A 72,089-nucleotide genomic window follows, 5' to 3' on the forward strand; every position below is an offset into this window, starting at 1 on the left:
GAGAATTTTCACCAAGGTAATGGTGGAAATGATGGTTTTCCTGCGCAAGCAAGGTGTCACAATTATCCCGTACTTGAGCGATCTCATAAAAGCGAGATCAAGAGAGCAGTTGCTGAACAGCGTATCACTTTCACTGAAAGTGTTACAGCAACACGGCTGGATTTTCAATATCCCAAAGTCGCAGTTGGTTCCTACGACTCGTCTGTCTTTCTTGGGCATGATTCTGGACACAGACCAGAAGAGGGTTTATCTCCCGATAGAAAAGGCCCAGGAACTCATGACTCTTGTCAGGAACCTATTGAAACCAAAACTTGTGTCAGTGCATCACTGCACTCGAGTCCTGGGAAAGATGGTGGCATCATACAAAGCCATTCCATTCGGCAGGTTCCATGCGAATACTTTCCAATGGGACCTACTGGACAAGTGGTCTGGGTCACATTTACAGATGCATTGGTTGATCACCCTGTCCCCCAGGGTCAGGGTATCACTCCTGTGGTGGCTGCAGAGTGCTCACCTTCTCGAGTGACGCAGATTCGGCATTCAGGACTGGATCCTGGTGACCACAGATGCAAGCCTCCAAGGTTGGGGAGCAGTCACACAGGGAAGAAATTTCCAAGGTCTTTGGTCAAGTCAAGAGACTTGTCTTCACATCAACATCCTGAAACTAGGGGCCATATACAATGCCCTACGTCAAGCGGAGACCTTACTTTGCGACCAACCGGTTCTGATCCAGTCAGACAACGTCACCGCAGTGGCTCATGTAAACCGCCAAGGCGGCACAAGGAGCAGAGTGGCGATGGCACAAGCTACCTTTGCATTTTTCTCCCAAACGAAGGACACTAGAATGAAAATTTTAAAGCCTCCTGTTAGTGCTTCATCTACACGGTATAGCCCTGAATTTTCCAATGCGTAGCTCTTTGCAAAAGAGAGATATTGGCAAGGAAAAGCTGTCTTGTACCTTTGCATTTTTCTCCCAAACGAAGGACACTAGAAAGAAAATTTTAAAGCCTCCTGTTAGGCCATCATCTACACGGCATAGCCCTGAATTTTCCAATGCGTAGCTCTTTGCAAAAGAGAGATATTGGCAAGGAAAAGCTGTCTTGTACCTTTGCATTTTTCTCCCAAACGAAGGACACTAGAAAGAAAATTTTAAAGCCTCCTGTTAGGCCATCATCTACACGGCATAGCCCTGAATTTTCCAATGTGCAGCTCTTTGCAAAAGAGAGATATTGGCAAGGAAAAGCTGTCTTGTACCTTTGCATTTTTCTCCCAAACGAAGGAAACTAGAATGAAAATTTTAAAGCCTCCTGTTAGTGCTTCATCTACACGGTATAGCCCTGAATTTTCCAATGCGTAGCTCTTTGCAAAAGAGAGATATTGGCAAGTAAAAGCTGTCTTTCAACTCTTCCACAACTGAAAAACAGATAGTGTTCCTAAGCCTTCCATCCTGTAATATCTTCAGTCTCTCGTCAATGAAGAAAACAATCCCTCCAGCAGACTCTTCAACCACGATACAAGATCACAGCCAAAAGGGCGAGAAGCAACTACACTTGCGTTTAACCAAAATGGCTAAAACTTAGCGGAGGAAAGTGCAGTGCACCAAAACATAAGCTGACACAATCATGGAGAATGCGCCAGCATATATGCTCTTCTATCTATATTTTGCAAACCTGCTCTTGTCCCCTCCAGCTGCTCCATGTAGATTTGACGCCTGGCAAGGTGCATAACCCACTGACAAGCAGGCACACTCCTGCATGAGTTTTCACTCTCACTAGCAGGATGATACACATTCATTTGCATGTGCTCCACCTCTGACACACCGCCCACCCAACCACCCAGTCACCAGAGCCACCCACAAGCCAACTGGCTCCGTGATTTAATTTGCACAGTGCAGTCATCCAGGCAGCATGTCCTTCTCAATGGAATAATCTCTGGTTCCATGGAATCTTCCGCATTGGAATGCTGCGGAACAAAAAGGATTTAAACATTCAGCTTGCTAGCATTCAATGTACCTGCGGCTTGGCTCTAGCACATGGGTCTTCATCCTGTGGCCCTCCAGCTGCTGTGAAACTACACATCCCAGCATGCCCTGCCACAGTTTTGCTATTAAGGTATGCTAAAACTGAGGCAGGGCATGCTGGTATATGTAGTTCCACAGCAGCTGGAGGGTCGCAGGTTGAAGACCCATATTCTAGCATGCCTGTTCTATGATGCATGTTCCGTGATGTCACAATCAGCTTGGAATGGGGTGTCTAGCATGCATTTGCTGACAGCCACTTGAGGGAGACACACATCAGGAGATGCAGCATATCGGAGGTCTTCGATGCCTTTCCAGCAAATGCACACCACCAGCTGCTGGTCTGGACACAAAAAAATACCCACAATTGAAGGCTCAAAATGCCCAACTACAGGATTAATGTAAGTAGTGAATTTAGGAATGAATTTAGAAGTAGGAAATTAAGTTAGTTCACAAGTACATTCAAATTCCGATCTAAAGTCTAGGTAGGCCTCACGTCCTGGCAGCCCCCAGCATTTAAAAATGCCTTGATTAGAGGTAGGGAATTAAATGTAGATAAGAAGTAGACACAAAATAACACTCCACAGAGCAATTATCAGGTGTCTTTATCAATTGTTGCATTTAAAAAATCAAGCAATTAGGGAACACAATGTTGCGACAATGTAACCCTATTTGCAAAATAGTACTAAATAAGTTTGTCGATGTAAGACATTTGCAAAGGCGCAAACAAAACACGCTGGAAAATGCAACTGAATCTGTTTTTGGAGGTTAGAATAGATGCAGGATCAAGTAGCTCAATGGGTAGGGTGTTTGATTAGAATTCAACAGGTTATAGATTTGAATCCTGGGTATGATAGTTTGAGGTGTTATTTAATAAAGTATGTTTATATATTAGTCACACATGGCTTACTTGTACAAATGGCATGTCACCAGTTAGTGCTGACTGCTGATATGCCATTTGCACAAACACGCCATGTGTGACTGTATATGCATTTAAGGAGGGCACCCCGGCAATACCACAAACCATTGAGTGTCTCATGTGCTTTCTCTGAGACCAATCTTGTTATGCCCCTTCCCCACAAGGCATGCGCCTTTTGTCCATATTGCAAAAATGGGGAGGGGAGGGGGGGGGGCATATAATTCTCTGTCACAGGGCACCAAAAAGTCTAGTTATGGCTCTGGTATGCATTATGTAATCTGGCAGACCATATCTCCAACACTGGCTGGTTGGAATAGAAATCCGGTTATCTATGTGAGCAAATGACCATCAACGATTTACTCTCAAACACTAGAAAATGGACAAACATGGTCCCCTAAACAAATTGGTTAAATTTTGGGTTTAACCAATTTGTGTAATGACCATTTTTGACCACTTTTCTAGTGTTTGGGAGCAAATGGTTAATTGACATTTGCTACTATACATTACCAGATTTTAATTCCATCCATCCAGACTGGATAGATAGCCTGACAGATAATTGTGTAGTGTACGCCCAGGATAACTGTCAGTTGTGCTTTCTTTTATGACGGCACATAAATGGGTGGGCAGATCCAGAGCAAGCACTGCCCACTCATGCATAGTTGTCAACTGATGTGAAGTTCCAGGGGGCAATCTCAGTTATAAAGAAAATTATCTGGAAATTGTCCCTAGTTTAAAAAAAAAATTAAAAAAAAATTGATCAACTCCATTTATTTAGTATAATATCCCAGCAGTCAGAACAACATACTTTATTAAATAACACATCTCAAACTACCATACCCAGGATTCAAACCTATAACCTGTTGAATTCTAATCAAACACCCTACCTATTGAGCTATTTGATCCTGCATAAAAATTGTGAACATTATATGAAGCTATTGGTACTTTGCAAAAAAAAAAAGTATCAGCATTACAACGCAGCAGATCCATGCAGTTTGCAGCCACACACTACATGTATCTGCTCAGCCACAATGCTGATTATTTCTTCACAAAGTACAAGGTGAGCTCCAAACAGAATTCTCTAGCTTAGAATTATACCTTTCTATGCCAAACCTAAAAGTCGGGCCCCCCACCCTGGGATCCCCCAGAGGGAGGCCTGCACCGTCATGCGGCAGGCTTGTCCGTTTTGGAAGCAGGCTGATGGGCAGCCCAGGCTTGCTTCAGTCTGGGCTTGGCAGGTCTGGAAGCATGAGCTTGCTTTGGGTATGCCTGACCTTGGGTACGCTTTACCTGAGGGATGAAAGGGCTAAGGGAAAGTACTTTTAGCCTTCTGCGTGGTAGGAGTCATACGAGGTAGGCAAGCTGTTTTAGCAGTAGCCAGATCAGCTACAATCTTATTGAGGTCTTCTCCAAAGAGAGTGTCTCCCTTGAAAGGAAGCACCTCCAGGGTTTTCTTGGAATCCATATCCACCGACCAGGATCTCAACCAGCTGTATAAAGTATTACCTTGGAACTGGCTCTCCACTCCCCATTATCTGGTTATCATGGCTTCCTCCGCCAGTGTCCAGACTCGCTTGCTGAAGCTCGGCCACTTCTTCCTAGCAGCAGGCTCCTGGATCACTGGGCAGCAGAGGTGCTTGGGAGCCGGAAGGGGGCGGAGCAATCAGGCAGGCAGTTGCAGTGCTGCCCAGCTATCTGTGGTGTGAGAAGAAGCAGGGGCACCCCACCGCTGGCAGTGCTGCAGCTAGCGGTGGTGGTAGCGGCGAGGCTGCTGGGCTGGGTCTTGAAAAAGGTGGAAAGAAGGGTGTTACGGCATGGAATGTACAAACTGCGAGACACTGCTGGTAGCGCCTTTGTCTATTTAGTAGGAAGGGCACGTAACAGCCGGGGGGCAATGGAGGAAGCCCCTTTAGGGCTGGAGCCCGGCGGCAACTGACTCCGTTGTCTCTGGCAGTTCTGCCCCTGGACTAGAGGAATGGTCAAGAACATGGCAACATTTAATGCCAAAAAATGCAAAATCATACACGTCTCAAAAATGCAAAGGCTAACTATAATATTAAGGGCATTATAATGGCAAGAGGAAAGCTATCTAAGTATTACTATTTCAGGTGAGCAATGTAACAAAGCAATAGGAAAGGCAAGTCAGATGCTTGTTTGCATAGGTTAAAGAACCAGTAGCAGAAAAAAGTAATACAGGTTGAGTATCCCATATGCAAATATTCCGAAATACGGAATATTCCGAAATACGGACTTTTTTGAGTGAGACTGAGATAGTGAAACCTTTGTTTTTTGATGGCTCAGTGTACACAAACTTTGTTTAATACTCAAAGTTATTAAAAATATTGTATTAAATGAACTTCAGACTGTGTGTATAAGGTGTATATGACACATGAATGAATTCTGTGAATGTACACACACTTTGTTTAATGCACAAAGTTATAAAAAATATTGGCTAAAATGACCTTCAGGCTGTGTGTATAAGGTGTATATGAAACATAAATGCATTATGTGCTTAGATTTAGGTCCCATCACCATGATATCTCGTTATGGTATGCAATTATTCCAAAATACAGAAAAATCCGATATCCAAAATTCCTCTGGTCCCAAGCATTTTGGATAAGGGATACTCAACCTGTAATGCCACTGTATAGGTCCTTGGTACAGCCACATTTAGAATCCTGTGTTCAGTTCCAGAAGCCATATCTCCAGAAGGCTGTAAATACATTAGGGCAACTAAAATTGTGCATGGCCTACATCACAAAACTTACCTGGAAATACTAAAAGATTATGTGTATAGTTTGGAGAAGGGAAGAGGGAACATACAGTAATAGAAACATTTAAATATATAGGGAGGAATGTAATAGGGTGTGAGAATCAGAAAGTGAGAGATTTTGTGTTTTTTCCTGTTGTTTTTTTTTTTTTTTATTGTTTGTTTTTTAAAGTGGCAATCCTTTACATGGCAAAACCAGGTTGATATTTGCCATGTAAAGGATTGCCACCGTGGGCATGTGTAGAAGGGGCACTGCTACTGTTGGCATTATGTGTGTAAGCTGCACTGATATGGTGGTTATGTGTATAAAGGGCACTGCGACTGTGGGTATTATTATTATTATTATTATTATTATTATTATTACATGCGGTGTAATGACAATAAGATAGTGCTACTGTGTGGCGTATTTTGATTTGGGGTGCTATTGTGTGGCCATGCCCCTTCCTTGTGATACCACACCTTCTTTTTTTAAGGAGCGCACTGTCCCTTTATTAAGTATTGGAGAGAGGGCCCAAATTAATAGTTTGCAGGGAGGCGCCAAACACCCTAGCACTGGCCCTTTGGTAGGGGACAGGATTTGCTTCTGCTTGTGCACATATGTTATGATTGCCAGCCAACAGCACTGGTTTTGCCTATAACACTAACTATAAATATTTTGAATTGGTCCTGGACCACCAATCCAAGGCACCCCTGCAAGTGTCCTGAGGCACCCCAGGGTGCAGTTTGAGAACCACTGGTCTAGTGAGTACCCAGGATAATTATTGTAGCTGGTCTGCGGGTAACAGCTCTCAGATCCACTTCTAGAAAAAATGCAGCAATGTAATTTGAGTGACAAACTGCAGAGATGAACCCTTTCTGTGACTGCTGCACAGGGATCACACAAACTCTATTCATAGGGCTGACTTCACTTAGGGGAGATGTTCTCACCCCGCAAAGAAGTGCGAGTATATACCGCACTTACGGTACCATTGGATTTACAGATATTTTCTTGCAATACACTATGGGGGTCATTCTGAGTTGATTGCTCGCTAGCAGTTTTTAGCAGCCATGCAAACGCATTGTCGCTGCCCACTGGAGAGTGTATATTCACTTTGGAGAAGTGCGAACACTTGAGCAGCAGAGCGCCTGCAAAATCGTTTCAAAATAAGACCAGCACTGTAGTTACACTTCGTGTGCGTTGATTCTAACAACCGAGGGACGGCTTTTGATGTCACACACCCATCCAGCGAATGCCCAGCCACGTCTGCATTTCTTATGCCACGCCTGCATTTTTCCAAGCACTCCCTGAAAACGGTCAGTTGACACCCAGAAACGCCCTCTTTCTGTCAATCTCCTTGTGGCCTGTTCTGTGATTGGAATAATCGCTAGAACTAGTGCAAAACCACAATGGACTTTGTACCCGTACGATGAGCATGCGCATGCACATACTGGGCTATCCAGCTCTTCGGTGGCGGTGGCAGGGACATTCAGAAAAGGGCCAGCACAGCAACATGCATAATAATGGCAATACAGTATGGACCACAGGGACTGGACAAAGTGATGGGGTAAAAGGAGGGGGGAGGGTTTAGTTGGCCTGTTAATTGTTTTCCTGCTTAAATTGAGCAGTTGGTGGATACACTTTAAAAAGCAATATTGGCACTGTGGCCCCATTATTTCTGTTCTTAATACTTGGAGCCCTGAACAAGTGTCCCCTTTGTCCCCCCTGTCACCGGGCCTGTTCAGGCGTTACCTATGGAGAAGCTGCGACATGACATCCTAGGACACGATACTGCACCATGCATCACCATTATATTTCAGTGTGCCTTGTCAATATTTAAATCTTGTTCTGTGTGACGTGAGTTGTAAATGGTTGAAAATCTCTGTGCTACAGTATCGTCACCATGTAGTTATAACAACACCGCAAAACCACCAAAAGACGTGTTTTGGTAGAGGGACTGCTGGAGGGGCCCAATGGGGCCCCCAGTTTGCTACCCCACCCCAGTATACCTGTGCTGTAGCCAGTGGAAGGGGCACTATCTTCCCGGTGATCTCTTAGGGAAGATGGTGCCGCACATAGAAAGCAAAGACTCTGGCTGCACTCTCCTGCCCTCGCTCTAAGCAAGGTGATCGGGCCACAAAAGGACCCCTGTCGGACCCCTGTCGGACCCCGGCCTGTGGGCCACAAAAGGATGCATTGGGGGCGGCATGCGGCCCATGGGTTTGACACCCCTGCCCTAGAGTATCAAAATTTGTTTCACGGCACCCCTAGGCCAAAGTTTTTTTTATTGAGAAATTCAGAAAAAAATATAAAATTAAGTAAATTGTGTTTATAGCATGTCATCCTCAGGTTCAGTTATGTTGTGAGGGAATGGTTTTGCCAATTTAATAAAGTATAAATAATTTTAATTGGTCCTGGACCACCAAACTATGCTACCAGTGCAAGAACCCCAGTTTGGAAACTGCTGCCATAAAATAAACCTTTTTTGTTTTTTTTAAACTACATGTAATACACCTTAGAGCTCAGTTCCTAAAAGGTTTTAAACCCTTGCATACAGTAAACTACACATATTTAAAAATCCTACACCGGGCACAAGTGCTCACGGGCCAATTTCATGGCAGTCTCGGATAGGAGGGCATTGTGGATTCACCAAGGGAATGCTGATGCTGACTCCAAGAAGAAAGGGAGTCTCTTCCCTATGAAGGTGAAGCCTTGTTTGGCGACGGCCTAGTTAATTTGATCTCGGCAGCTCCCGCAGGTAAGTCATCCTTCTTGCCCTATGTTCCCTCTCAACGGATGAAGACGCATCATTATCTGACGCAGTCATTTCGGCCCAATAGATATGCAAGAAGTTAAGATTCCCCTTTCTTTGCAGGTAGAGGAAGGAAAAGAGGGAAGAGGTCTGTAGCCTCTTCAAGATCGCAGGAGCAGAGATCGTCCTCTGCTTCTGCCAAATCCACTGCATGACGCTGGGGCTCTCTTGCAGGAGCCCGCACCAGTGGGGGGCACGTCTAAAACTCTTCAGTCAGTTCTGGATTCATTCGGACCTGGACTCGTGGGTTTTACAAATAGTGTCCCAAGGGTACAAACTGGGGTTTCAAGACGTTCCCCCTCACCGATTGTTCAAATCAGCCTTAGTCAGCAGGGAGAAGGTTTTTATTCAAGCCTCTTCGTGGTCCCGAAGCCGGACGGCTCAGTCAGACCAATCTTAAATCTGAAATCCCTTAATTTCTACCTAAAGAAATTCAATTTCAAGATGGAATCTCTCAGGGTAGTGATCTCCAGTCCGGGGGATAAAGGAGATTTCATGGTTTTGGTAGACATAAAGGATGCCTACTTATATGTTCCCATTTAGCCACTGCATCAAGCTACCTGAGGTTTGCAATTCAGGATTGTCATTACCAATTTCAGACGTTGCCGTTTGGTCTGTCCACGGCTCCGAGGATTTTCACCAGGGTGATGGCGGAAATGATGGTTCTCCTTCGCAAGCAAGGAGTCACAATTATCCCGTACTTGGATGATCTCCTGATAAAGGCGAGATCCAGGGACCAGTTGGTGCAAAACATCTACTCTCCCTGACAGTTCTTCAACAACATGGTTGGCTCCTAAACTTGCCAAAATCGCAGTTGGTCCCAATGACGCGGTTGTTGTTTTTGGGAGTGATACTGGACACAGAAGAGGTTTTCTTCTAGTGGAAAGGCTCTGGAGATCCAGAGTCTGGTCAAACAAATTCTGAAACCAGCAAGAGTGTTAATCCATCAATGCATTCAGTTGCTGGGGAAGATGGTTGCGGCCTACGAGGCCATTCAGTTTGGCAGGTTCCATGCCAGAGTGTTCCAGTGGGACCTGTTGGACAAGTGGTCCGGATCCCACCTACACATGCACCGGAGGATAATCCTGTCTTCCAAGACCAGAATCTCACTCCATTGGTGGCAGCACAGTTCTCACCACCTAGAGGGGCGATGGTTCGGGATCCAGGACGGGATCCTAGGGACCACGGATGCAACCCTCCGAGGCTGGAGAGCAGTCACACAGGGGGAAAACATCCAAGGAAGATGGTCAAGTCTTCCTTGGATGTTTTCATCTCCACATAAATGTTCTGGAGTTAAGGGCCATTTAATAACTGCAGACACAGTACGCACTGGGACGGGTGCCCAGCATCCTCTACGGACTAAGAGAAAAGGATTTACCGGTAGGTATTAAAATCCTATTTTCTCTAACGTCCTAGAGGATGCTGTGGACTCCGTAAGGACCATGGGGATAGACGGGCTCCGCAGGAGACATGGGCACTTTAAGAAAGACTTTAGTTCTGGGTGTGCACTGGCTCCTCCCTCTATGCCCCTCCTCCAGAACTCAGTTTGATACTGTACCCAGTGGAGACTGGGTGCTTTTCAGGAGCTCTCCTGAGCTTTCTGACAGAAAGTATTTTGTTAGGTTTTTAATTTTCAGGGAGCACTGCTGGCAACAGACTCCCTCATCGAGGGACTGAGGGGAGAGAAGCAGCCCTACTCTCTGAGTTGCAAGGTCCTGATTCTTAGGCTACTGGACACCATTAGCTCCAGTGGGATTGGTACGCAGGATCTCACCCTCGCCGTCCGTCCCAGAGCCGCGCCGCCGTCCCCCTCGCAAAGCCGGAAGATAGAAGCCGGGTGAGTATGAGAAGAAAAGAAGACTTCAGAGGCGGCAGAAGACTTCATGATCTTCACTGAGGTAACGCATAGCACTGCAGCTGTGCGCCTTTGCTCCCATACACCTCACATACTCCGGTCACTGTAAGGGTGCAGGGCGCAGGGGGGGCGCCCTGGGCAGCAATATAAACCTCTTTCGCAAAAATATAACATATATACAGCTGGGCACTTTATATATGTATAAGCCCCCACCAATTTTACAGTTTAAGCGGGACAGAAGCCCGCCTCCGAGGGGGCGGGGCTTCTCCCTCAGCACTCACCAGCGCCATTTTTTCTCCACAGCACCGCTGAGAGGAAGCTCCCCGGACTCTACCCTGCTTATACCACGTTAGACAAGAGGGTTGAAAAGAGGGGTGGGGGGGGCACATAATTCGCAAATTACATACAGCAGCACTACTGGGCAAACATTAAGTTACTGTTTTATTCCTGGGTTATATAGCGCTGGGGGGTGTGCTGGCATACTCTCTCTCTGTCTCTCCAAAGGGCCTTGTGGGGAAACTGTCTTCAGAAAAAGCATTCCCTGTGTGTGTAGTGTGTCGGTACACGTGTGTCGACATGTCTGAGGAAGAAGGCTATATTAGAGAGGAGCGGGAGCAAATGAATGTGGTGTCTCCGCCGACAGCTGATTGGATGGATATGTGGAATGTTTTAAATGCTAGTGTAAACTCATTGCACAAAAGATTAGACAAGGCAGAAGCTTTGGGACAGTCAGGGTTTCAACCCATGCCTGATCCTATGTTGCAGGGACTGTCAGGGTCTCATAAGCGCCCACTATCCCAGATTGTTGACACAGATACCGACACGGATTCTGACTCCAGTGTCGATTACGATGATGCAAAGTTACAGCCAAAATTGGCAAAATCCATTCGATTTATGATTATGGCAATAAAAGATGTTTTGCACATCACAGAGGAACCCCCTGTCGCTGACAAGAGGGTACATATGTACAAGGGAAAGAAGCCTGAGGTAACCTTTCCCCCCTCACACGAGCTGAACGAGTTATGTGAAAAAGCTTGGGAATCTCCAGATAAAAGACTGCAGATTTCCAAAAGGATTCTTATGGCGTATCCTTTCCCATCAACGGATAGGTTACGATGGGAATGCTCCCCTAGGGTGGACAAAGCATTAACACGCTTATCCAAGAAGGTAGCCCTCCCGTCCCAGGATACGGCTACCTTCAAAGAGTGTGCTGACCGCAAACAGGAGATTACCCTGAAGTCCATTTATACACATTCAGGTACCTTACTCAGACCGGCAATTGCGTCGGCCTGGGTGTGTAGTGCTGTAGCGGCATGGACAAATACCTTATCTGAGGGGATGGATAGCCTAGACAAGGATACTATTTTATTGACCCTGGGGCATATAAGAGATGCTGTCCTATATATGTGTGTATGCAAACTACAGGTGGTGCTGCAGGGCCCACACCCTTTTACTTGTCTTGTAGAGCAGCTCTGAAGCTGTTACAGTGCCCAGCTGCTGCAAGAAATCAGCTTGAATGCTTCAGGGGCTTGGGCATGGCCAACATGAGCCCCACACCGAAGGAGGGTGGGGGTGTTTAATGCAAACTTGGGGTTATACAAGCGCCGCAAAAGGCCGCCATGCCCTGCATGCCCCTTTTCTCTTTTCATATACAGATGAGGGTTCCAGCCAACTTTGGCCCACTGCTTGGATGACATCACCGTATGCAAATCCGTCTGCTGCAGACCTTCCCCCAGGAATGCTTGCAATAGTTGTTGCATATGGTTTAATGTCTGAGGGTGCTTCAGTATTAGGCAGCCTTCCGCCCTCCCATGTTCATCTGAAAAGATGTGGTCTCCCTGCAGTTGTTGTCCCCAGACGAGAGTTCCCTTGTGCTTCCTCAGTTAAATCTCCTTAACTTGACGGGGGTGTGCCCGAGCAGCCGCCCTCCCCAGCCCTATCCCAACACATACTTATCTTGCATATGAGATCTCTTGATCATGAAGATAGTTCTCACAGGTTGAGGTTCATCCTGGCCCCGCTCCCCGCTGGAGAGCGCTGATGGGGACAGCAGCGGGGCTTCAGCAGAAGGGTGAGTATGTGTGGCCAGAGACCTCCCTTCCCATGTGCAGGCCTGCAGAGTCTGCCACGCAGGATGGGGCATGTGGCACTCTCCCTCCCAGGGGCTCTTCCAGATGTAGCTCCTCAGCAGTATTTTTCCCGGGCTGCGCGGCGCTCTCCCCGACTGGCATCCGCCCTGGAACACTGCCTTCCTCAACGCAACATCAGCAGGGGGCCCTGGCCTCATCACCATCCCAGGTCTTTCTCATGTATGTATCATGTATGTGTGTGTGATATATGTATGAATCATATATGTTTGTGATATATATATATAAATATATATGTATGTATCTATCTATCTATCTATCTATCTATCTATCTATCTATCTATCGTGTGTGTGATATATGTATGTATCTATCATGTATGTGTTATATGTATGTATCACACCTTCCTCTATACATATACATACATACATACATACATACATACATACATACACACACCTATATCTGTACGTACACTGACATACACACACCAACATCTATAGATAAACACGCTGACCCCTAAACGTACACCAACGTACCCACACCTGCATCTATACCTACACATGCTGACACGTGGACGTACACCGGCTTACCCACATGTGAATCTATACATACATGTGCTGACACCTGGACATACACTGATGTACCCACACCTAACATCTATACATACACATGCTAACACCTGGACGTATACAGACGTACCCACATTTGCATCCATGCATATATAGATGTAGGTGTGTGTACGTCAGTGTACGTCCAGGTGTCAACGCGTGTATGTATAGATGCAGGTGTGGGTACGTCTGTGTATGTCCAGGTGTCAGAATGTGTATGTATAGATGCAGGTGTGGGAACGTCAGTGTAGGTTCAGGTGTCAGCGCGAGTATGTATAGATGCAGGTGCTTGTATGTCCAGATGTCAGTGCATGTATGTATAGATGCAAGTGTGGGTACGTCGGTGTATGTCCATTTGTCAGCGCGTGTATATATAGATGCAGGTGCTTGTATGTTGGTGTATGTCCAGGTGTCAGCATGTGTATGTATAGATGCAGGTGTGGGAATGTTGGTGTATGTCCAGGTGTCAGGGCGTGTATGTATGGATATTAGGTGTGGGTACATCAGTGTATGTCCAGGTGTTAGCGCATGTATGTATAGATGCAGGATAATAATCACACAGCGTGCCCCCCACCAATCACAAACCTCCCCCACCCCCTGTATGACATAAACACCGCTAATTCCACTTACACACAATAATTTCAGTTTGCGACCAGGAGCCGGCAATGTATGTGCACCCAAATGAAGCCACTGTACATGCCCTGCAGGCTGCTATGTACTGCACAGGTGCAACAAATGTAAATGCCCTATCTTTAAAATGGGGCATATTTTACTAAATTAAAAAAACCTGTAACTTTCTGTAAAACCTTAACCCCAAAAGGCACTACACTAACATCGGGGTGTAGAGTTGGATCTTGATCCAAGGCACCAACAGGCTAAAGCTTTGACTGTTCCCAGGATGCCTTGCACCGCCTCCTCTACAACCCTGCCCAGTGGCGTAACTAGACCTTTGTGGGCCCCATAGCAAAATTCTGAATGGGCCCACCAGCACTCAACAAGAATGAGTGGCGTTTGGGGTCAGAAAAGTAGAGGGGAAGGGGTCTGACAGAGTAGGGGGCAGGACATGAATGAATAGAAACTGAGGTGTCCATTATATAAAGAAATACAGTATGTGTGTCTGTGTGTATATCACACACACACACATATAAGGGAAATTCAAATGCCCTCAATTATTGCGCCCATTACACTCTGGTTTAGGTGCACAAAGCACCTAAACCTGAATAAAGTAATGGGCGCGATCATGAAAAGACACCGTTTGGTTGCCCAAATGGGTCTCTTTGCACACATTTCAGCTTGTTTCCCCTGGGGGTAGCTAGCTGAAATAAACATGTCGCACCCGTTGGCAGCAACATTAGAATAGCTGCTGACGGGCACGATTGAGGGAGGAAAGGGACATTTGAATCCAGCCCATAGATGCAATGTGAATATGTAATTTGTACCTTCCTATCTTAAAATGTATATAGTAGTGTTTACACTAGAGGTCTTTCCGAACCCCCTAATCCTAACATTGTAATTTGCTTTAGGGCGCACCTCCAATTAGTCTAGTGTTTCGTATTTTCACATTAAATACTTTCTTGCATTGGTTGGTTAAAGATTAGATCGTATATTTTTCTAGATATAGCTGTGCATAGTCTACAAGGCTACATGCTTCTCCCCTAACTAGAGATGTGCAGCGGGCATTTTTCGTGTTTCATGTTTTGGTTTTGGTTTCGGATCCGCAGTTGTGTTTTGGATACGGACGCGTTTTGGCAAAACCACCCTTTCGGGTTTTGTATTCGAGTGATTTTTTTTTAAAACCTCAAACAGCTAAAATCATAGAATTTGGGGGTAATTTTGATCCTATAGTATTAAGCTCAATAACCATAATTTCTACTCCTTTCCAGTCTATTCTGAACACCTCACACCTCCCAATATTATTTTTAGTCCTAAAATTTGCACCAAGGTCCCTGGATGACTAAGCTAAGCGACCCAAGTGGGCAGCACAAACACCTGGCCCATCTAGGAGTGGCACTGCAGTGTCAGACAGGATGGCACTTAAAAAAATAGCCCCAAACAGCACATGATGCAAAGATAAATAAAAAAAGAGGCGCAAGATGAAATTGTAGTGTGTCTCTCCTGCTCAGTGTCAGTTCTCAGTAGTATCCTCATCAGTGCTCAGTATCACTGCTCATTGTCTTGTGCTGCAATGTGGTGCTCAGTATACTAGAGTACATTACTAATAGTCCAGTGCTGCATCTTGCTGCTCAGTGTCAGTTCTAGTATCCTCATCAGTGCTCAGTATCACTGCTCATTGTCTTGTGCTGCATTGTGGTGCTCAGTATACTACAGAACATTACTAATAGTCCAGTGCTGCATCTGGCTGCTCAGTGTCAGTTCTAGTAATCTCATCAGTGCTCCGTATCACTGCTCATTGTCTTGTGGTGCTCAGTATACTACAGTACATTACTAATACTCCAGTGTCTTGTGCCGCATATGGCTGCTGTAGGGTGCTGTGGTAGTGTCCTGTCACTGTGCATATGTCATCATTCCAGTCACAGTGATATCTGGTATCTATCTAGTGGTATCTAATTCCAGACATTACCACCGTCTAATTCCAGATATATTACTGGCATATAATTCCACACATTAAAAAATGGAGAACAAAAAGGTGGAGGGTAAAATAGGGAAAGATCAAGATCCACTTCCACCTAGTGCTGAAGCTGCTGCCACTAGTCAAGGCAGAGACAATTCAATGCCATCAACATTATGTAATGATTATACAATACATTATATATCATATCATTGTATGGTTGTAAAATACAACTTAAAAACTTTAATGAATAAATACATAAAGTAGCTTTTATGTAACCTTTTTAAACCTATTAGCATAGACCGAATCTCATCGTGTGTATAGGCCTTTAGTTCAACAACAGCATGGGACCAGTTAGTGTGTTTTGACCACTGCACAGCACCTGGTGTTATATAGTAAGCACCACTATGGCATAGTATACAGCATTATGGGCCTGATATGAGTGTGACCAGCGGTGATGTGGAATGCAGTAGGAGGTGCTGTTTAGCAAGCACCACTTCTATATTCACCATGCAGTATATTGTGTGAATATAGAAGTGTTGGCTGTGTTATGTATTAGAGTAATTATTGCAGCTCCCAGCTAAAATTGCAACAATGTAATTTAGTGACAAGCTGCAGAGATTAACCCTTTCTGTGGCTGCTGCACAACCTCTATTCATATCGCTGAATTCAATTAGGGAGATGTTCTCACCCCGCGAGCAAGCGCAGGTATATGCCACACTTAAATGTATGGGTATGGTCTCCATAAAATGAGCGTAGCCTTGCAGGCAAAGACTACCTTACACCCTAGTTCTTGACCCTGCACCAACAGACCTCGGCCACCACAGGGAAAAAAGTACAGTAATTTCCACCATGTTAAGCCCCACACATTAATGCCCTTTGGAACATATTATGTCACACACCACAATATCTGTGATACACTATGCCCTACAGTAAAGCTTCTAATTACTTTTACAAAAACTGCTCAACGCCAAGAGTTTCACGTGCTGGGTGTCATGCTCATTGCCAGGGGTTTCACTCTCTGGGTGTCATGCTCATTGCCAGGGGGAACGCAGTAGGAGGTGTTATATAGTAAGCACCACTATGGCATAGTATATAGCATTATATATATTGTGAGCACTGGTGATGTTGAGTGCAGTAGAGCTGCTGCTGGGTAATTACAATTTACTTCAACCACCAATATATTCTGCTGCACTATATATATGAAGATCTAATTCTGCTGGGTAATTACAATTGACTACAACCACCAATATATTCTGCTGCACTATATCTATATTTGCAAAGCTAATTCTGCTGGGTAATTACAATTGACTACAACCACCAATATATTCTGCTGCACTCTATCTATATATGCAAAGCTAATTCTGCTGAGTAATTACAATTGACTACAACCACCAATATATTCTGCTGCACTATATCTATATATGCAAAGCTAATTCTGCTGGGTAATGCAAATTGAAACATTATTGCATAGTATGTGATTTTTAAGTACTTTTTTAAAGTTTTGAATGATAAAGACCCAGTTTAATCTTTGTGGAATGCCTGGTTGTTGTTTTTAAGGTAATTTATTGCCTGGCATTTGAGGTGGGGGGGGGTTTGGTTACAGATTTCAATTATTGGTTTTACTTGTAATAGTCTTCTACTTAAGTCCAATGGTGTAGGCTGTGCAAAGCCGTTTGGCTGTGCATTTATTGATCCAAGCGTGCATTTTTATCAAAGCGTGATAAAATTGACACATAACAGCAGCGTTCAATCAGCGTTAATTTATCTTCAGCTGATATCGATTGTGAATTGACGTTTCTTCTCTTCTTGTCACCTACAGTTAATTACAATTGACTACAACCACCAATATATTCTGCTGCACTATATCTATATATGCAAAGCTAATTCTGCTGGGTAATACAAATTGAAACATTATTGCATAGTATGTGATTTTGAAGTACTTTTTTAAAGTTTTGAATGATATAGACCCAGTTTAATCTTTGTGGAATGCCTGGTTGTTGTTTTTAAGGTAATTTATTGCCTGGCATTTGAGGGGGTGGGGTGTGGTTACAGATTTCAATTATTGGTTTCACTTGTAATAGTCTTCTACTTAAGTCCAATGGTGTAGGCTGTGCAAAGCCGTTTGGCTGTGCATTTATTGATCTAAGCGTGCATTTTTATCAAAGCGTGATAAAATTGACACATAACAGCAGCGTTCAATCAGCGTTAATTTATCTTCAGCTGATATCGATTGTGAATTGACGTTTCTTCTCTTCTTGTCACCTACAGGTAATTACAATTGACTACAACCACCAATATATTCTGCTGCACTATATCTATATATGCAAAGCTAATTCTGCTGGGTAATGCAAATTGAAACATTATTGCATAGTATGTGATTTTGAAGTACTTTTTTAAAGTTTTGAATGATATAGACCCAGTTTAATATTTGTGGAATGCCTGGTTGTTGTTTTTATGGTAATTTATTGCCTGGCATTTGAGGGGGTGGGGTGTGGTTACAGATTTCAATTATTGGTTTCACTTGTAATAGTCTTCTACTTAAGTCCAATGGTGTAGGCTGTGCATTTATTGATCTAAGCATGCATTTTTATCAAAGCGTGATAAAATTGACACATAACAGCAGTGTTCAATCAGCATTAATTTATCTTCAGCTGATATCGATTGTGAATTGACGTTTCTTCTCTTCTTGTCACCTCCAGGTAATTACAATTGACTACAACCACCAATATATTCTGCTTCACTATATCTATATATGCAAAGCTAATTCTGCTGGGTAATGCAAATTGAAACATTATTGCATAGTATGTGATTTTGAAGTACTTTTTTAAAGTTTTGAATGATATAGACCCAGTTTAATCTTTGTGGAATGCCTGGTTGTTGTTTTTAAGGTAATTTATTGCCTGGCATTTGAGGGGGTGGGGTGTGGTTACAGATTTCAATTATTGGTTTCACTTGTAATAGTCTTCTACTTAAGTCCAATGGTGTAGGCTGTGCAAAGCCATTTGGCTGTGCATTTATTGATCTAAGCGTGCATTTTTATCAAAGCGTGATAAAATTGACACATAACAGCAGTGTTCAATCAGCGTTCAATCGAAGTGAAAAAGAAGGAAAACAGAAGCACACCAATCTAACAAAACAAAGAAAACTGAAGAACTAATAACAAATGTGAGTCACTTACTCCTCAGATCACTCACCTCCTGATTGTTGCATCTGATTACATAGCACAGAACTACCTTACTTGGACATTTCATAAACCATCCATTTCACCTACAAATGCCTGTATCTGTATTATTGTAATTTTGTTTTTTAAGCACAGCTGCACCAATGCAATTTTGCCTGCAAACACTTAAAACATCTAACATAATTACCATTGCTTCTTAAACCTCTCACAATCCTTTCATTTCTTACACTCCAAATACATTTCTGCACCCACTTTATCTACGCTTTTGACTCATTTCATACTAAATCTACACCCCTTGAGCCTACACTGCTTTTCTCACCTGCATTTCTGCAATTCTTCTGCTCGGATTGCCTTACAGTCTCCTCTCCTACTTCCACTACTTCAACCTATTTACCTACTTAACACTATGTCAAGGTTTTCTTATACTCCCCACATCACTCAGTGTCTACCTAATAATGTATCTTTATCCTTCCCCACTAGTCTCCTCCACCTCCTCCTCTCTCCCCTCCTCTGTCTCCCCTCCATCCCTCTGTTTCCTTCCCCCACCTTTCCTGTTACCCCACTTTCATTCACCTCTGCCCCATGGTCCTGCTACCCCACAACTCAGCCCTGCTCCCTCTCTCCCTTCCCTGTCACCTCCCCACACCCCCATCCACATCACACTGACCTCCCTCCCTGCCCACCTTTGGTAAACGTAACCGAAAGGCAACTGGGTTGACTCTTTTAATAATAAGAAATGGCCCAATAAATTTGGGTCCCAGTCTAGCTGAGGATTGTCGAAGCCTGATGTTGCGAGTCGACAACCACACCCTATCTCCCACCTTAAAAGTGCAAGGACGTCGGAGCCTGTCAGAAAATTTCTTCTCTCGAAAGGCCGCTTTTCTGAGAGCAAGGTGCACCTTTTTCCAAATGGCTCTGAGATGGGAGGTTAAGGTAAGCGAGGAGACTGAGGAATGATGAAAAAAAGAATTAGCTCTGGGGTGAAAACCAAAAACTGAAAAGAATGGAGACTCTTTAGTGGAGGAATGACAAGAATTATTGTAAGCAAATTCAGCCAACGGAAGAAACTCGGACCAATCATTCTGGAGTTTGGCTGAATACAAGCGCAAATATTGTTTCAATGATTGGTTAACTCGTTCGGTTTGCCCGTTGGATTGTGGGTGGTAACCGGATGTTAACGACAATTTCATCTTCAATGAGGCACAAAAACATTTCCAGAATTGTGCGATGAATTGTGGACCCCGATCAGAAACAATATCAGTAGGTAACCCATGAAGCCTGAATACATGGCGGAGAAACAAAACTGCCAACCCTTGGGCAGAAGGCAATCGGGGAAGAGCAATAAAATGAGCCATTTTACTAAAACGGTCCACTACCACCCATATGACTCGGAATCCGGCTGAAAGGGGAAGGTCAACCACAAAATCCATGGAAATATGAGACCACGGCCTGAGAGGAACATTTAAGGGCATAAGTTGCCCGATGGGCAAGGAACGGGGAACCTTATGCTGTGCACAAACCTGACATGAATAAACAAATTCCTTGACGTCTTTAGAAAGACCAGGCCACCATACTGAGCGAGAGACTAACTCCAATGTCTTAGAGACTCCTGGATGCCCTGAAACTTTGTTATCATGGAATTCCGTTAAAACAGTAACTCTCAAAAACTCAGGGACGTAAAGACGACCAGCAGGAGTAATTCTAGGAGCTTGGTGTTGAAGCTGTTTTAACTGGGTAAATAAATCTTGTGTGAGGCCCGCCCAGATGACCGAAGATGGAAGTATGGGGGTAACAGGATTGTTATTGTGAACCGGAAGAAAGCTATGTGACAGGGCATCAGCCTTAGTATTCTTGGAACCAGGCCTGAAAGTGATTATAAATTTGAAACGCGTAAAAAATAATGCCCAACGTGCCTGCCGGGCATTAAGCCGCTTAGCCGATTCAATCTATTGCAGGTTCTTATGGTCAGTCAATACCGAAATAGTATGTTTTGCTCCCTCCAGCCAATGCCTCCACTCCTCGAAAGCCCATTTTACCGCCAGTAACTCCCGATTACCAACGTCATAGTTGGATTCAGCGGAGGAGAATTTCCTGGACATAAAGGCACAAGGATATAACTCCAGAGACTCCGGATCCTTTTGAGAAAGGATAGCCCCCACTCCAACCTCCGAGGCATCAACCTCCACCACAAAGGGCAATTCCGGATTAGGATGTCTGAGGACTGGAGCCGAGACAAAGGCTTGTTTCTAGGCCCGGAAGGACAACTCAGCTTCACGCGACCAGTTGGTAGGATCCGCTCCTTTCTTTGTCAGAGCTACAATGGGAGCAACCAGGTCAGAAAAAGAATGAATGAACCTCCTATAATAATTCGCAAACCCTAAAAAACGCTTAATTGCTTTTAAATTGGTGGGTTGCGCCCAACTAAGGATGGCCTGGAGTTTCTTTGGTTCCATGGAAAATCCCTGAGGGCAAATTATGTACCCTAAAAAAGATACTTCCGTGACATGAAACTCACACTTCTCCAGCTTGGCATATAAATGATTCTCACATAACTTTTGAAGAACCAGACGCACCTGGGTAACATGTTGTTCCATTGATTTAGAAAAAATCAGGATGTCGTCTAAGTAAACGACCATGAATTTCCCTAGGAAGTCACGGAGCACATCGTTAATGAGGTCTTGAAAAACTGCCGGAGCATTGGACAGGCCGAACGGCATCACCAGGTATTCGTAGTGACCCGACTGAGTACTGAAGGCCGTTTTCCACTCATCTCCAGATTTAATTCGGATGAGGTTGTACGCTCCTCTAAGGTCAATTTTAGAAAAAATCACAGCAGAACGTAACTGATCAAAGAGTACAGAAATCAACGGCAAAGGATAGGTGTTTTTAACTGAGATCTTATTCAGGGCTCTAAAATCAATGCAAGGTCTAAGCGAGCCATCCTTTTTCTCCACAAAGAAGAAGCCTGCACTTAAAGGAGATTTTGATGGTCTAATAAATCCTTTCTCAAGGCTCTCCTTTACATAATCATTCATAGCCGCAGTTTCTGGCCCGGATAATGCATATAATCTTCACTTTGGCAATGCGGCACCAGGAATTAACTCAATAGCACAATCATAAGGCCGATGGGGAGGCAGAATGTCCGCATTGCCTTTGGAGAAAACATCAGCAAACTCCTGGTATTCCACCGGAATGAGTTCTGGAATGATAGCTGCTACTCTGACTGGAAACGTGATACATTCCTTATCACAAAAAGTACCCCAATGTGAAATCTCCCCCGACCGCCAATCAATGGTGGGATTATGAAAGGCCAGCCAAGGGTGACCCAGAACAACTGGAACTGCTGGGCAATGTGTAAGAAAGAACGCGATTTTCTCGGAATGTAGAGCTCCTACTGTAAGTAGTACAGGGGGTGTACAGAGAGAAATAATCCCATTAGACAGCGGACTCCCATCTAAGCCATGCATGGTGACACACCTACCCAAAGGTAACTGAGGAATGCCTAAGGCCTTAGCCCAAGTTAAATCCATAAAGTTTCCTGCAGCTCCACTGTCAACAAAAGCCGACACCAAAGAACTGAGGCTGCCAAAGGAAACTTTAACTGGGACTAAAAGGGAGTTATTCGAGGAGATAAGCTGCAGACCTAGGTGAACCCCCTCACAATTCACCTGGTCAAAGCGTTTCCCGACTTGTTCGGACAATTACGAGCAAAATGTCCCTTACCCCCACAGTACAGACAAAGACCAGAATTTTGCCTTCTGGCTCTTTCTTCAGGAGACAGCCGGAAGAGACCCATCTGCATGGTCTCCTCTACGTCTTCAGGAATGGAATATACACACGGACTTGACCTTACAGGTGCTCCTTTTTCAGCCCTCCGCTCTCTGAGACGACGATCAATCTTAATAGAAAGCTCCATGAGTTTATCGAGAGTCTCAGGAGCGGGGTACTGAAGGAGACTGTCTTTTATAGACTCTGATAAGCCGAGGCGAAACTGACTGCGCAGGGCTGGGTCATTCCAGCCACAGTCGTTCGACCAACGGCGAAACTCCGTACAATAAACCTCTGCAGGATTTCTACCCTGTCTGAGAGCGCGCAACTGACTTTCAGCGGACGCCTCTCTATCAGGGTCATCATACAAGAGCCCTAAAGACTCAAAAAAAGCGTCAATTGACAACAATGCCGGATCCTCTGCTCTTAAACCAAATGCCCAGGTCTGAGGATCCCCCTGGAGCAAAGAAATAATAAACCCGACCCGCTGAGATTCAGTACCCGAGGAAGTCGGTCTTAAACGAAAATAAAGTTTACAGGATTCTTTAAAATTAAAAAAACTCTTTTCTATCACCAGAAAAACGGTCAGGCAAATGCATCTTTGGTTCAGGGACTACCCTTGGGGAAGCTCGCAAAAGATCGTCCTGCGACTTCACCCGAAGAGAAAGATCCTGAACCATCTGAGTAAGTTCTAGAATCTGGCTGACTAAGAGCTGACCAGGATTTGGCCCTAAACCTGTTGGATTCATGAGGCCGATAAACTCTCACAAAACTGAATGAGAAAAAATTAAACCCTGTTTAATTTTAAGTTTTGGTATGGCCGGTAATAATGTTATGATTCCAGCACTCTGGTCAGAGAAGATCTTATGGCAAGGACTGGAGCACTGGAACGGAATGCTGGGGAAGGGAGCAGGACAGGAAAATAGCCCCTGGCGCCCTAACTCTGTTGTCTCACCCGTGTTGTCAGAAATCCCCTGCGAGACTATGGTTTCTTGAGCCCTTGGCAGCCGCGTTTGAAGGGCGGATTATGTCTGCCCAACTTCGATGCCCCCCGGTCTTAATGAGAGACAAAGGGAAACCTGAGACAGGGTGATAACAAGAGGCCCTCTAACTAAACAACCAGGCCAGGGGCTAAGCAAACTCAAAACTATAATATGTGCGGAGAAACCGCCAGGAAAAAGGACAACCAAAATATCCACTTGTCCAATTCTCCTACCCGGCACCGCCAAGTACCAGAGAGGACTTGTGGAAGCGGAACCCTCCGCAAGTGCTCCAAACACAAAATATAAAAGGTAAAGCGGCTGAGCCGCAACACACGGCCTGTTAGGCCATCATCTACACGACATAGCCCTGAATTTTCCAATGCGCAGCTCTTTGCAAAAGAGAGATATTGGCAAGGAAAAGTTGTCTTGTACCTTTGCATTTTTCTCCCAAACGAAGGACACTAGAAAGAAAATTTTAAAGCCTCCTGTTAGGCCATCATCTACACGACATAGCCCTGAATTTTCCAATGCGCAGCTCTTTGCAAAAGAGAGATATTGGCAAGGAAAAGCTGTCTTGTACCTTTGCATTTTTCTCCCAAACGAAGGACACTAGAAAGAAAATGTTAAAGCCTCCTGATAGGCCATCATCTACACGACATAGCCCTGAATTTTCCAATGCGCAGCTCTTTGCAAAAGAGAGATATTGGCAAGGAAAAGCTGTCTTGTACCTTTGCATTTTTCTCCCAAACGAAGGACACTAGAAAGAAAATTTTAAAGCCTCCTGTTAGGCCATCATCTACACGACATAGCCCTGAATTTTCCAATGCGCAGCTCTTTGCAAAAGAGAGATATTGGCAAGGAAAAGCTGTCTTGTACCTTTGCATTTTTCTCCCAAACGAAGGACACTAGAAAGATAATTTTAAAGCCTCCTGTTAGGCCATCATCTACACGACATAGCCCTGAATTTTCCAATGCGCAGCTCTTTGCAAAAGAGAGATATTGGCAAGGAAAAGCTGTCTTGTACCTTTGCATTTTTCTCCCAAACGAAGGACACTAGAAAGATAATTTTAAAGCCTCCTGTTAGGCCATCATCTACACGACATAGCCCTGAATTTTCCAATGCGCAGCTCTTTGCAAAAGAGAGATATTGGCAAGGAAAAGCTGTCTTGTACCTTTGCATTTTTCTCCCAAACGAAGGTCACTAGAAAGAAAATTTTAAAGCCTCCTGTTAGGCCATCATGCTTCGTGTGTCAGGAGCATGTGAGTGTCAGGTGCGTGTGTGTGTCAGGCGCTGCGTGTGTCAGGCGCTGCGTGTGTCAGGCGCTGCGTGTGTCAGGCGCTGCGTGTGTCAGGCGCTGCCTGTGCGTTAGGCGCTGCGTGTCTGTGTGTGTCAGGCGCTGCGTGTCTGTGTGTGTCAGGCGCTGCGTGTGTGTCAGGCGCTGCCTGTGCGTGTGTGCCAGGCGCTGCCTGTGCGTGTGTGTCAGGCGCCGCGTGTCTGTCAGGCGCCGCGTGTGCGTCAGGCGCCGCGTGTGCGTCAGGCGCCGTGTGTGCGTCAGGCGCCGCGTGTCTATGTGCGTCAGGCGCAGCGTGTCTATGTGCGTCAGGCGCCGCGTGTGAGTGTGTGCGTGTGTGTCAGGTCCGTGTGAGTGTCAGGTGCTGCGTCTGTGTGTGCGTGTGTCAGGTGCTGCGTGTGAGTGTGTGCGCGTGTGTCAGGTCCGTGTGAGTGTCAGGTGCTGTGTGTGTGTGTGTCAGGTGCTGTGTGTGTGCGTGTGTGTCAGGTGCTGTGTGTGTGTGTGTGTGTGTCAGGTGCTGTGTGCGTGTGCGTCCAGCGCTGCATATGCGTATGCGTGTCAGGCGTTGCATGTCTGTGTGTGTCAGGCGCTGCGTGTCTGGGGGGGGTGGCCGGACACACAGCTGAGAGGGGGGGGGGGTGGCTGGACACACAGCAGAGAGGGGAGGGTGACCGGACACACGGCAGGGAGGGGAGGGGGTAGGGGGTGGCCGAACACAGCAGGAAGAGGGGGGAGTTGACCAGAAGAAAGCACAAACACAGTCCCCCACTACCACAAATAATGCAGTTGAGTTTCCCACATTTGGGGAAATCACAGGGGTCAGCATACCCAGAATGCAATGAATGAACCTCACCCTGGGAGAACAATCTTCATGACCATGGTATCTCCTATGCAAAATAAGTATGATTTGGGATAGGGCTGGGGAGGGCCGCTGCAGCCCTTGTAGATTCTTATAAATAAAAGTTCTTCTTTTCTTGTCAAAATTAATAGCTAAGAATAGGCTGCCTGAGGCAGCCCCCTCTTAAGTGGCCTGCTACTGAAGGCACCAACTACAAACTGAGCTCCCTGTTCATGGAAGCGAGGTTATAGAGGAGGGGGCGCTGAGCATCTTGGGAACAGTCAAAAGCTTTGAGCCTGTTGGTGCCTCAGATCAAGATCCTACTCTACACCCCAATGTGAATCCTTGTGGAGTCCAGTGTACCCCACAGAAGAAATGAATGTGTCACACCCATTGGCAGCAACATTAGAATAGCTGCTGATGGGCACAATTGAGAAAGGAAGGGGGGAAAACATTTGAATCCAGCACATATATGTAATTTGAATATGTAATTTGTACCTTCCTACTTTAAAATGTAATGGATGAACCTCACCCTGTGAGAACTATCTTCATGATCAAGAGATCTCATACGCAAGAAAAGCATGTGCTGGGATAGGGCTGTGGAGGGCGGCTGCTCGGGCACACACCCGTCAAGTTAAGGAGATTCAACTGAGGAAGCACAAGGGAACTGCAGGGAGACCACATATTTTCAGATGAACATGAGAGGGCGGAAGGCTGCCTAATACTGAAGCACCCTCAAACATCAAACCATATGCAACAACTAGTACAAGCATTCCTGGGGAAAGGTCTGCAGCAGACGGATTTGCATACGGTGATGTCATCCAAGCAATGGGCATAGTTGGCTGCAACCCTCGTCTGCATATGAAAAGAGAAAATGGTCACGCAGGGCATGGCGGCCTTTGTGGGGTTGCGCTTGGATGACCCCTAGATCGCTTTATACACCCCCATCAGTGTGGGGCTCATGTTGGCCATGCCCAAGCCCCTGAAGCATTCAAGCTGATTTCTTGCAGCAGCTGGACCCAGTAACAGCTCCAGAGTTGCTCTACAAGACAAGTAAAAGGGTGTGAGCCCTGCAGCACCACCTGTAGTTTGCATACACACATATATAGGACAGCATCTCTTATATGCCCCAGGGGCAATAAAATAGTAGCCTTATCTAGGGTATCCGTCCATGCCGCTACAGCACTACACACCCAGGCCGACGCAATTGCCGGTCTGAGTAAGGTACCTGAATGTGTATAAATGGACTTCAGGGTAATCTCCTGTTTGCGGTCAGCAGACTCTTTGAGGGTAGCCGTATCCTGGGACGGGAGGGCTACCTTCTTGGATAAGCGTGTTAATGCTTTGTCCACCCAAGGGGAGGATTCCCATCGTAACCTATCCGTTGATGGGAAAGGGGAATCCTTTTGGAAATCTGCAGGAGATTCCCAAGCTTTTTCACATAACTCGTTCAGCTCGTGTGAGGGGGGAAAGGTTACCTCAGGCTTCTTTCCCTTGTACATATGTACCCTCTTGTCAGGGATAGGGGGCTCCTCTGTGATGTGCAAAACATCTTTTATTGCCATAATCATATATCAAATGTATTTTGCCAATTTTGGCTGTAACTTTGCATCATCGTAATCGACACTGGAGTCAGAATCCGTGTCGGTATCTGTGTCAACAATCTGGATAGTGGGCGCTTATGAGACCCTGACAGTCCCTGCGACATAGGATTAGGCATTGGTTGAGACCCTGACTGTCCCAAAGCTTCTGCCTTGTCTAATCTTTTGTGCAATGAGTTTACACTAGCATTTTAAACATTCCACATATCCATCCAATCAGGTGTCGGCGGAGACACCACGTTCATTTGCTCCCGCTCCTCTCTAATATAGCCTTCTTCCTCAGACATGTCGACACACGTGTACCGACACACTACACACACAGGGAATGCTTTTTCTGAAGACAGTTTCCCCACAAGGCCCTTTGGAGAGACAGAGAGAGAGTATGCCAGCAGACAGCAAACTAGGCTGGAGAGAGACCTAAGACAAAGAAATCTGAATTATATGAAAGCCGACCAGTGGAAACACAAATTATGCAGCCAAGTTTCCCACATTTGGGGAAATCACAGGGGCAGCACACCCAGAGTGCAATGGGTGAGTCTTGCCCTGGGAGAAGCACCTTCATGATCATAGTATCTCACCTGGCAGGTAAGTAGGAGTTGGGCTAGAGCTGGGGAGGGTCGCTGCTCGGGCACCCCCCTGTCAAATGAAGGAGATCCAACTGAGGCAGCACAAGGGAACTCTCGAAAGAAGAACAAGGCTAGAGGAAGATCTGAGACAAAGAAATCTGACTTTTACCAGAGCTGACCAGAGGAAAGCACAAACACAGTCCCCCACTACCACAAATAATGCAGTCGAGTTTCCCACATTTGGGGAAATCACAGGGGTTAGCATACTCAGAATGCAATGAATGAACCTCACCCTGGGAGAACAATCTTCATGACCATGGTATCTCCTATGCAAAATAAGTATGATTTGGGATAGAGCTGGGGAGGGCCGCTGCTCAGGCACATCTCTGTCAAGTAAAGGAGATTCAACTGAGGCAGCACAAGGGAACTCTCATCTGGGGACAACAACTGCAGGGAGAACACATATTTTCAGATGAACATGGGAGGGCAGAAGGCTGCCTAATACTGAAGCACCCCCAAACAACAAACCAAATGCAACAACTAGTACAAGCATTCCTGGGGGAAGGCCTGCAGCAGATGGATTTGCATACGGTGATGTCATCCAAGCAGTGGGTCAAAGTTGGCTTCAACCCTCATCTGCATATGAAAAGAGAAAAGGGGCGTGCAGGGCATGGCGGCCTTTTGCGGCGCTTGGATGACCCCTAGTTCGCATTAAACACCTCCACCCTCCTTCGGTGTGGGGCTCATGTTGGCTATGCCCCAGCCCCTGAAGCATTCAAGCTGATTTCTTGCAGCAGCTGGGCACTGTAACAGCTCCAGAGCTGCTCTGTAAGGCAAGTAAAAGGGTGTGGGCACTGCAGCACTACCTGTAGTTCGCATTGTGCGTTGGAAGGCACAAAGTAAGCAGACAGGAGGAGAAGTCAGGATAGTGCACAAGGGTATAGAAGGGAGGGGCTCAAAAAAAAAAGAAGTGGAAACAGACAGCAAACTAGGCTGGAGAGAGACCTGAGACAAAGAGATCTGAATTATATGAAAGCAGACCAGTGGAAACACAAATTATGCAGTCAAGTGTCCCACATTTGGGGAAATCGCAGGAGCAGCACACCCAGAGTGCAATGGGTGAGCCTTGCCCTGGGAGAAGCACCTTCCTGATCATAGTATCTCACTTGGCACGTAAGTAGGAGTTGGGCTAGAGCTGGGGAGGGTCGCTGCTCGGGCACCCCCCTGTCAAGTGAAGGAGATCCAACTGAGGCAGCACAAGGGAACTCTCAAAAGAAGAACAAGGCTAGAGGAAGATCTGAGACAAAGAAATCTGACCTGTTTTTCCCAAGAGGAAACTATATTAGGAATGCAGACATATGATGGTGGCCCTGTTGGCACCACCGATAACTGACTGGGTAAATGTTTCAGTAATATCAGAGTAAGGTTGGATAAATCTGTGTCCCAGACACAGACGTAGAGAATAGATGTGATATTCATGGCTATGTTTCTTTTCCCTCAGGCCCCGCTGGGTCGCAAAAATGTTATTTTGCCCAGTTACTACACACTGATACTGACACGGATACTGATACTTATGTCGACCATAAGTTTCCTGATTAGATCCAATATTGGCAAGGAGCATTCAGTACATGATTGTGGATATTATGGACATATTAAAATCACTGAAGACCCTGCTGTTCCTGACAAAGGGGTCTATATGTATGTATATATAGATATATAATGAAAGCTGATGTAACGTTCCTCCATCTCTGTTTGAGAAAGTCTGGGCCAGCTCGACAAAATGGTTTCAAATCCCCAAAAGGATTCTGGTTGTTTATTCATTTCCCGCCGCGGACAGAATACAAATACATGTGCATGGGTGAGTAGTAGTATTCAAGAATTGGTCGAATACCTTGTCATCCGATATAGATACCCTGGAGAGATGGGATACTCCTTACGTTGTATCATATCAAGGACACTGCAGCATACTTACGTGAGACTGCAAGGGATATAGGACTCTTGAGTTCACGGGCCAATTTCATGGCAGTGTCGGATAGGAGGGCATTGTGGATTCACCAAGAGAATGCTGATGCTGACTCCAAGAAGAAAGGGAGTCTCTTCCCTATGAAGGTGAAGCCTTGTTTGGTGATATCTAATTAGCACACAGGTAAGGAATTAAGAAAATCTTTATTTAAGGGTGAAGATGTTTCTCACAAAATCGTTGCCCCAATGCATCGTTGAAATTCAAGCTGGAAAGATGATTTTAATATATCACTTGTACATTTTGTATTGCTCTTCTGGTGACAATGTAGTTTGTTTTTGTCAATTACCATTTTAATAATAGGGTAAAGAAAATTAAGTGGATTTTTGAAAGAAAACAATACTGTCAATATACTATTAAAACAAATTAAAATGGTAAAAGTTATTGTACTTTAAGTAAAAATAAAAGAGACAAAATATCAATCCCAGTTTTGGATTACTTTAATTAACAAAAAAAAATGCATATAGCAGAGGATAGTTTCAATCTGCCTACCTCTGGGTTATGGGCCCAGCATGCTTCCATTGCTGTACTCTGCTGCACATGTAAGTGCAAGAGATCCTGAAGCACTCACTCATCATGGGAAAGTACCAATGTGTTTCTTCGTTGGTTGATAGAAGAAACATCTTACAAAAACTCTCCAGATTATTGACTTTTTTAAGTTTTTCTAGGAAACGTTTTAGATGAATGCTTATTAGCATTTGTCAGTATGTACTTTTGCAAAGTGTCTCTGTGGCGCAATCAGTTAGTATGTACGGCTATTAACCAAAAGGTTAGTGGTTCAATCCCACCCAGGGACGTAATTGACCTTGTTATCAGATTTTTGTGATCTTTAAGTAGACAAGTCAAATTTCATACCCCCTGTTATTGTGTAGGGTACCTGGCCTTCTCTGATGTAATCAGAGTTAGATTTGATTCAGTGATTTTATAAAAAAAGCTAGGAAGCACAATTTAGCAGTGGGTAGCAGAGAAAAAAAATATGCTGGCAGAAAAATCCAATTGAGTGATTAAACAGCTCTTTATTTTCTGGCTTTATTTTTATGCTAACAAATTTGTTCTCTGAAAAGTGTCCACAAAGCCAAGTCTCTGATTAACACCTTTGTAAGGATGGTTTTTCACCTATTACTAAATTAAACTTGCTTCATTGGAAAGGCAGCAAGATGCATCCTCATTTCAATGTCTACTGAAATAATACAGGTTGACACCAGGAAACATTAACGCCACTGCATCCTTGCTGCTTTCTCATGTGGAAGTCTGTTTAATGTGAAAACAAGGTGATATCTAATTAGCACACAGGTAAGGAATTAAGAAAATCTTTATTTAAGGGTGAAGATGTTTCTCACAAAATCGTTGCCCCAATGCATCATTGAAATTCAAGCTGGAAAGATGATTTTAATATATCACTTGTACATTTTGTATTGCTCTTCTGGTGACAATGTAGTTTGTTTTTGTCAATTACCATTTTAATAATAGTGTAAAGAAAATTAAGTGGATTTTTGAAAGAAAACAATACTGTCAATATACTATTAAAACAAATTAAAATGGTAAAAGTTATTGTACTTTAAGTAAAAATAAAAGAGCCAAAATATCAATCCCAGTTTTGGATTACTTTAATTAACAAACAAAAAAATGCATATAGCAGAGGATAGTTTCAATCTGCCTACCTCTGGGTTATGGGCCCAGCATGCTTCCATTGCTGTACTCTGCTGCACATGTAAGTGCAAGAGATCCTGAAGCACTCACTCATCATGGGAAAGTACCAATGTGTTTCTTCGTTGGTTGATAGAAGAAACATCTTACAAAAACTCTCCAGATTATTGACTTTATTAAGTTTTTCTAGGAAACGTTTTAGATGAATGCTTATTAGCCTTTGTCAGTATGTACTTTTGCAAAGTGTCTCTGTGGCACAATCAGTTAGTGTGTACGGCTTTTAACCAAAAGGTTGGTGGTTCAATCCCACCCAGGGACGTAATTGACCTTGTCATCAGATTTTGGTGATATTTAAGTAGACAAGTCAAAATTTCAAACCCCCTCTTATTGTGTAGGGTACCTGGCCTTCTCTGATGTAATCAGAGTTAGATTTGATTCAGTGATTTTATAAAAACATCTAGGAAGCACAATTTAGCAGTGGGTTGCAGAGAAAAAGAAATATGCTTGCAAAAAAATCAAATTGCTTGATTTAACAGCTCTTAATTTTCTTGCTTAATTTTTATGCTAACAAATTTGTTCTCTGAAAAGTGTCCACAAAGCCAAGTCTCTGATTAACACCTTTGTAGGGATGGTTTTTCACCTATTACTAAATTAAACTTGCTTCATTGGAAAGGCAGCAAGATGCATCCTCATTTCAATGTCTACTGAAATAATACAGGTTGACACCAGGAAACATTAACGCCACTGCATCCTTGCTGCTTTCTCATGTGGAAGTCTGTTTAATGTGAAAACAAGGTGATATCTAATTAGCACACAGGTAAGGAATTACGAAAATCTTTATTTAAGGGTGAAGATGTTTCTCACAAAATTGTTGCCCCAATGCATCATTGAAATTCAAGCTGGAAAGATGATTTTAATATATCACTTGTACATTTTGTATTGCTCTTCTGGTGACAATGTAGTTTTTTTTGTCAATTACCATTTTAATAACAGGGTAAAGAAAATTAAGTGGATTTTTGAAAGAAAACTATACTGTCAATATACTATTAAAACAAATTAAAATGGTAAAAGTTATTGTACTTTAAGTAAAAATAAAAGAGCAAAAATATCAATCCCAGTTTTGATTACTTAAATTAACAAAAAAAATGCATATAGCAAAGGATAGTTTCAATCTGCCTACCTCTGGGTTATGGGTCCAGCATGCTTCCATTGCAGTACTCTGCTGCACATGTAAGTGCAAGAGATCCTGAAGCACTCACTCATCATGGGAAAGTACCAATGTGTTTATTCGTTGGTTGATGGAAGAAACATCTTACAAAAACTCTCCAGATTATTGATTTTTTTATGTTTTTCTAGGAAACGTTCTAGATGTATGCTTATTAACCTTTGTCAGTATGCACTTTTTGCAAAGTGTCTCTGTGGCGCAATCGGTTAGTGTGTTCGGCTATTAACCGAAAGGTTGGTGGTTCAATCCCACCCAGGGACGTAATTAAACTTGTGATCAGATTTTGGTGATATTTAAGTAGACAAGTCAAAATTTCAAACCCCCTCTTATGGTGTAGGGTACATGGCCTTCTCTGATGTAATCAGAGTTAGATTTGATTCAGTGATTTTATAAAAAAACAGCTAGGAAGCACAATTTAGCAGTGGGTTGCAGAGAAAAAAAATATGCTGGCAGAAAAATCCAATCGAGTGATTAAACAGCTCTTCATTTTCTGGCTTTATTTTTATGCTAACAAATTTGTTCTCTGAAAAGTGTCCACAAAGCCAAGTCTCTGATTAACACCTTTGTAAGGATGGTTTTTCACCTATTACTAAATTAAACTTGCTTAATTGGAAAGGCAGCAAGATGCATCCTCATTTCAATGTCTACTGAAATAATACAAGTTGACACCAGGAAACATTAACGCCACTGCATCCTTGCTGCTTTCTCATGTGGAAGTCTGTTTAATATGAAAACAAGGTGATATCTAATTAGCACACAGGTAAGGAATTAAGAAAATCTTTATTTAAGGGTGAAGATGTTTCTCACAAAATCGTTGCCCCAATGCATCATTGAAATTCAAGCTGGAAATATGATTTTAATATATCACTTGTACATTTTGTATTGCTCTTCTGGTGACAATGTAGTTTGTTTTTGTCAATTACCATTTTAATAATAGGGTAAAGAAAATGAAGTGGATTTTTGAAAGAAACCAATACTGTCAATATACTATTAAAACAAATTAAAATGGTAAAAGTTGTTGTACTTTAAGTAAAAATAAAAGAGCCAAAATATCAATCCCAGTTTTGGATTTCTTTAATTAACAAAAAAAATGCATATAGCAGAAGATAGTTTCAATCTGCCTACCTCTGGGTTATGGGCCCAGCATGCTTCCATTGCTGTACTCTGCTGCACATGTAAGTGCAAGAGATCCTGAAGCACTCACTCATCATGGGAAAGTACCAATGTGTTTCTTCGTTGGTTGATGGAAGAAACATCTTACAAAAACTCTCCAGATTATTGACTTTTTAAAGTTTTTCTAGGAAACGTTTTAGATGAATGCTTATTAGCCTTTGTCAGTATATACTTTTACAAAGTGTCTCTGTGGCGCAATCAGTTAGTATGTACGGCTATTAACCAAAAGGTTGGTGGTTCAATCCCACCCAGGTACCTAATTGACCTTGTTATCAGATTTTGGTGATCTTTAAGTAGACAAGTCAAAATTTCAAACCCCCTGTTATGGTGTAGGGTACCTGGCCTTCTCTGATGTAATCAGAGTTAGATTTGATTCAGTGATTTTATAAAAACAGCTAGGAAGCACAATTTAGCAGTGGTTTGCAGAGAAAAAAAATATGCAGGCAGAAAAATCCAATTGAGTGATTAAACAGCTCTTTATTTTCTGGCTTTATTTTTATGCTAACAAATTTGTTCTCTGAAAAGTGTCCACAAAGCCAAGTCTCTGATTAACACCTTTGTAAGGATGGTTTTTCACCTATTACTAAATTAAACTTGCTTCATTGGAAAGGCAGCAAGATGCATCCTCATTTCAATGTCTACTGAAATAATACAGGTTGACACCAGGAAACATTAACGCCACTGCATCCTTGCTGCTTTCTCATGTGGAAGTCTGTTTAATGTGAAAACAAGGTGATATCTAATTAGCACACAGGTAAGGAATTAAGAAAATCTTTATTAAAGGGTGAAGATGTTTCTCACAAAATCGTTGCCCCAATGCATCATTGAAATTCAAGCTGGAAAGATGATTTTAATATATCACTTGTACATTTTGTATTGCTCTTCTGGTGACAATGTAGTTTGTTTTTGTCAATTACCATTTTAATAATAGGGTAAAGAAAATTAAGTGGATTTTTGAAAGAAAACAATACTGTCAATATACTATTAAAACAAATTAAAATGGTAAAAGTTATTGTACTTTAAGTAAAAATAAAAGAGCCAAAATATCAATCCCAGTTTTGGATTACTTTAATTAACAAACAAAAAAATGCATATAGCAGAGGATAGTTTCAATCTGCCTACCTCTGGGTTATAGGCCCAGCATGCTTCCATTGCTGTACTCTGCTGCACATGTAAGTGCAAGAGATCCTGAAGCACTCACTCATCATGGGAAAGTACCAATGTGTTTCTTCGTTGGTTGATAGAAGAAACATCTTACAAAAACTCTCCAGATTATTGACTTTTTTAAGTTTTTCTAGGAATCGTTTTAGATGAATGCTTATTAGCAATTGTCAGTATGGACTTTTGCAAAGTGTCTCTGTGGCGCAATCAGTTAGTGTGTACGGCTATTAACCAAAAGGTTGGTGGTTCAATCCCACCCAGGGACGTAATTGACCTTGTTATCAGATTTTGGTGATCTTTAAGTAGACAAGTCAAATTTCATACCCCCTGTTATGGTGTAGGGTACCTGGCCTTCTCTGATGTAATCAGAGTTAGATTTGATTCAGTGATTTTATAAAAACATCTAGGAAGCACAATTTAGCAGTGGGTTGCAGAGAAAAAGAAATATGCTGGCAAAAAAATCAAATTGCGTGATTAAACAGCTCTTCATTTTCTGGCTTTATTTTTATGCTAACAAATTTGTTCTCTGAAAAGTGTCCACAAAGCCAAGTCTCTGATTAACACCTTTGTAGGGATGGTTTTTCACCTATTACTAAATTAAACTTGCTTCATTGGAAAGGCAGCAAGATGTATCCTCATTTCAATGTCTACTGAAATAATACAGGTTGACACCAGGAAACATTAACGCCACTGCATCCTTGCTGCTTTCTCATGTGGAAGTCTGTTTAATGTGAAAACAAGGTGATATCTAATTAGCACACAGGTAAGGAATTAAGAAAATCTTTATTTAAGGGTGAAGATGTTTCTCACAAAATTGTTGACCCAATGCATCATTGAAATTCAAGCTGGAAAGATGATTTTAATATATCACTTGTACATTTTGTATTGCTCTTCTGGTGACAATGTAGTTTGTTTTTGTCAATTACCATTTTAATAATAGGGTACAGAAAATGAAGTGGATTTTTGAAAGAAAACAATACTGTCGATATTCTATTAAAACAAATTAAAATGGTAAAAGTTATTGTACTTTAAGTAAAAATAAAAGAGACAAAATATCAATCCCAGTTTTGGATTACTTTAATTAACAAAAAAAAATGCATATAGCAGAGGATAGTTTCAATCTGCCTACCTCTGGGTTATGGGCCCAGCATGCTTCCATTGCAGTACTCTGCTGCACATGTAAGTGCAAGAGATCCTGAAGCACTCACTCATCATGGGAAAGTACCAATGTGTTTCTTCGTTGGTTGATGGAAGAAACATCTTACAAAAACTCTCCAGATTATTGACTTTTTAAAGTTTTTCTAGGAAACGTTTTAGATGAATGCTTATTAGCCTTTGTCAGTATGAACTTTTGCAAAGTGTCTCTGTGGCGCAATCAGTTAGTATGTACGGCTATTAACCATAAGGTTGGTGGTTCAATCCCACCCAGGGACCTAATTGACCTTGTTATCAGATTTTGGTGATCTTTAAGTAGACAAGTCAAAATTTCAAACCCCCTGTTATGGTGTAGGGTACCTGGCCTTCTCTGATGTAATCAGAGTTAGATTTGATTCAGTGATTTTATAAAAACAGCTAGGAAGCACAATTTAGCAGTGGGTTGCAGAGAAAAAAAATATGCTGGCAGAAAAATCCAATTGAGTGATTAAACAGCTCTTCATTTTCTGGCTTTATTTTTATGCTAACAAATTTGTTCTCTGAAAAGTGTCCACAAAGCCAAGTCTCTGATTAACACCTTTGTAAGGATGGTTTTTCACCTATTACTAAATTAAACTTGCTTCATTGGAAAGGCAGCAAGATGCATCCTCATTTCAATGGTAAGTCAACCTTCTTGCCCTATGTTCCCTGTCAACGGATGAAGACGCATCATTATCTACCGCAGTCATTTTGGCCCAATAGATATGCAAGAAGTTTAGATTCCCCTTTCTTTGCAGTTAGAGGAAGGAAAAGGAAGAGGTCTGTAGCCTCTTCAAGATCGCAGGACCAGAGATTGTCCTCTGCTTCTGCCAAATCCACTGCATGACACTGGGGCTTTCTTGCAGGAGCCCACACCAGTGGGGGCACGTCTAAAACTCTTCAGTCAGTTCTGGATTCATTCGGACCTGGACTCGTGGGTTTTACAAATAGTGTCCCAAGGGTACAAACTGGGGTTTCAAGACGTTCCCCCTCACCGATTGTTCAAATTGGCCTTAGTCAGCAGGGAGAAGGTTTTTATTCAAGCCTCTTCGTGGTCCCGAAGCCGGACGGCTCAGTCAGACCAATCTTAAATCTGAAATCCCTCAATTTCTTCCTAAAGAAATTCAATTTCAAGATGGAATTTTCTCAGGGCAGTGATCTCCAGTCCGGAGGACGGAGATTTCATGGTTTTGGTAGACATAAAGGATGCCTACTTACATGTTCCCATTTAGCCACTGCCTCAAGCTACCTAAGGTTTGCAATTCAGGATTGTCATGACCAATTTCAGACATTGCCGTTTGGTCTGTCCACGGCTCCGAGGATTTTCACCAGGGTGATGGTGGAAATTATGGTTCTCCTTCGCAAGCAAGGAGTCACAATTATCCCGTACTTGGATGATCTCCTGATAAAGGCGAGATCCAGGGACCAGTTGGTGCAAAACATTGCACTCTCCCTGACAGTTCTTCAACAACATGGTTGGCTCCTAAACTTGCCAAAATCGCAGTTGGTCCCAATGACGCGGTTGTTGTTTTTGGGAGTCATACTGTTAGGCGCCGGGGTCCGCTTGATGGTCTGCGCGGCCCGGCGCCTAGCAACTAGAGACGCCGTGCACGTACAGCCGCCGGCTCCCTAGCAACGCTAGACGCCGGGTGCGCTGAGCCGCACGGACCCTAGCAACGGGGACGCCACTGGCGGACCGCGTTCCCCGTTGCTAGGCTTTAGGAAATTAAGATATTCACCTGCTCTCTGGCCGTGCAGCAAGGCAGCTGCACGGCATTTATTCTAATCAGCCTTTAGCAGCTGATTGGAGGACTCCTTGTTAAATACACTCCCAGGGCTTCTCACAGACGCCGGTAATAGCTTCCTGCATGCTGCCTTTGTTTGCTGAGAGTCTGTTTCCAGTCCTGCTGTATCCGGTCATTCCAGTCCGCAGAAGTCCGGTATTCGGGAGTTGTCATCTCATCCCAAGAGGTCGTTTGGTTCCCTGGAGTCCTGACTGATCACCGTTTTATATCCAGTGGTGTTCGTGAGTTGCGGCTCTGCCGTGTGTTGCGGCTCAGCCGCTTTACCTTTTATATTTTGTGTTTGGAGCATTTGCGGAGGGTTCCGCTTCCACAAGTCCTCTCTGGTACTTGGCGGTGCCGGGTAGGAGAATTGGACAAGTGGATATTTTGGTTGTCCTTTTTCCTGGCGGTTTCTCCGCACATATTATAGTTTTGAGTTTGCTTAGCCCCTGGCCTGGTTGTTTAGTTAGAGGGCCTCTTGTTATCACCCTGTCTCAGGTTTCCCTTTGTCTCTCATTAAGACCGGGGGGCATCGAAGTTGGGCAGACATAATCCGCCCTTCAAACGCGGCTGCCAAGGGCTCAAGAAACCATAGTCTCGCAGGGGATTTCTGACAACATGGGTGAGACAACAGAGTTAGGGCGCCAGGGGCTATTTTCCTGTCCTGCTCCCTTCCCCAGCATTCCGTTCCAGTGCTCCAGTCCTTGCCATAAGATCTTCTCTGACCAGAGTGCTGGAATCATAACATTATTACCGGCCATACCAAAACTTAAAATTAAACGGGGTTTAATTTTTTCTCATTCAGTTTTGTGAGAGTTTATCGGCCTCATGAATCCAACAGGTTTAGGGCCAAATCCTGGTCAGCTCTTAGTCAGCCAGATTCAAGAACTTACTCAGATGGTTCAGGATCTTTTTCTTCGGGTGAAGTCGCAGGAAGATCTTTTGCGAGCTTCCCCAAGGGTAGTCCCTGAACCAAAGATGCATTTGCCTGACCGTTTTTCTGGTGATAGAAAAGAGTTTTTTAATTTTAAAGAATCCTGTAAACTTTATTTTCGTTTAAGACCGACTTCCTCGGGTACTGAATCTCAGCGGGTCGGGTTTATTATTTCTTTGCTCCAGGGGGATCCTCAGACCTGGGCATTTGGTTTAAGAGCAGAGGATCCGGCATTGTTGTCAATTGACGCTTTTTTTGAGTCTTTAGGGCTATGATGACCCTGATAGAGAGGCGTCCGCTGAAAGTCAGTTGCGCGCTCTCAGACAGGGTAGAAATCCTGCAGAGGATTATTGTACGGAGTTTCGCCGTTGGTCGAACGACTGTGGCTGGAATGACCCAGCCCTGCGCAGTCAGTTTCGCCTCGGCTTATCAGAGTCTATAAAAGACAGTCTCCTTCAGTACCCCGCTCCTGAGACTCTCGATAAACTCATGGAGCTTTCTATTAAGATTGATCGTCGTCTCAGAGAGCGGAGGGCTGAAAAAGGAGCACCTGTAAGGTCAAGTCCGTGTGTATATTCCATTCCTGAAGACGTAGAGGAGACCATGCAGATGGGTCTCTCCCGGCTGTCTCCTGAAGAAAGAGCCAGAAGGCAAAATTCTGGTCTTTGTCTGTACTGTGGGGGTAAGGGACATTTTGCTCGTAATTGTCCAAACAAGTCGGGAAACGCTTTGACCAGGTGAATTGTGAGGGGGTTCACCTAGGTCTGCAGCTTATCTCCTCGAATAACTCCCTTTTAGTCCCAGTTAAAGTTTCCTTTGGCAGCCTCAGTTCTTTGGTGTCGGCTTTTGTTGACAGTGGAGCTGCAGGAAACTTTATGGATTTAACTTGGGCTAAGGCCTTAGGCATTCCTCAGTTACCTTTGGGTAGGTGTGTCACCATGCATGGCTTAGATGGGAGTCCGCTGTCTAATGGGATTATTTCTCTCCGTACACCCCCTGTACTACTTACAGTAGGAGCTCTACATTCCGAGAAAATCGAGTTCTTTCTTACACATTGCCCAGCAGTTCCAGTTGTTCTGGGTCACCCTTGGCTGGCCTTTCATAATCCCACCATTGATTGGCGGTCGGGGGAGATTTCACATTGGGGTACTTTTTGTGATAAGGAATGTATCACGTTTCCAGTCAGAGTAGCAGCTATCATTCCAGAACTCATTCCGGTGGAATACCAGGAGTTTGCTGATGTTTTCTCCAAAGGCAATGCGGACATTCTGCCTCCCCATCGGCCTTATGATTGTGCTATTGAGTTAATTTCTGGTGCCGCATTGCCAAAGGGAAGATTATATGCATTATCCGGGCCAGAAACTGCGGCTATGAATGATTATGTAAAGGAGAGCCTTGAGAAAGGATTTATTAGACCATCAAAATCTCCTTTAAGTGCAGGCTTCTTCTTTGTGGAGAAAAAGGATGGCTCGCTTAGACCTTGCATTGATTTTAGAGCCCTGAATAAGATCTCAGTTAAAAACACCTATCCTTTGCCGTTGATTTCTGTACTCTTTGATCAGTTACGTTCTGCTGTGATTTTTTCTAAAATTGACCTTAGAGGAGCGTACAACCTCATCCGAATTAAATCTGGAGATGAGTGGAAAACGGCCTTCAGTACTCAGTCGGGTCACTACGAATACCTGGTGATGCCGTTCGGCCTGTCCAATGCTCCGGCAGTTTTTCAAGACCTCATTAACGATGTGCTCCGTGACTTCCTAGGGAAATTCGTGGTCGTTTACTTAGACGACATCCTGATTTTTTCTAAATCAATGGAACAACATGTTACCCAGGTGCGTCTGGTTCTTCAAAATTTATGTGAGAATCATTTATATGCCAAGCTGGAGAAGTGTGAGTTTCATGTCACGGAAGTATCTTTTTTAGGGTACATAATTTTCCATGGAACCAAAGAAACTCCAGGCCATCCTTAGTTGGGCGCAACCCACCAATTTAAAAGCAATTAAGCGTTTTTTAGGGTTTGCGAATTATTATAGAAGGTTCATTCATTCTTTTTCTGACCTGGTTGCTCCCATTGTAGCTCTGACAAAGAAAGGAGCGGATCCTACCAACTGGTCGCGTGAAGCTGAGTTGTCCTTTCGGGCCTTGAAACAAGCCTTTGTCTCGGCTCCAGTCCTCAGACATCCTAATCCGGAATTGCCCTTTGTGGTGGAGGTTGATGCCTCGGAGGTTGGAGTGGGGGCTATCCTTTCTCAAAAGGATCCGGAGTCTCTGGAGTTACATCCTTGTGCCTTTATGTCCAGGAAATTCTCCTCCGCTGAATCCAACTATGACGTTGGTAATCGGGAGTTACTGGCGGTAAAATGGGCTTTCGAGGAGTGGAGGCATTGGCTGGAGGGAGCAAAACATACTATTTCGGTATTGACTGACCATAAGAACCTGCAATAGATTGAATCGGCTAAGCGGCTTAATGCCCGGCAGGCACGTTGGGCATTATTTTTTTTACGCGTTTCAAATTTATAATCACTTTCAGGCCTGGTTCCAAGAATACTAAGGCTGATGCCCTGTCACATAGCTTTCTTCCGGTTCACAATAACAATCCTGTTACCCCCATACTTCCATCTTCGGTCATCTGGGCGGGCCTCACACAAGATTTATTTACCCAGTTAAAACAGCTTCAACACCAAGCTCCTAGAATTACTCCTGCTGGTCGTCTTTACGTCCCTGAGTTTTTGAGAGTTACTGTTTTAACGGAATTCCATGATAACAAAGTTTCAGGGCATCCAGGAGTCTCTAAGACATTGGAGTTAGTCTCTCGCTCAGTATGGTGGCCTGGTCTTTCTAAAGACGTCAAGGAATTTGTTTATTCATGTCAGGTTTGTGCACAGCATAAGGTTCCCCGTTCCTTGCCCATCGGGCAACTTATGCCCTTAAATGTTCCTCTCAGGCCATGGTCTCATATTTCCATGGATTTTGTGGTTGACCTTCCCCTTTCAGCCGGATTCCGAGTCATATGGGTGGTAGTGGACCGTTTTAGTAAAATGGCTCATTTTATTGCTCTTCCCCGATTGCCTTCTGCCCAAGGGTTGGCAGTTTTGTTTCTCCGCCATGTATTCAGGCTTCATGGGTTGCCTACTGATATTGTTTCTGATCGGGGTCCACAATTCATCGCACAATTCTGGAAATGTTTTTGTGCCTCATTGAAGATGAAATTGTCGTTAACATCCGGTTACCACCCACAATCCAACGGGCAAACCGAACGAGTTAACCAATCATTGAAACAATATTTGCGCTTGTATTCAGCCAAACTCCAGAATGATTGGTCCGAGTTTCTTCCGTTGGCTGAATTTGCTTACAATAATTCTTGTCATTCCTCCACTAAAGAGTCTCCATTCTTTTCAGTTTTTGGTTTTCACCCCAGAGCTAATTCTTTTTTTCATCATTCCTCAGTCTCCTCGCTTACCTTAACCTCCCATCTCAGAGCCATTTGGAAAAAGGTGCACCTTGCTCTCAGAAAAGCGGCCTTTCGAGAGAAGAAATTTTCTGACAGGCTCCGACGTCCTTGCACTTTTAAGGTGGGAGATAGGGTGTGGTTGTCGACTCGCAACATCAGGCTTCGACAATCCTCAGCTAGACTGGGACCCAAATTTATTTGGCCATTTCTTATTATTAAAAGAGTCAACCCAGTTGCCTTTCGGTTACGTTTACCAAGATCTCTCAGGATTGGAAATACGTTTCATTGTTCCCTGTTGAAACAATACGTTTCTTCCAGTAGATTTCCTCGGAAGATCTCTCAGGGTAGATCTCCAGTGGATGTACAGGGACAACAGGAGTTCTTGGTAGAGAAGGTTCTCGATTCCAAATTGTCCCGGGATCGGCTGTATTTTCTGGTTCACTGGAAAGGCTATGGTCCGGAGGAAAGGTCTTGGGTCCTGGATAAGGATCTTCATGCCCCAGAGGCTCAAGAGGGCATTTTTTCGGGAATTTCCTCAGAAACCTGGCTTTAGGGGTTCCTTGACCCCTCCTCAAGGGGGGGGTACTGTTAGGCGCCGGGGTCCGCTTGATGGTCTGCGCGGCCCGGCGCCTAGCAACTAGAGATGCCGTGCACGTACAGCCGCCGGCTCCCTAGCAACGCTAGACGCCGGGCGCGCTGAGCCGCACGGACCCTAGCAACGGGGACGCCACTGGTGGACCGCGTTCCCCGTTGCTAGGTTTTAGGAAATTAAGATATTCACCTGCTCTCTGGCCGTGCAGCAAGGCAGCTGCACAGCATTTATTCTAATCAGCCTTTAGCAGCTGATTGGAGGACTCCTTGTTAAATACACTCCCAGGGCTTCTCACAGATGCCGGTAATAGCTTCCTGCATGCTGCCTTTGTTTGCTGAGAGTCTGTTTCCAGTCCTGCTGTATCCGGTCATTCCAGTCCGCAGAAGTCCGGTATTCGGGAGTTGTCATCTCATCCCAAGAGGTCGTTTGGTTCCCTGGAGTCCTGACTGATCACCGTTTTATATCCAGTGGTGTTCGTGAGTTGCGGCTCTGCCGTGTGTTGCGGCTCAGCCGCTTTACCTTTTATATTTTGTGTTTGGAGCATTTGCGGAGGGTTCCGCTTCCACAAGTCCTCTCTGGTACTCGGCGGTGCCGGGTAGGAGAATTGGACAAGTGGATATTTTGGTTGTCCTTTTTCCTGGCGGTTTCTCCGCACATATTATAGTTTTGAGTTTGCTTAGCCCCTGGCCTGGTTGTTTTGTTAGAGGGCCTCTTGTTATCACCCTGTCTCGGGTTTCCCTTTGTCTCTCATTAAGACCGGGGGGCATCGAAGTTGGGCAGACATAATCCGCCCTTCAAACGCGGCTGCCAAGGGCTCAAGAAACCATAGTCTCGCAGGGGATTTCTGACAACACGGGTGAGACAACAGAGTTAGGGCGCCAGGGGCTATTTTCCTGTCCTGCTCCCTTCCCCAGCATTCCGTTCCAGTGCACCGGTCCTTGCCATAAGATCTTCTCTGACCAGAGTGCTGGAATCATAACACATACTGGACACAGAAGAGGTTTTCTTCCAGTGGAAAGGCTATGGAGATCCAGAGTCTGGTCAAACAAATTCTGAAACCAGCAAGAGTGTTAATCCATCAATGCATTCAGTTGCTGGGGAAGATGGTTGTGGCCTACGAGACCATTCAGTTTGGCAGGTTCCATGCCAGAGTGTTCCAGTGGGACCTGTTGGACAATTGGTCCGGATCCCACCTACACATGCACCGGAGGATAATCCTGTCTTCCAAGACCAGAATCTCACTCCATTGGTGGCTGCACAGTTCTCACCTCCTAGAGGGGCGATGGTTCGGGATCCAGGACTGGATCCTAGGGACCACAGATGCAACCCTCCGAGGCTGGGGAGCAGTCACACAGGGGGAAAACGTCCAAGGAAGATGGTCAAGTCAGGAAAGTTGTCTCCACATAAATGTTCTGGAGTTAAGGGCCATTTAATAACTGCAGACACAGTACACACTGGGACGAGTGCCCAGCATCCTCAACAGACTAAGAGAAAAGGATTTACCGGTAGGTATTAAAATCCTAGTTTCTCTAACGTCCTAGAGGATGCTGGGGACTCCGTAAGGACCATGGGGATAGTCGGGCTCCACAGAGTTCATGATCTTCACTGAGGTAGCGCACAGCACTGCAGCTGTGCGCCATTGCTCCCATACACCTCACATACTCCGGTCACTGTAAGGGTGCAGGGCGCAGGGGGGGCGCCCTGGGCAGCAATATAAACCTCTTTTTAGCAAAAATATAACATATATACAGCTGGGCACTGTATATATGTATGAGCCCCCACCAATTTTACAGTTTAAGCGGGACAGAAGCCCGCCGCCGAGGGGGCGGGGCTTCTCCCTCAGCACTCACCAGCGCCATTTTTTCTCCACAGCACCGCTGAGAGGAAGCTCCCCGGACTCTCCGCTGCTTATACCACGGTAGAGAAGAGGGTTGAAAAGAGAGGGGGGCACATAATTCGGCGCAAATTACATACAGCAGCGCTACTGGACAAACATTAAGTTACTGTGTTATTCCTGGGTTATATAGCGCTGGGGAGTGTGCTGGCATACTCTCTCTCTGTCTCTCCAAAGGGCCTTGTGGGGAAACTGTCTTCAGAAAAAGTATTCCCTGTGTGTGTGGTGTGTCGGTACACGTGTGTCGACATGTCTGAGGAAGAAGGCTATATTAGAGAGGAGCGGGAGCAAATGAATGTGGTGTCTCCGCTGACACCTGATTGGATGGATATGTGGAATGTTTTAAATGCTAGTGTAAACTCATTGTACAAAAGATTAGACAAGGCTGAAGCTTTGGGACAGTCAGGGACTCAACCCATGCCTGATCCTATGTTGCAGGGACTGTCAGGGTCTCATAAGCGCCCACTATCCCAGATTGTTGACACAGATACCGACACGGATTCTGACTCCAGTGTCGATTACGATGATGCAAAGTTACAGCCAAAATTGGCAAAATCCATTCGATATATGATTATGGCAATAAAAGATGTTTTGCACATCACAGAGGAACCCCCTGTCCCTGACAAGAGGGTACATATGTACAAGGGAAAGTAACCTTTGAGGGGGTCACACGAGCTGAACGAGTTATGTGAAAAAGCTTGGGAATCTCCAGATAAAAGACTGCAGATTTCCAAAAGGATTCTTATGGCGTATCCTTTTCCATCAACGGATAGGTTACGATGGAAATCCTCCCGTAGGATGGACAAAGCATTAACACGCACAGCTACAGTTGGAAAATCAAATTTTTTACCTTATGTTCCCTCACAGCATAAGAAAGCTCCGCATTATCAAATGCAGTCCTTTCGGTCACAAAGAAACAAGAAAGTGCGAGGTGCGTCCTTTCTTGCCAGAGGTAGGGGCAGAGGAATAAAGCTGCACAACACAGCTAGTTCCCAGGAACAGAAGTCCTCCCCGGCCTCTACAAAATCTACCTCATGACGCTGGGGCTCCACTGGCAGAGTCCGGCCCATGTGATGTCATGCAGCTGCTCTGACCACGCCTCCTGTTTCTCCGTTGCCGACCCCATTTTGAAACCGTGCCCCCGCACCGCTCCATCTCCGACTTGGAAATGGAGTGTTGTTGACCCCCCTCCCCCCCCCCTTCACCGATTCACAGGCAGAGGTGATCGCATTATCTGCGGGGTGCCGCAGAAAATGCAGGCGGATGCGTATGCTCTTAGCAGTTTTTGCAGTTGGATTGCGATCCAACCTGAATCAGGCCCCATTACCTATCACAATGCACTGCGGGTAGTACAAAATGGGGTTAATATAGGAGAAAAAACCCCAGAGCTGTGCTCCTTAACTGTCCCTGGTGGCTAGTGGAGCGGCTGCCCAGTAATCAGTGTCCACGCCAGTGCGCACACGGCCCGCCCCCATCAGCGGCCTCGTGATCCCGGAGGGCGGTGTGTGTGTGACTGACCTTAGGAAGAAACCGGAGCCTCCGCTGCAGTGACCCAGCAACCGGGGCACGGGAGTATACTGCGCCACTGGGAGTGATGGAGCTGCAGTAAAGAGGTCTATTAGACCTAGCCTGCTGCAGCCCTTGTAGATTCTTATAAAAAAAGTTCTTCTTTTCTTGCCAAAATTAATAGCTAAGAATAGGCTGCCTGAGGAAGCCCCCTGTTAAGTGGCCTGCTACTGAAGGCACCAACTACAAACTGAGCTCCCTGTTCATGGAAGCGAGGTTATAGAGGAGGGGGCGCTGAGCATCTTGGGAACAGTCAAAAGCTTTGAGCCTGTTGGTGCCTCAGATCAAGATCCTACTCTGGTGTACATATACAATGTGAATCCTTGTGGAGTCCAGTGTACCCCACAGAAGAAATGAATGCGTCACACCCATTGGCAGCAACATTAGAATAGCTGCTGATGGGCACAATTGAGAAAGGAAGGGGGGAAAACATTTGAATCCAGCACATATATGTAATTTGAATATGTAATTTGTACCTTCCTACTTTAAAATGTAATGGATGAACCTCACCCTGTGAGAACTATCTTCATGATCAAGAGATCTCATATGCAAGATAAGTATGTGTTGGGATAGGGCTGTGGAGGGCGGCTGCTCGGGCACACCCCTGTCAAGTTAAGGAGATTCAACTGAGGAAGCACAAGGGAACTCTCATCTGGGAACAACAACTGCAGGGAGAACACATTTTCAGACGAATGTGGGAGGGCAGAAGGCTGCCTAATACTGAAGCACCCCCAAACAACAAACCAAATGCAACAACTACTGCAAGCATTCCTGGGGGAAGGCCTGCAGCAGATGGATTTGCATATAGTGATGTCATCCAAGCAGTGGGCATAGTTGGCTGCAACCCTCGTCTGCATATGAAAAGAGAAAAGGGTCACGCAGGGCATGGCGGCCTTTGTGGGGTTGCGCTTGGATGACCCCTAAATCGCTTTATACACCCCCACCCCCCATCAGTGTGGGCTCATGTTGGCCATGCCCCAGCCCCTGAAGCATTCAAGCTGATTTCTTGCAGCAGCTGGACCCAGAAACAGCTCCAGAGTTGCTCTAAAAGACAAGTAAAAGGGTATGAGCCCTGCAGCACCACCTGTAGTTTGCATACACACATATATAGGACAGCATCTCTTATATGCCCCAGGGTCAATAAAATAGTATCCTTATCTAGGGTATCCATCCCCACAGATAAGGTATCCGTCCATGCCGCTACAGCACTACACACCCAGGCCGACGCAATTGCCGGTCTGAGTAAGGTACCTGAATGTGTATAAATGGACTTCAGGGTAATCTCCTGTTTGCGGTCAGCAGACTCTTTGAGGGTAGCCGTATACTGGGACGGGAGGGCTACCTTCTTGGATAAGCGTGTTAATGCTTTGTCCACCCTAGGGGAGGATTCCCATCGTAACCTATCCATTGATGGGAAAGGATACGCCATAAGAATCCTTTTGGAAATCTGCAGTCTTTTATCTGGAGATTCCCAAGCTTTTTCACATAACTCGTTCAGCTCGTGTGACCCCCTCAAAGGTTACCTCAGGCTTTTTCACCTTGTACATATGTACCCTCTTGTCAGGGACAGGGGGTTCCTCTCTGATGTGCAAAACATCTTTTATTGCCATAATCATATATCGAATGGATTTTGCCAATTTTAGCTGTAACTTTGCATCATCGTAATCGACACTGGAGTCAGAGTCCGTGTCTGTATCTGTGTCAACAATCTGGGATAGTGGGCGCTTATGAGACCCTGACAGTCCCTGCAACATAGGATCAGGCATGGGTTGAGACCCTGACTGTCCCAAAGCTTCAGCCTTGTCTAATCTTTTGTGCAATGAGTTTACACTAGCATTTAAAACATTCCACATATCCATCCAATCAGCTGTCGGCGGAGACACCACATTCATTTGCTCCTGCTCCTCTCTAATATAGCCTTCTTCCTCAGACATGTCGACACATGTGTACCGACACACCACACACACAGGGAATGCTTTTTCTGAAGACAGTTTCCCCACAAGGCCCTTTGGAGAGACAGAGAGAGAGTATGCCAGCACACACCCCAGCGCTATATAACCCAGGAATACACAGTAACTTAATGTTTGCCCAGTAGTACTGCAGCATGTAATTTGCGCCAAATTATGTGCCCCCCCCCCCCTCTTTTCAACTCTCTTGTCTACCGTGGTATAAGCAGGGGAGAGTCCGGGGAGCTTCCTCTCAGCGGTGCTGTGAAGAAAAAATGGCGCTGGTGAGTGCTGAGGGAGAAGCCCCGCACCCTCGGCGGCAGGCTTCTGTCCCGCTTAAACTGTAAAATTGGCGGGGGCTCATACATATATACAGTGCCCCGCTGTATATGTGTTATATTTTTGCCAAAAAGAGGTTTATATTGCTGCCCAGGGTGCCCCCCCCCCCCCCCCTGCGCCCTGCACCCTTACAGTGACCGGAGTGTGTGAGGTGTATGGGAGCAATGGCGCACAGCTGCAGTGCTGTGCGTTACTTCAGTGAAGATCATGAAGTCTTCTGCCGCCTCTGAAGTCTTCTTTTCTTCTCATACTCACCCGGCTTCTATCTTCCGGCTCTGCAAGGGGGACGGAGGCGCGGCTCTGGGACGGACGGCGAGGGTGAGATCCTGCGTACCAATCCCTCTGGAGCTAATGGTGTCCAGTAGCCTAAGAAGCAGGACCTTGCAACTCAGAGAGTAGGGCTGCTTCTCTCCCCTCAGTCCCTCGATGAGGGAGTCTGTTGCCAGCAGTGCTCCCTGAAAATTAAAAACCTAACAAAATACTTTCTGTCAGAAAGCTCAGGAGAGCTCCTGAAAAGCACCCAGTCTCCACTGGGCACAGTATCAAACTGAGGTCTGGAGGAGGGGCATAGAGGGAGGAGCCAGTGCACACCCAGAACTAAAGTCTTTCTTAAAGTACCCATGTCTCCTGCGGAGCCTATCTATCCCCATGGTCCTTACGGAGTCCCCAGCATCCTCTAGGACGTTAGAGAAAATAGGATTTTAATACCTACCGGTAAATCCTTTTCTCTTAGTCCGTAGAGGATGCTGGGCACCCGTCCCAGTGCGTACTGTGTCTGCAGTTATTAAATGGCCCTTAACTCCAGAACATTTATGTGGAGAAAACTTTCCTGACTTGACCATCTTCCTTGGATGTTTTCCCCCTGTGTGACTGCTCCCCAGCCTCGGAGGGTTGCATCCATGGTCCCTAGGATCCAGTCCTGGATCCCGAACCATCGCCCCTCTAGGAGGTGAGAACTGTGCAGCCACCAATGGAGTAAGATTCTGGTCTTGGAAGACAGGATTATCCTCCGGTGCATGTGTAGGTGGGATCCAGACCACTTGTCCAACAGGTCCCACTGGAACACTCTGGCATGGAACCTGCCAAACTGAATGGCCTCGTAGGCCGCAACCATCTTCCCCAGCAACAGAATGCATTGATGGATTAACACTCTTGCTGGTTTCAGAATTTGTTTGACCAGACTCTGGAACTCCATAGCCTTTCCACTGGAAGAAAGCCTCTTCTGTGTCCAGTATGACTCCCAGAAACAACAACCGCGTCATTGGGACCAACTGCGATTTTGGCAAGTTTAGGAGCCAACCATGTTGTTGAAGAACTGTCAGGGAGAGTAGATGTTTTGCACCAACTGGTCCCTGGATCTCGCCTTTATCAGGAGATCATCCAAGTACGGCATAATTGTGACTCCTTGCTTGCGAAGGAGAACCATCATTTCCACCATCACCCTGGTGAAAATCCTCGGAGCCGTGGACAGACCAAACGGCAACGTCTGAAATTGGTAATGACAATCCAGAATTGCAAACCTTAGGTAGCTTGATGCAGTGGCTAAACGGGAACATGTAATTAGGCTTCCTTATGTCTACCAAAACCATGAAATCTCCTTCCTCCGGACTGGAGATCCCTACCCTGAGAGATTCCATCTTGAAATTGAATTTCTTCAGGTAGAAATTGAGGGATTTCAGATTTAAGATTGGTCTGACTGAGCCGTCCGGCTTCGGGAGCACGAAGAGGCTTGAATAAAAACCTTCTCCCTGCTGACTAAGGCCGATTTGAACAATCGGTGAGGGGGAACATCTTGAAACCCCAGTTTGTACCCTTGTGACACTATTTGTAAAACCCACGAGTCCAGGTCCAAATTAATCCAGAACTGACTGAAGTGTTTTAGACGTGCCCCCACTGGTGTGGGCTCCTGCAAGAGAGCCCCAGCGTCATGCAGTGGATTTGGCAGAAGCAGAGGACGATCTCTGCTCCTGCGATCTTGAAGAGGCTACAGACCTCTTCCCTCTTCTCCTTCCTCTACCTGCAAAGAAAGGGGAATCTTAACTTCTTGCATATCTATTGGGACAAAATGACTGCGTTAGACAATGATGCGTCTTCATCCGTTGAGAGGGAACATAGGGCAAGAAGGTTGACTTACCTGCGGGAGCTGCCGAGATCAAATTAACTAGGCCGTTGCCAAACAAGGCTTCACCTTCATAGGGAAGAGACTCCCTTTCTTCTTGGAGTCAGCATCAGCATTCCCTTGGTGAATCCACAATGCCCTCCTATCCGAGACTGCCATGAAATTGGCCCGTGAACTCAAGAGTCCTATATCCCTTGCAGTCGTAAGTATGCTGCAGTGTCCTTGATATGATCCAACGTAAGGAGTATCCCATCTCTCCAAGATATCTATATCGGAAGACAAGGTATTCGACCAATTCTTGAATACTACTACTCACCCATGCGCATGTAATGGCAGGTCTAAGTAATGTACCCATGGTTACATAACTAGAAATAATGTAGCTTCCTGCATATGATCCGCTGGATTTGTGACAGGGCCCCGTGCAGAACAGGGGGTGACTCCCACTTTATTCTGTCCGCAGCAGGAAATGAATAAACAATCGGAAACCTTTTGGGGATTTGAAACCATCTTGTCGAGCTGGCCCAGACTTTCTCAAACAGAGATGGAGGAACGTTACATCAGCTTTCATTATATATCTATATATACATACATATAGACCCCTTTGTCAGGAACAGCAGGGTCCTCAGTGATGTTAATATGTCCTTAATATCCACAATCATGTACTGAATGCTCCTTGCCAATATTGGATCTAATCAGGAAATATTATGGTCGACATAGGAATCAGTATCCGAGTCAGTATCAGTGTGTAGTAACATTTTTGCGGGCCTGAGGGAAAAGAAGCATAGCCATGAACATCACATCTATTCTCTACGTCTGTGTCTGGGACACAGATTTATCCAACCTCACTCTGATATTATTGAAACTTTCACCCAGTCAGTTATTGGTGGTGCCAACAGGGCCACCATCATATGTCTGCATTCCTAATATAGTTTCCTCTTGGGAAAAACATTCAGCCACCGACATGTTGACACACATGTACCAAGTACCCACAGACACATCGGCTTATCGGGGATAGACCTACAGTAAATCTGTCAGAGGGACAGAGAGGATTTTTCAGCTCACAACCCAGCGCCAAAAGTACACAGTCTGGGAAATAATAAACTCTATAGTGATAGACTTGTAACGCTCTATAGATGTGCTGGTGAGGTGAGGAAGAAGCCCCGCCGCTGTAATGGCACGCTTCTGTCCCGCTCAGAAACAAATAATTAATTACGCTGGCGGGGTAAGGACAGTGCCCAGGCACTAATGTCCACTTTTGCCAGCCTTTTGTGAGGAATTTATGCTGCCCAGGGTGCCCCCCCCCCCCCCCACCCACATGCCCTGCACCCTGCAGTGCCTGTGTTTGTGTGGAAGCATGGCGCACAGCATTCCGCTCGCTGCATGGTACCTCAGAATGCCGTCACTGGAGAAGAAGTCTTCTGTTCTTCTGCTACTCGCCTGTCTTCTGACTTCTGGCTCTGTAAGGGGGTGATGGCAGGCTACGGGAGTGGGCATCTAGGCGTACCCAGCGATCAGCACCCTCAGGAGCTAATGGTGTCCTGTCAGCCAGAAGCAGAGCCATTGAACTCACTAGAAGTTGGTCATACTTCTCTCCCCTAAGTTCCACGAAGCAGGGAGACTGTTGCCAGCAGCCTCCCTGAAAATAAGAAAAACTAACATAAGTCTTTTTAGAGAAACTCAGTAGAGCTCCCCTGTAGTGCATCCAGTCTCACTGGGCACAATTCTAAAACTGGAGTCTGGAGGAGGGGCATAGAGGGAGGAGACAGTTCACACCCTTTGAAAGTCTTAAAGTGCCCATGTCTCCTGCGGATCCCGTCTATACCCCATGGTTCTTAATGTGATCCCAGCATCCTCTAGGACGTATGAGAAAACAAATAACGCACACACGAGGAGGAGAGAACAAAGGAAGCTATAAGGAGGGGAGGGGAGGGGAGGGGGGGGGGAGGTAATGTAGTAAAGGGATATTGGATAAACTACAACCTTATACATATTCATTAATGTACCAGTAGTTAGAAGTAGAAGAGCTCTAACAGAAACCACAAAGCTTATCTAAAGCCACACCACACTGGATATGCCCAATCTCATTTGATCTTTGAAGCAAAGCAGTATTGGACTTTGTTACTACCAAGCAGTCTCCCATCCATGTATTATCAGATTCTTTAGGTGTTTTTAAACTACCAACACCCTTTTCTTGGTACTGTACATTTAATTTTTACACATATTCTTTTATGTACCAGAAGTTAGAAGTAGAAGAGCTCTAACAGAAACCACGAGCTCATCTACAGCCACAGCACACTGGATTTGCCCAATCTCTCCTGATCATGGAAGCTGAGCAGTGTTGGTCCTGGTTTTAGTACTTGGATGGGAGACCACCAGGAAATACCAGGAGCTGTGTGTATTTTTACAATACCAACACCGTTCTCTTGATGCATTCCATTTTGAAACATTGGGGCAGATCTATTAAGCCTGGTGAACTGATAAAGTGCAAGGTGATAAAGTACCAGCCAGTCAGCTCCTAACTGTCATTTTTCAAACCCAGCCTGTGACATGGCAATTAGGAGCTGATTGGCTGGTACTTTATCACCATGCAAATTATCATTTCACCAGGTTTAATAAATCATCCGCTTATTCATTTATGTACGAGTAGTTAGAAGTAGAAGAACTCTAACAGAAACCACTAAGCTCATCTACAGCCACACCACACTGTATATGCCCAATATCACCTGATCTTAGGCCTGGTTTGTTCTTGGATGTGAGACCACCTGGGAATACCAGGTGCTGTAGGTAGTTTTATACTACCAACACCGTTCTCTTGATGCATTCTATTTTGAAACTTATTCATTGATGTAGAAGTTAGAAACAGCAAAAATCATCTACAGCCGCATCACACTGGATATGTCCAATCCAGTGGCGTAACTAGAAATTTTTCTCCCCCAAGCCAAAAAATTCTTCGGCGCCCCCCCCCCCCCCCCCTTCATGCTCCATAATTGGGAGCAAGAAAGGGATAAATATGCGCGCGCCTAAGGTGCGCGCGTCAAAAAAGGGGCGTGGTTTTGTTGGAGTGGGCGTGGTTTCGCATAAAGGGGCGTGGCATTGCAGGAAAAGACTACCTTATACCCCAGTTTTGCAACCTGCACGCCCATACGTTGGCCACCACAGGAAAGAAAAATAATCCTGATTCATGCCCCTTACATTATTTGTCATTTTTCCTCCTTATAGTAATGCCCAGTATACATTATGCCACATACTGCAATGGCCCTTAGACATTATGCCGCACACAATAATGCACGACACAATATGCACACACTGTAATGCCCCCGACACATTATGCCACACACCGTAATGTCTGTGACACATTATGCCACACACCGTAATGCCTGTGACACATTATGACAGGAATCGCAATGCCCGTTATACATTATGCTACACACTGCAATGCCCCTGATACATTATAGCACATACAATGTCTGTGACACATTATGACACACACCGCAATGTCCGTGATACATTATGCCACACACTGCAATGCCCGATACATTATAGCACATACAATGCCTGTGACACATTATGCCACACACTGCAATGACCTTGAGACATTATACCACAATGCCCGTGATATAGTATACCATACACCGTAATGCCTGTGACACATACCGCAATGCCCTGCCCGTTATACCCTATGCCACACATCGCAATGCCCGTTATGTATTATGCCACACTGCAATGACCCTGAGACATTATACCACATACCACAATGCCCGTGATATAGTATACCACACACCGTAATGCCTGACACATTATGACACACACCGCAATGTCCGTGATACATTATGCCACACACTGCAATGACCCTGAGACATTATACCACTTATCACAATGCCTGCGATATAGTATACCATACACCGTAATGCCTGCGACACATTATGACACACACCGCAATGTCCGTGATACATTATGCCACACACCGTAATGCCCATTACACATTAAGTCCTACAGTAAGGCTTCTAATTACTTTTCAATTACCTGCTCGTTGTCAGGGGTTTCATGCACTGGGTGTCATGCTCGTTGCCAGGGGTTTCATGCTCTTGGTTCCATGCACGGTGCCAGGGGTTTTCATGCTCAGGGTGTCATGCTCGTTGCCAGGGGTTTCATGCACTGGGTGTCATGCTCGTTGCCAGGTGTTTCATGCACTGGGTGTCATGCTCGTTGCCAGATGTTTCATGCACTGGGTGTCATGCTAGTTGCTAGGAGGTAGTCCTTGTTGCTAGGGCTGTGCTCCCAGTGCCACATATGTCCCCAGTGCCAGATATTCCCCCACGGTGCCAGGTACTTACATGCCCCAGTGCCAAATATAGTCGTCCCCCCCATGTGCCAGGTACACATATGCCCCCAGTGCCAGATATTCCCCCCCAGTGCCATATATGCCCCCAGTGCCAGATATTCCCCCCAGTGCCATATATGCCCCCCGTGCCATATATGCCCCCAGTGCCAGATACCCCCCCCCCAGTGCCATATATGCCCCCAGTGCCAGATATTCCCCCCCAGTGCCATATATGCCCCAGTGCCAGATATCCCCCCCAGTGCCAGATATGCCCCCAGTGCCAGATATTCCCCCCAGTGCCAGAAATGCCCCAGTGCCAGATATTCCTCCCTCCCCCCCCCCCGTGCCATATATGCCCCCAGTGCCAGATATTTACCCCCCCCCCCCCGCCGTCGCTTTTTGGAGGGACACGGAGGGCACAGCTCGTCTCTCCTGTGTCCCTCCTGCTGCATCATCTCCAGCGGCCGCGGGTCTAATAGGGGGAAGTGCCGGTTCGTGAGCCAATTAGAGCTCACGGATGGCACTTCCCCCTATTAGACCCGCGGCCGCCGGAGATGATGCAGCAGGAGGGACACAGGGAGGCGCGCTGTGTGCCCTCCGTGTCCCTCCAAAAAGCGGCGGAGGGAAGGAGACTGCAGACTGACATGCGGACGCTCGTCCGCATGTCAGTCTGCTGTAAATCAGTGGCGCCCCCGCAGCCCCTCGCCCCCAAGCCACCGCGAGGACTGCGGGGGCAGTAGTTACGCCACTGGTCCAATCTCATCTGATGATGGAAGCTAAGCAGTGTTGTGCCTGGTTTGTTTTTGGATTTCAAGTCCTGACTTCTGGTTTGGCCACGGCACCTCGGATATTCACCAAGGTCATGGCCGTGATGACGACCCTTCACCATCAGAGAATCAGGATCCTGCCAAATCTGGACGACTTGCTGATCCTGGTGAACTCCCAAGAGGTTCTCCACAGTTATCTGGAACTGGCGGTCCAATTCCTAAAAGTCCACGGGTGGCTCATCAACTGAAAAAAGTCCTCGCTGGTCCCTGCTCGGAACATTGTGCACCTAGGGGCACTGCTGGACACACACAGCCAACAATTGTTTCTGTCTCCAGAGAAAGTCCTGAAAATTCAGGACAGTATCGTCCTCTCTCGCCCAAGAGTGTTGATACACACAGCGATGCAAGTACTAGACCTCATGGTGTCGGCTTTCGATATGGTAGAGTACGCTCAATTTCATTACCGCCCTCTGCAGAGGTTAATCCTCTCCAAGTGGGACGGCCTGCCTCATCGGATGATGTCTCAAATGATCTCCTTGACTCCGGAGGTTCGTCTGACACTGAGCTGGTGGCTACAGGACCAACAGTTGAGCAGGGGCCATCCCTTCTGGATCTCCAACTGTGTCCTCCTGACAATGGATGCCAGTCTTTTGGGCTGGGCCATGGTGTTGGAGCAACACTTTCTCCAGGGTCGGTGGACCAGGGAGGAATCTCTCCTCCTGATATACATTCTGGAATTGCAGGCAGTGTTCAATTAATTGACACTGGCCCTGCCTCTAGTACAGAACAGGCCTGTTCAAGTACAATCTGACAACGCCACCACGGTAGTGTACACAAATCATCAAGGCGGCACTCGAAACTGCATGGCAAAGCTGGAAGTATCAAAAATCCTCCGTTGGGTAGAAAGTCATCTGACAGCAATATCGGCAGTGTTCATTCCCGGAGTCCTCAACTAGGAAGCGGATTTCCTCAGTCGTCAGGACGTTCACGCTGGAGAGTGGAGAGGCCGCAGCAGAAATGTCTGCACTGGTGTCAGTAGGTGACTGAGGCAGGGATGACTGGGAGATAGTGGGTGACTGAAGCATGTATGAGTGGGAGATAGTGGGTGACTGAGGCCGGGGTGACTGGGAGATAGTGGGTGACAGGGAGATAGTGGGTTACTGAGGGAGGGGTGATAGGAAGGGGTTGGGTAAGTATGGGAAGAAAGTGGGTGACAGGTATAATAAATGACTAAGGCAGGGGTGATAGGGAGATAGTGGATGACTGTGGCAGGGGTGACAGGGACAGTAAGAGACTGAGGCAGGGGTGACAGGGATAGTGGCTGACTGAGGCAGGGGTGACTGGGAGATAGTGGGTGACTGAGGCAGGGTTGACAGGGATAGTGGGTGACTGAAGCAGGGGTGATAGGGTGACAGTGGGTGACTAAAGCAGGGGTGACTGGTATAGTGGGTGACTGAGGCAGGGATCGCAGATATAGTGGTTGACTGAGGCAGCGGTGACTGGGAGATAGTGGGTAACTGAGGCATGGGTGACAGGGAAAGTGTGTGACTCAGGTAGGGGTGATAGGGAGATAGTGGGCTGCATATCTCTGCCTCACTGCAGCAGCACATTCCTGCTTCAATGACAGCAGCACATCCCTACCTCACTTATAGCAGCACATCCCTGCCTCGCTGACAGCAGCACATCCCTGCCTCGCTGACAGCAGCACATCCCTGCCTCGCTGACAGCAGCACATCCCTGCTTCACTGACAGCAGCACATCCCTGCTTCGCTGACAGCAGCACATCCCTGCTTCGCTGACAGCAGCACATCCCTGCCTCGCTGACAGCAGCACATCCCTGTCTCGCTGACAGCAGCACAGCACTGCTTCGCTGACAGCAGCACATCACTGCTTCACTACCAGCAGCACATCCCTGCCTCACTGGCAGCAGCACATCCCTGCCTTACTGACAGCTGTATATAGGGCCTAATTCAGACCTGATCCCTGCTGTGCATATTCACACAACAGGAGATCAGGTCTGAAGTGCGTGTGTGCTGGTGCCGCAGTGCACCGGCACATGCCAGAGATGCGATCAGCATCTCTGCCCAGTGAGCGCCTCTGCCTGATTGACAGGCAGAGGCGGTCACTGGGCAGGAGGAGTCGGGCCAGCGGCGTTGTGCCGCCATTTTGGGGGCACAGTCAGGACAACGCAGACATGACCGGACCGTATGGGGGCGGGCCGTGACGGCTGCGTGACCCGGACAGCAACGGGCCTTATTTACTAAAATCTCAGATAAATTTTATGGCATTTATGTGCAGTCTAGTTTGCACAGTTGATAGAGTGTTGATCTTGCACTATCAATGTAAGCCTCACATAGGTTTGATACACATGTAAGTTTGTTTTTATTTTACTACATTGTGGTTTGTGGCTCTATACCATGTAATGCATGTCTTTTAACAGTAGTCAAGTCTTCCAATGTGCTTGTTAGTGAAACCCAATAGATAGCTTTATTTTATTTTGTTTCTTCAAATATTGAATGCATATGTCTTATAACTTTTTTTTTTTTCAATATACAGGTTGAGTATCTGTATATACATTTTTATTATAAGATTTTCAATGACACAAGTACATCCAAGTTGCAGATTATGGATTGTGAAGGACAAATCAACCATATAAACAATTTAAGCAATTTAAATTGCATGCAGGTAGTAGAATATCAAACTCCTTGGATGAGAGTTGGTCGTAATAAACTAGGATAGAAAAGAATAAAGTAGAAAATAAGATTTTAAACCTACCGGTAAATCTTTTTCTCGTAGTCCGTAGAGGATGCTGGGGACTCCGTAAGGACCATGGGGATAGACGGGCTCCACAGGAGACATGGGCACTTTAAGAAAGACTTTAGTTCTGGGTGTGCACTGGCTCCTCCCTCTATGCCACAGTTAGAGAAACTGTGCCCAGAGGAGACGGACAGTATGAGGAAAGGATTTTGTTAATCCAGGGCAAGATTCATACCAGCCACACCAATCACACCGTATAACTTGTGATAAACTACCCAGTTATCAGTATGAAAAAACAACATAGCATCAGTGCAGGACCGATGCAACTATAACATAACCCTTATTGAAGCAATAACTATATACAAGTATTGCAGAAGTAGTCCGCACTTGGGACGGGCGCCCAGCATCCTCTACGGACTACGAGAAAAAGATTTACCAGTAGGTTTAAAATCTTATTTTCTCTAACGTCCTAGAGGATGCTGGGGACTCCGTAAGGACCATGGGGATTATACCAATGCTCCAAAACGGGCGGGAGAGTGCGGATGACTCTGCAGCACCGATTGAGCAAACATGAGTTCCTCCTCAGCCAGGGTATCAAACTTATAGTATTTTGCAAAGGTGCGTGAACCCGACCAAGTAGCAGCTTGACACAGCTGTAGTGCCGAGACCCCTCGGGCAGCCGCCCAAGAAGAGCCCACTTTCCTCGTGGAATGGGCCTTGACCGATTTCAGTAACTGCAATCCAGCCATAGAATGCGCTTGCTGAATCGTGTTACAAATCCGGTGAGCAATAGCCTGCTTTGAAGCAGGGGCACCAATCTTGTTGGTTGCATACAGGACAAACAGCGCTTCAGTTTTCCTGACTCTAGCCGTCCTGGCCACGTAAATTTTCAAAGCCCTAACCACATCAAGTAACTCGGAATCCTCCAAGTCACGCGTAGCCACAGGCACCACAATAGGTTGGTTCATATGAAAAGATGAGACCACTTTTGGTAGGAATTGAGGACGGGTCTGCAATTCCGCTCTATCCACATGGAATACCAAATATGGGCTTTTATGTGACAAAGCCGCTAATTCCGACACTCGCCTAGCCGAAGCCAAGGCTAATAACATGACCACCTTCCATGTGAGATATTTTAACTCCACTGTTTTAAGTGGTTCAAACCAGTGTAATTTTAGAAAACTTAACACCACGTTAAGGTCCCAAGGTGCCACCGGAGGCACAAAAGGAGGCTGAATATGCAGCACTCCTTTTACAAAAGTCTGAACTTCTGGAAGAGAAGCCAATTCTTTTTGAAAGAAAATGGATAAGGCCGAAATCTGGACCTTAATAGAGCCTAATTTTAGGCCCAAATTCACTCCAGTTTGTAGGAAGTGAAGGAAATGGCCCAGATGGAATTCTTCCGTAGGAGCATTCCTGGCCTCACACCAAGAAACATAATTTCGCCATATACGGTGTAATGTTTTAACGTTACATCCTTCCTAGCCTTTATCAGCGTAGGGATGACCTCAACCGGAATGCTAGGATCCGGCATTCAACCGCCATGCCGTCAAACGCAGCCGCGGTAAGTCTTGGAACAGACAGGGCCCCTGATGCAACAGGTCCTGTCTTAGAGGGAGAGGCCACAGATCTTCTGTGAGCATTTCCTGCAGATCCGGATACCAGGTCCTCCGTGGCCAATCTGGAACAATGAGGATTGTTCTCACTCCTCTTTGTCTTATTATCCTCAACACCTTGGGTATGAGAGGAAGAGGAGGAAATACCGACCGGAACACCCACGGTGTCACTAGGGCGTCTACAGCTACTGCCTGAGGGTCTCTTGACCTTGCGCAATACCTCTGTAGCTTTTTGTTGAGCCGGGACGGCATCATGTCTATCTGTGGCAGTTCCCACCGACTTGTAATCTGTGCAAAGACTTCCTGATGAAGTCCCCACTCTCCCGGATGTAGGTCGTGTCTGCTGAGGATGTCTGCTTCCCAGTTGTCCACTCCCGGAATGAACACTGCTGACAGTGCGCTTGCGTGATTCTCCACCCAGCGAAGAATTCTGGTGGCTTGTGCCATCGCCACTCTGCTTCTTGTGCCGCCTTGGCGGTTTACATGAGCCACTGCGGTGACGTTGCCTGACTGGATCAGAACCGGTTGGTCGCAAAGTAAGGTCTCCGCTTGACGTAGGGCATTGTATATGGCCCTTAGTTCCAGGATGTTGATGTGAAGACAAGTCTCTTGACTTGACCAAAGACCTTGGAAATTTCTTCCCTGTGTGACTGCTCCCCAACCTTGGAGGCTTGCGTCTGTGGTCACCAGGATCCAGCCCTGAATGCTGAATCTGCATCCCTCGAGAAGGTGAGCACTCTGCAGCCACCACAAGAGTGATACCCTGACCCTGGGGGACAGGGTGATCAACCAATGCATCTGTAAATGTGACCCGGACCACTTGTCCAGTAGGTCCCATTGGAAAGTCCTCGCATGGAACCTGCCGAATGGAATGGCCTCGTATGATGCCACCATCTTTCCCAGGACTCGAGTGCAGTGATGCACTGACACCTGTTTTGGTTTCAATAGGTTCCTGACAAGAGTCATGAGTTCCTGGGCCTTTTCTATCAGGAGATAAACCTTCTTCTGGTCTGTGTCCAGAATCATGCCCAAGAAAGACAGACGAGTAGTAGGAATCAACTGCGACTTCGGGAAATTGAGAATCCAGCCGTGTTGCTGTAACACTTTCAGTGAAAGTGATACGCTGTTCAGCAACTGCTCTCTTGATCTCGCTTTTATGAGATCGCCCAAGTACGGGATAATTGTGACACCTTGCTTGCACAGGAGCACCATCATTTCCGCCATTACCTTGGTGAAAATTCTCAGGGCCATGGAGAGACCAAACAGCAACGTCTGAAATTGGCAATGACAGTCCTGTACCGCAAATCTGAGTTACGCCTGATGAGGTGGATAAATGGGGACATGAAGGTATGCATCCTGTACACAAATGCGGACAACAGGTGTCAAGCCGTGTGTTGCCTTTGTCAAGCTGTAATAAGTAGGGATAAGGACGTTAACCACCTCGGAACATCCTCCCTTATACGTCACCTGCAGCGCATTCATCATAAGTCAGTGACAAGTTCAAAAACTTTGGATGACAGCGGAAGCAGTCCACTAACCACTAAATCCCTTCCTCTTGTAACCAAGCTCCTGCAAACCACACCACCAACTCCCTCAGTGTCAATTTCCTCCTTAGACAGGAGAGCCAATAGTCCTGCAGGCCATGTCACTGGCAAGTCTGACGAGTCCTCTCCTGCCTGGGATTCCTCCGATGCATCCTTGAGTGTAACGCCTACTGCTGCTGGCGCTGCTGTTGTTGCTGCTGGGAGTCGATCATCATCCCAGAGGGGAAGTCGGAAGACCACTTGTACTTCTTCCAGTAAGCAATTGACTGTCCAACAGTCCTTTGCGAGGAAGATGAAATATCACAGCAGTCATCCTGCTGCAAAGCGGATAACTCAGGTCTGGGTGGTGAAAAACGTGGTTCCGGTATCCATCGTTAATTTAGAGGCAACTAGAGACTTGATTGAGGTACTGTGTCCACGGTACCAGATACCCTCTAGGTTCCATTTCTCTAGGCAGGCGATACCGAAAATGTACACAGACCTCAGAAAAAGAGTCACCAGTGTCCTAAAAAATGCAGTTGTACCCAATGTCCACTTGTCTGTGGTTAAGTGGAGCAGGGCAGACTCAGGACTATATGACTGTGACAGCCCACTGGGTAGATGTATTGCCTCCCGCAGCAAGAACAGCAGCGGCGGCACCAGTAGCAGCATCTCGCAATTGACAACTCGTTCCTAGGCAGGCTACGCTTTGTATCACCGCTTTCCATAAGAGGCACACAGCTGACAACCTCTTACGGAAACTGAGGAACATCATCGCAGAATGGCTTACCCCAATTGAACTCTCCTGGGGATTTGTGACATCGGACAACGCCACCAATATTGTGCGTGCATTACATCTGGGCAAATTCCAGCACGTCCCATGTTTTGCACATACATTGAACTTGGTGGTGCAGAATTATTTAAAAAACGACAGGGGCGTGCAAGAGATGCTGTCGGTGGCCCGAAGAATTGCGGGCCACTTTCTGCCTTCAGCCACCGCATGCCGAAGACTGGAGCACCACCAAACATTCCTGAACCTGCCCTGCCATCATCTAAAGCAAGAGGTGGTAACGAGGTGGAATTCAACCCTCTATATGCTTCAGAGGATGGAGGAGCAGCAAAAGGCCATTCAAGCCTATACATCTGCCCACGATATAGGCAAAGGAGGGGGAATGCACCAGACTCAAGCGCAGTGGAGAATGATTTCAACGTTGTGCAAGGTTCTGCAACCCTTTGAACTTTCCACACGTGAAGTCAGTTCAGACACTGCCAGCCTGAGTCAGGTCATTCCCCTCATCAGGCTTTTGCAGAAGAAGCTGGAGACATTGAAGGAGGAGCTAAAACAGAGCGATTCAACTAGGCATGTGGGACTTGTGGATGGAGCCCTTAATTTGCTTAACCAGGATTCAATCTGTTGAAATCAGAGCACTACATTTTGGCCGCCGTGCTCGATCCTAGATTTAAAACCTACATTGTATCTCTCTTTCCGGCAGACACAAGTCTGCAGAGGTTCAAAGACCTGCTGGTGAGAAAATTGTCAAGTCAAGCGGAACGTGACCCGTCAACAGCTCCTCCTTCACATTCTCCCGCAACTGGGGGTGCGAGGAAAAGGCTAAGAATTCCGAGCCCACCCGCTGGCGGTGATGCAGGGCAGTCTGGAGTGAGTGCTAACATCTGGTCCAGACTGAAGGACCTGGCAACGATTACTGACATGTCGTCTACTGTCACTGCATATGATTCTGTCACCTTTGAAAGAATGGTGGAGAAAAAGAGGCAATTTGGAGGCCCTTGCACAAACTGGCTTTATTCTACCTAAGTTGCCCTCCCTCCAGTGTGTACTCCGAAAGAGTGTTTAGTGCGGCCGCTCACCTTGTCAGCAATCGGCGTACAAGGTTACTTCCAGAAAATGTGGAGAAGATGATGATCATCAAAATTAATTATAATCAATTCCTCCGTGGAGACATTCACCAGCAATTGCCTCCAGAAAGTACACAGGGATCTGAGATGGTGGATTCCAGTGGGGACAAATTAATAATCTGTGAGGAGGGGGATGTACACAGTGAAAGGGGTGAGGAATCGGAGGATGATGAGGTGGACATCTTGCCTCTGTAGAGCCAGTTTGTGCAAGGAGAGATTGATTGATTCTTTTTTGGTGGGGGCCCAAACCAACCAGTCATTTCAGTCAGTCGTGTGGCAGACCCTGTCGCTGAAATGATGGGTTCGTCAATGTTTTTCTTTTCAATCTAAACCCCTGCAGTTTTCTGTAAGCATCTGCTTCGCTATGATGATCAACAAGTCACAAGGGAAAACACTCAGGGCTGGAGGCGTAGATCTTAGGACCAGCTGCTACAAGCATGGCAGAGGTGTCACTATCACTGGTGACACCCAGAGAGGCGGCGAGGGAGATTGTAATGCAGTGCGCGCAGATAAGCAGCGCAATGGTAAAAAGGAGGCATGGTCTCATAGGTAGGGGCGTGGCCTGAATCACCATTTTGTTGCTGCGGGTATCCCGGGGGTTGGGGGCTGTACCCGGGGACTAGTGTGTGAGTGGTGCTGGCTCCTGCACAGTGACAGAAACTGGGTGTTGCACGTAATGTCACAGTGAAACACCCATATTCTGTCACTGAAGAATAGCCGGCACTTTGGTGTCACCCCACTTGGCGGGTGACACTCGGGTGTGTGCCGCAACCCCGTTGTGATGCCACTGACCCATGGGAAGCTTTACGTGGCTTACCCATGTGTTAGTAGCCCCAAGCATCTTTTGTGTTAGTCCCTGAAGAAAAACTTCAAATATTGTTTACAATTTTGTAATCAATGGCCTAATTCAGTAAGGATTGCAAATTCTGCTAAGTAACAGAATTTGCAATCCTTTGGTTCGCATGCTGGGGCCACCCATCACAGGGCATGGCCACCCAGCATGCCGCCTCCCTTCTTTACCACGCTGAAATTGCAGTCTCAGTGCAGTTCAGCGTGATCATAAAAAATGAGTTAGCCTCCTGTTGGTGCAGACTGTACGTGTGCGCAGGAAGCCGCCACCATTTTTGTGATCGCAACGGCTGCATGTGATGTCATGCAGCCGCTCTGACCACGCCTCCTGTTTCTCCGTTGAAGCCCTGCCCCCGCACCGCTCCATCTCCGACTTTGAAATGGAGTGTTGCTGACCCCCCCCCCCCGCACCGATTGACAGTCACAGAAAATGCAGGCGCATGCGTATGCTCTTAGCAATTTTTGCAGTTGGATTGCTTATTGTGATTGCAATCCAACCTGAATCAGGCTCTATTACCTATCACAATGCACTGCAGGTAGTACAAAATGGGGTTAATATAGGAGAAAACCCCCCAGAGCTGTGCTCCTTAACTGTCCCTGGTGGCTAGTGGAGCGGCTGCCCAGTAATCAGTGTCCACGCCAGTGCGCACACGGCCCGCCCCCTACAGCCATGCTGGATCACGGTATAGTGTGGGCACAGAAGCCCCTTACCTCCCTTTCATCAGCGGCCTCGTGATCCCGGAGGGCGGTGTGTGTGTGACTGACCTTAGGAAGAAACCGGAGCCTCCGCTGCAGTGACCCAGCAACCAGGGCACGGGAGTATACTGCGCCGCTGGGAGTGATGGAGCTGCAGTAAAGATGTCTATTAGACCTAGCCTGCTGCAGCCCTTGTACATTCTTATAGGTGATATTTAAGTAGACAAGTCAAAATTTCAAACCCCCTCTTATGGTGTAGGGTACATGGCCTTCTCTGAAGTAATCAGAGTTAGATTTGATTCAGTTATTTTATAAAAAAACAGCTAGGAAGCACAATTTAGCAGTGGGTTGCAGAGAAAAAAAATATGCTGGCAGAAAAATCCAATCGAGTGATTAAACAGCTCTTCATTTTCTGGCTTTATTTTTATGCTAACAAATTTGTTCTCTGAAAAGTGTCCACAAAGCCAAGTCTCTGATTAACACCTTTGTAAGGATGGTTTTTCACCTATTACTAAATTAAACTTGCTTCATTGGAAAGGCAGCAAGATGCATCCTCATTTCAATGTCTACTGAAATAATACAAGTTGACACCAGGAAACATTAACGCCACTGCTTCCTTGCTGCTTTCTCATGTGGAAGTCTGTTTAATGTGAAAACAAGGTGATATCTAATTAGCACACAGGTAAGGAATTAAGAAAATCTTTATTTAAGGGTGAAGATGTTTCTCACAAATTTGTTGACCCAATGCATCATTGAAATTCAAGCTGGAAAGATGATTTTAATATATCACTTGTACATTTTGTATTGCTCTTCTGATGACAATGTAGTTTGTTTTTGTCAATTACCATTTTAATAATAGGGTAAAGAAAATGAAGTGGATTTTTGAAAGAAAACAATACTGTCAATATACTATTAAAACAAATTAAAATGGTAAAAGTTATTGTACTTTAAGTAAAAATAAAAGAGCCAAAATATCAATCCCAGTTTTGGATTACTTTAATTAACAAAAAAAAAATGCATATAGCAGAAGATAGTTTCAATCTGCCTACCTCTGGGTTATGGGCCCAGCATGCTTCCATTGCTGTACTCTGCTGCACATGTAAGTGCAAGAGATCCTGAAGCACTCACTCATCATGGGAAAGTACCAATGTGTTTCTTCGTTGGTTGATGGAAGAAACATCTTACAAAAACTCTCCAGATTATTGACTTTTTAAAGTTTTTCTAGGAAACGTTTTAGATGAATGCTTATTAGCCTTTGTCAGTATGTACTTTTGCAAAGTGTCTCTGTGGCGCAATCAGTTAGTATGTACGGCTATTAACCAAAAGGTTGGTGGTTCAATCCCACCCAGGGACGTAATTGACCTTGTTATCAGATTTTGGTGATCTTTAAGTAGACAAGTCAAAATTTCAAACCCCCTGTTATGGTGTAGGGTACCTGGCCTTCTCTGATGTAATCAGAGTTAGATTTGATTCAGTGATTTTATAAAAACAGCTAGGAAGCACAATTTAGCAGTGGTTTGCAGAGAAAAAAAATATGCTGGCAGAAAAATCCAATTGAGTGATTAAACAGCTCTTTATTTTCTGGCTTTATTTTTATGCTAACAAATTTGTTCTCTGAAAAGTGTCCACAAAGCCAAGTCTCTGATTAACACCTTTGTAAGGATGGTTTTTCACCTATTACTAAATTAAACTTGCTTCATTGGAAAGGCAGCAAGATGCATCCTCATTTCAATGTCTACTGAAATAATACAGGTTGACACCAGGAAACATTAACGCCACTGCATCCTTGCTGCTTTCTCATGTGGAAGTCTGTTTAATGTGAAAACAAGGTGATATCTAATTAGCACACAGGTAAGGAATTAAGAAAATCTTTATTTAAGGGTGAAGATGTTTCTCACAAAATCGTTGCCCCGATGCATCATTGAAATTCAAGCTGGAAAGATGATTTTAATATATCACTTGTACATTTTGTATTGCTCTTCTGGTGACAATGTAGTTTGTTTTTGTCAATTACCATTTTAATAATAGGGTAAAGAAAATTAAGTGGATTTTTGAAAGAAAACAATACTGTCAATATACTATTAAAACAAATTAAAATGGTAAAAGTTATTGTACTTTAAGTAAAAATAAAAGAGCCAAAATATCAATCCCAGTTTTGGATTACTTTAATTAACAAACAAAAAAATGCATATAGCAGAGGATAGTTTCAATCTGCCTACCTCTGGGTTATGGGCCCAGCATGCTTCCATTGCTGTACTCTGCTGCACATGTAAGTGCAAGAGATCCTGAAGCACTCACTCATCATGGGAAAGTACCAATGTGTTTCTTCGTTGGTTGATAGAAGAAACATCTTACAAAAACTCTCCAGATTATTGACTTTTTTAAGTTTTTCTAGGAAACGTTTTAGATGAATGCTTATTAGCATTTGTCAGTATGTACTTTTGTAAAGTGTCTCTGTGGCGCAATCAGTTAGTGTGTACGGCAATTAACCAAAAGGTTGGTGGTTCAATCCCACCCAGGGACGTAATTGACCTTGTTATCAGATTTTGGTGATCTTTAAGTAGACAAGTCAAATTTCATACCCCCTGTTATGGTGTAGGGTACCTGGCCTTCTCTGATGTAATCAGAGTTAGATTTGATTCAGTGATTTTATAAAAACATCTAGGAAGCACAATTTAGCAGTGGGTTGCAGAGAAAAAGAAATATGCTGGCAAAAAAATCAAATTGCGTGATTAAACAGCTCTTCATTTTCTGGCTTTATTTTTATGCTAACAAATTTGTTCTCTGAAAAGTGTCCACAAAGCCAAGTCTCTGATTAACACCTTTGTAGGGATGGTTTTTCACCTATTACTAAATTAAACTTGCTTCATTGGAAAGGCAGCAAGATGTATCCTCATTTCAATGTCTACTGAAATAATACAGGTTGACACCAGGAAACATTAACGCCACTGCATCCTTGCTGCTTTCTCATGTGGAAGTCTGTTTAATGTTAAAACAAGGTGATATCTAATTAGCACACAGATAAGGAATTAAGAAAATCTTTATTTAAGGGTGAAGACGTTTCTCACAAAATTGTTGACCCAATGCATCATTGAAATTCAAGCTGGAAAGATGATTTTAATATATCACTTGTACATTTTGTATTGCTCTTCTGGTGACAATGTAGTTTGTTTTTGTCAATTACCATTTTAATAATAGGGTAAAGAAAATGAAGTGGATTTTTGAAAGAAAACAATACTGTCAATATACTATTAAAACAAATTAAAATGGTAAAAGTTATTGTACTTTAAGTAAAAATAAAAGAGACAAAATATCAATCCCAGTTTTGGATTACTTTAATTAACAAAAAAAAATGCATATAGCAGAGGATAGTTTCAATCTGCCTACCTCTGGGTTATGGGCCCAGCATGCTTCCATTGCAGTACTCTGCTGCACATGTAAGTGCAAGAGATCCTGAAGCACTCACTCATCATGGGAAAGTACCAATGTGTTTCTTCGTTGGTTGATGGAAGAAACATCTTACTAAAACTCTCCAGATTATTGACTTTTTAAAGTTTTTCTAGGAAACGTTTTAGATGAATGCTTATTAGCCTTTGTCAGTATGGACTTTTGCAAAGTGTCTCTGTGGCGCAATCAGTTAGTATGTACGGCTATTAACCATAAGGTTGGTGGTTCAATCCCACCCAGGGACCTAATTGACCTTGTTATCAGATTTTGGTGATCTTTAAGTAGACAAGTCAAAATTTCAAACCCCCTGTTATGGTGTAGGGTACCTGGCCTTCTCTGATGTAATCAGAGTTAGATTTGATTCAGTGATTTTATAAAAACAGCTAGAAAGCACAATTTAGCAGTGGGTTGCAGAGAAAAAAAATATGCTGGCAGAAAAATCCAATTGAGTGATTAAACAGCTCTTCATTTTCTGGCTTTATTTTTATGCTAACAAATTTGTTCTCTGAAAAGTGTCCACAAAGCCAAGTCTCTGATTAACACCTTTGTAAGGATGGTTTTTCACCTATTACTAAATTAAACTTGCTTCATTGGAAAGGCAGCAAGATGCATCCTCATTTCAATGGTAAGTCAAGCTTCTTGCCCTATGTTCCCTGTCAACGGATGAAGACGCATCATTATCTACCGCAGTCATTTTTGCCCAATAGATATGCAAGAAGTTTAGATTCCCCTTTCTTTGCAGGTAAAGGAAGGAAAAGGAAGAGGTCTGTAGCCTCTTCAAGATCGCAGGACCAGAGATTGTCCTCTGCTTCTGCCAAATCCACTGCATGACACTGGGGCTTTCTTGCAGGAGCCCACACCAGTGGGGGCACGTCTAAAACTCTTCAGTCAGTTCTGGATTCATTCGGACCTGGACTCGTGGGTTTTACAAATAGTGTCCCAAGGGTACAAACTGGGGTTTCAAGACGTTCCCCCTCACCGATTGTTCAAATTGGCCTTAGTCAGCAGGGAGAAGGTTTTTATTCAAGCCTCTTCGTGGTCCCGAAGCCGGACTGCTCAGTCAGACCAATCTTAAATCTGAAATCCCTCAATTTCTTCCTAAAGAAATTCAATTTCAAGATGGAATTTCTCAGGGCAGTGATCTCCAGTCCGGAGGACGGAGATTTCATGGTTTTGGTAGACATAAAGGATGCCTACTTACATGTTCCCATTTAGCCACTGCCTCAAGCTACCTAAGGTTTGCAATTCAGGATTGTCATTACCAATTTCAGACATTGCCGTTTGGTCTGTCCACGGCTCCGAGGATTTTCACCAGGGTGATGGCGGAAATTATGGTTCTCCTTCGCAAGCAAGGAGTCACAATTATCCCGTACTTGGATGATCTCCTGATAAAGGCGAGATCCAGGGACCAGTTGGTGCAAAACATTGCACTCTCCCTGACAGTTCTTCAACAACATGGTTGGCTCCTAAACTTGCCAAAATCGCAGTTGGTCCCAATGACGCGGTTGTTGTTTTTGGGAGTCATACTGTTAGGCGCCGGGGTCCGCTTGATGGTCTGCGCGGCCCGGCGCCTAGCAACTAGAGACGCCGTGCACGTACAGCCGCCGGCTCCCTAGCAACGCTAGACGCCGGGCGCGCTGAGCCGCACGGACCCTAGCAACGGGGACGCCACTGGCGGACCGCGTTCCCCGTTGCTAGGCTTTAGGAAATTAAGATATTCACCTGCTCTCTGGCCGTGCAGCAAGGCAGCTGCACGGCATTTATTCTAATCAGCCTTTAGCAGCTGATTGGAGGACTCCTTGTTAAATACACTCCCAGGGCTTCTCACAGACGCCGGTAATAGCTTCCTGCATGCTGCCTTTGTTTGCTGAGAGTCTGTTTCCAGTCCTGCTGTATCCGGTCATTCCAGTCCGCAGAAGTCCGGTATTCGGGAGTTATCATCTCATCCCAAGAGGTCGTTTGGTTCCCTGGAGTCCTGACTGATCACCGTTTTATATCCAGTGGTGTTCGTGAGTTGCGGCTCTGCCGTGTGTTGCGGCTCAGCCGCTTTACCTTTTATATTTTGTGTTTGGAGCATTTGCGGAGGGTTCCGCTTCCACAAGTCCTCTCTGGTACTTGGCGGTGCCGGGTAGGAGAATTGGACAAGTGGATATTTTGGTTGTCCTTTTTCCTGGCGGTTTCTCCGCACATATTATAGTTTTGAGTTTGCTTAGCCCCTGGCCTGGTTGTTTAGTTAGAGGGCCTCTTGTTATCACCCTGTCTCAGGTTTCCCTTTGTCTCTCATTAAGACCGGGGGGCATCGAAGTTGGGCAGACATAATCCGCCCTTCAAACGCGGCTGCCAAGGGCTCAAGAAACCATAGTCTCGCAGGGGATTTCTGACAACACGGGTGAGACAACAGAGTTAGGGCGCCGGGGGCTATTTTCCTGTCCTGCTCCCTTCCCCAGCATTCCGTTCCAGTGCTCCAGTCCTTGCCATAAGATCTTCTCTGACCAGAGTGCTGGAATCATAACATTATTACCGGCCATACCAAAACTTAAAATTAAACGGGGTTTAATTTTTTCTCATTCAGTTTTGTGAGAGTTTATCGGCCTCATGAATCCAACAGGTTTAGGGCCAAATCCTGGTCAGCTCTTAGTCAGCCAGATTCAAGAACTTACTCAGATGGTTCAGGATCTTTCTCTTCGGGTGAAGTCGCAGGAAGATCTTTTGCGAGCTTCCCCAAGGGTAGTCCCTGAACCAAAGATGCATTTGCCTGACCGTTTTTCTGGTGATAGAAAAGAGTTTTTTTAATTTTAAAGAATCCTGTAAACTTTATTTTCGTTTAAGACCGACTTCCTCGGGTACTGAATCTCAGCGGGTCGGGTTTATTATTTCTTTGCTCCAGGGGGATCCTCAGACCTGGGCATTTGGTTTAAGAGCAGAGGATCCGGCATTGTTGTCAATTGACGCTTTTTTTGAGTCTTTAGGGCTCTTGTATGATGACCCTGATAGAGAGGCGTCCGCTGAAAGTCAGTTGCGCGCTCTCAGACAGGGTAGAAATCCTGCAGAGGTTTATTGTACGGAGTTTCGCCGTTGGTCGAACGACTGTGGCTGGAATGACCCAGCCCTGCGCAGTCAGTTTCGCCTCGGCTTATCAGAGTCTATAAAAGACAGTCTCCTTCAGTACCCCGCTCCTGAGACTCTCGATAAACTCATGGAGCTTTCTATTAAGATTGATCGTCGTCTCAGAGAGCGGAGGGCTGAAAAAGGAGCACCTGTAAGGTCAAGTCCGTGTGTATATTCCATTCCTGAAGACGTAGAGGAGACCATGCAGATGGGTCTCTCC

The 72,089-nt window shown here is 45.4% G+C and overlaps 5 non-coding genes across 5 annotated transcripts; 1 reads left to right on the plus strand and 4 right to left on the minus strand.

Moving 5' to 3' along the window:
- Positions 1 to 25,579: 25,579 nt before the first annotated feature.
- LOC135001536 (U1 spliceosomal RNA) lies at positions 25,580 to 25,743 on the minus strand. The gene has a single exon (XR_010202939.1). It is a non-coding gene; the product is annotated as a U1 spliceosomal RNA (small nuclear RNA).
- Positions 25,744 to 27,708: 1,965 nt separating this feature from the next.
- On the minus strand, positions 27,709 to 27,871 carry LOC135001538 (U1 spliceosomal RNA). The gene has a single exon (XR_010202941.1). It is a non-coding gene; the product is annotated as a U1 spliceosomal RNA (small nuclear RNA).
- A 152-nt stretch (positions 27,872 to 28,023) lies between these two features.
- Positions 28,024 to 28,187, minus strand: LOC135001535 (U1 spliceosomal RNA). Its single transcript, XR_010202938.1, has one exon. It is a non-coding gene; the product is annotated as a U1 spliceosomal RNA (small nuclear RNA).
- Positions 28,188 to 28,862: 675 nt separating this feature from the next.
- Positions 28,863 to 29,025, minus strand: LOC135001537 (U1 spliceosomal RNA). The gene has a single exon (XR_010202940.1). It is a non-coding gene; the product is annotated as a U1 spliceosomal RNA (small nuclear RNA).
- A 3,898-nt stretch (positions 29,026 to 32,923) lies between these two features.
- On the plus strand, positions 32,924 to 32,997 carry TRNAN-AUU (transfer RNA asparagine (anticodon AUU)). Its single transcript has one exon. It is a non-coding gene; the product is annotated as a tRNA-Asn (tRNA).
- The last annotated feature ends 39,092 nt before the right edge of the window (positions 32,998 to 72,089 follow it).

The sequence above is a fragment of the Pseudophryne corroboree genome, unplaced genomic scaffold, assembly GCF_028390025.1.
Source record: "Pseudophryne corroboree isolate aPseCor3 unplaced genomic scaffold, aPseCor3.hap2 scaffold_1649, whole genome shotgun sequence".
Lineage (NCBI taxonomy): Eukaryota > Metazoa > Chordata > Amphibia > Anura > Myobatrachidae > Pseudophryne > Pseudophryne corroboree.